Source organism: Physcomitrium patens, chromosome 1 (genome assembly GCF_059467195.1).
Source record: "Physcomitrium patens ecotype Gransden chromosome 1, ASM5946719v1, whole genome shotgun sequence".
Lineage (NCBI taxonomy): Eukaryota > Viridiplantae > Streptophyta > Bryopsida > Funariales > Funariaceae > Physcomitrium > Physcomitrium patens.
The window spans coordinates 11,303,539-11,375,627 of NC_143410.1; the positions used below are offsets into that span (position 1 = coordinate 11,303,539).

The 72,089-nt window shown below is 33.4% G+C and overlaps 4 protein-coding genes across 11 annotated transcripts in view; 3 read left to right on the forward strand and 1 right to left on the reverse strand.

The window, feature by feature from the left end:
- Positions 1–15,325: 15,325 nt before the first annotated feature.
- LOC112284269 (protein PLASTID TRANSCRIPTIONALLY ACTIVE 16, chloroplastic) lies at positions 15,326–19,169 on the forward strand. Its single transcript, XM_024523946.3, has 5 exons — positions 15,326–16,347; positions 17,050–17,508; positions 17,696–17,764; positions 17,993–18,051; positions 18,347–19,169. The coding sequence occupies exons 1-5, from the start codon at positions 15,559–15,561 to the stop codon at positions 18,891–18,893; spliced, it is 1,923 nt and encodes a 640-aa protein (XP_024379714.1). The 5' UTR covers positions 15,326–15,558; the 3' UTR covers positions 18,894–19,169.
- Positions 19,170–19,366: 197 nt separating this feature from the next.
- On the reverse strand, positions 19,367–20,817 carry LOC112284277 (uncharacterized). 2 transcript variants are annotated; one of them, XM_024523957.3, is made up of 2 exons: positions 20,094–20,817; positions 19,367–19,907 (listed from the first exon to the last, which is right to left on the reverse strand). In XM_024523957.3, exons 1-2 carry the CDS (start codon positions 20,725–20,727, stop codon positions 19,717–19,719), a joined length of 825 nt encoding a protein of 274 aa, XP_024379725.1. In that variant the 5' UTR covers positions 20,728–20,817; the 3' UTR covers positions 19,367–19,716. The 2 variants fall into 2 exon arrangements, with proteins under 2 accessions (XP_024379725.1, XP_024379734.1); XM_024523966.3 differs by having other exon boundaries at positions 20,325–20,814.
- A 38,449-nt stretch (positions 20,818–59,266) lies between these two features.
- On the forward strand, positions 59,267–65,389 carry LOC112285390 (MACPF domain-containing protein CAD1). Its single transcript, XM_024526182.3, has 9 exons — positions 59,267–60,681; positions 61,509–61,747; positions 62,045–62,243; positions 62,540–62,617; positions 62,845–63,028; positions 63,205–63,371; positions 63,686–63,988; positions 64,155–64,325; positions 64,530–65,389. The coding sequence occupies exons 1-9, from the start codon at positions 60,070–60,072 to the stop codon at positions 64,728–64,730; spliced, it is 2,154 nt and encodes a 717-aa protein (XP_024381950.1). The 5' UTR covers positions 59,267–60,069; the 3' UTR covers positions 64,731–65,389.
- A 1,366-nt stretch (positions 65,390–66,755) lies between these two features.
- Positions 66,756–72,089, forward strand: part of LOC112290926 (uncharacterized) — a 5,418-nt gene continuing 84 nt past the window's right edge. Inside the window, exons 1-6 of one of the 7 annotated variants that reach the window (XM_024537768.3) lie at positions 66,756–67,027; positions 68,537–68,702; positions 68,975–69,203; positions 69,479–70,083; positions 70,507–71,010; positions 71,246–72,089. The exon at positions 71,246–72,089 is cut by the window's right edge and continues 84 nt beyond it. In XM_024537768.3, the coding sequence (XP_024393536.1) occupies positions 66,867–67,027; positions 68,537–68,702; positions 68,975–69,203; positions 69,479–70,083; positions 70,507–71,010; positions 71,246–71,683 (2,103 nt within the window). In that variant the 5' untranslated portion in view covers positions 66,756–66,866 and the 3' untranslated portion in view covers positions 71,684–72,089. Of the gene's footprint in view, positions 67,028–67,717; positions 67,940–68,207; positions 68,314–68,536; positions 68,703–68,974; positions 69,204–69,478; positions 70,084–70,506; positions 71,011–71,245 lie in introns of those variants that run through there. The other 6 variants (XM_024537834.3, XM_024537777.3, XM_024537815.3 and 3 more) reach the window with 6 other exon arrangements.

The window sequence follows — 72,089 nt, forward strand, 5'->3', positions numbered from 1 at the left end:
CAAATATTTTTTTTTAAAACTTTTAGGTCTATTTACATAATTGACTTGTAAAGTTAAACTTCAATGTAATCAAAAACCAAAAGAAGCATTTGAAGCTTTCAAGACAATTTTTGTTTTTGAACCAATCTTATATCATGTTAACTTTTCTAAGCTATTTTTTTATGAAAATAGATGCATTTGACTTTATTTTAAGGACCATATTGTCACATATAGGAATAAATGATAAACTTCATCTAATAGCTTTTCATTCTAAAATTTTTTTAATAGCCAAGATTAATTATAAGATCTATGACAAAAAACTTCTTGTAATTATAGATTTGTTTCAAGAATGGTGCTATTATCTAAAAAGTGCCTTTAGTCTAGTCACCATATATATAGATCACAAGAACCTTTAGAATTTTATGTTAGTACGGATTTTGAATCACTACCAAGCCTACTAAAACTTGTCCTTGTTAAGATTCAAATCCAAGATCAATTATCAACTAAAAAAATAATAAGATTTTTCAAATGTATTTTTAAGACAATCTTATCTTATACTAAAGGAAAAAAATACCACTTTTGATCAAAAATAGATAATTCTATTAAAGCTAAAGCATCTTCATCTTTCAGCAATAAAATCAACAATAATTGTTGATTCAACTTTCATTAAACAAGTTTAGTCAAGTATGTCTTTTGATCCTCTTATTTGTGATAATAAAGAAAATCCTTCAAAGTCTCAAGGTACTTTCAAGTTTGAATTAAAAAAAAATCTACTATATTTCAAAAGACACATATTCTTGAAGATGAAGCACAATTAAATATTCTTCAAGCTCATCATGACTTTTTAGTAGCAATATATTTGGGATACAATAAAACTTTGGAACTAATATCTAAGGATTTTTGGTGGTTCCAAATATAGAAGACAATCAAAGATTTTGTACAATCTTATGATGTTTGTTTAAGATTAAAAACTCCTTCTCATCAATCTTATGGACTTCTTCAGTCATTATTCATTGTAGAATAATCATGGTCTTTTGTTTCTATGGATTATATCACAATGTTGAATGGCATGATTTTATATCTGAAAATATATTGGATACTTAACTATAGAAAGTTTAATTTAATTCATTGGCCAAGTTTCAATAAGTGATTTATTTTTATCATGGAAGATAAATAAATGTAATAATATAAAAATTATTCTAATAGAAAAAACCTTTTATAAGTAAGAAAATTTATATACAAGGCTTTTTAAAGCTTCTAAAAATGGTCTAACATCCTTCGTTATATCAAATCATAACTAATTATTTTCTAGTAATTTAGATTTTTTATAAGTTCAAAGAAAATCCATAATCTCCTTAAAAAAATCCATATTTATATTATAAATTTTTTATAGCTCAATATCTCTATTTTTAACATTTATATAAAATCTTAGCTCCTAAAAATCCCTTTATTTTATATAAAATACCGCAATTATGGCAAAATCCTTTCAAACCATTTTTCTCTCATAAGGATTTTTTCTTTGAACTTTAAAAAATCATATCTCTTCATTCAATCATTCAATTTTTTTTTAATTTTCTAGATGATTTAGAATTTATTCTTAAGCTTTACTATATATATATATATATATATATATACTATAAATTGCTTAGTATCTTAGAAATCCTAGCATGTATTCTATATCCTAATTTATAAGCATTCAAAAACTATTTGCTTTATATTTCAAAAATCCAAAATTCAAATATCACTAAAATTTTGTTTAAAGTTTAATAATATGATAATATATATTTAAAAAAAATTAATCCAAAATCTTGTCAAATTGCTCAAGATATAGCTCAAAATACAACTACTAATAAATTGGATTACTTACTTTCTTTAGATTGTAAATTCTAACTTCAACTTTCTATATCTCCTTCTATCTAGTATAGAATTCATCAAGCAATATATAAAAAATGTAATTAAGAAAGTTTTCTTTTTAATCCCAATTGCCAATTCTTCATTGCTTTCTATACACATATGTTATGTCCAAAAGAGTGATAGTAGGTGCAAAATCAGCACCTTAAATTTGAGCGCCTACATCTCTTCCAAGTTAATCATAATCTAAACCAAAACCGTAGCCAAAAATCTAAAATTTTTGATCTTAGCCTTTCAAGTTCAAATGGCTTCAAAAAAACAACCTTAATTCCTAATAAGGCCTTAAGAAGCTTTTTGAAGTCCATTGGGTATGACTTTTGGCTAATAAGAATGAAAATTTTTATCATCCATCTCCATTCATCCCTATAATTGGCCTAATTATTCTTTTTTATATAAAAATCCATTTCTAATTTTTTTTAATAAGTTTTATATAGTATGTGTTCTAAATATCAAATAAAAGAGACAAAACAAGATTTCAAGAATTACCAATGTCTAATAAAGATGGCTCTAAATATATAAAAACTATATCAACATAAAATCAATCTCAATAATAGCTCTTTTATATTAATTACTTCAAAGTAATAATCTAATTATATTTATTAATTAATTAAAAATTAATATTATGGCTCTCATTATATTATATAATATATTATATAATAATAATAAAAAAATATATGTATATATATATATATATATATACATTATTTTCATATGGTAGCCAAATCACATTATGAAAACAGATCTTCCAATCTTATGTTTTTATGACTCTATATTTTTGATAGTAAATTATTTTATCAACATAGTACATTTAGGTTCGTGTATAAAATCTATTATAAGTAAAGAAACAAACAAGCTTTTCTTAACAAGATCTATTGCTATCATGGATTTTCTAAAGATATTATATTAGATAAGAGAATTCAATTTGTATGAAGATTTTAGAAAATACTTTTAAAGATTCTAAAGGTAGACATAAAACTATCGTTAGCTTTCTATCTTCAAATTAATAAACAAGTACAAAGTGTAAATCAATTTTTAGAGCAATATTTGAGGTGTACCATGAACTACCAATAACATGATTGGACAAATATTTTGCCATTTGTAGAGTTTTTTTTTATAATAATACAATATATTTTTTATATAATAAATATCTTTTTTGCTAATTATGATTATTATCTATGATTTGATGATTTTGACTTTTTCAAAATTGATAATTTTATAAAAAAAATTAGTAAATCATTTATTTGAGCTATATCTAATAATAAAGGTGTGACTAAAAGAGACTCAAGAATAACAAAAGAATAATTGTTACAAATATATACCTACAATAATTATTACCTAAGTGGGGAGAATTAAGTAAAAGTAGATTAATTTCATAATACCTTATAGATAAGCTTCCAAGAAGCTTTCTAGACATTGTATTGACTTTATATATGTTTGTAGTTGATTGATAGATTAGAAATTTGTTCAAGAAGCTACCATGTGCTACATGAGTTAGTAGCTAATTATGTAGCAACTATATAGTAAACTTACCTTAGAAGTCAAGATATGTATCATGCAAAGTCAACACGTTTTTGGAGGTCCTATATAATGACATGACACAGATCTTAGATAGATAGTATATATAGAAGCAAAAATAAAGCCTTGTCTACTCTTGTCAACTCTTTTCTTGCTTCTAGTCTAGATTCAAGAGTTTCTAATTTCCTTGTATTTTGACAATAGCCATTCGAATTTCTTTTAATATACATACTTTTTTATTTCTATTTTGTTATACTTATTTATTTACTTTCATCAAGTTTTTGTTCTTGACAGATTGACAAGAGTATACTTACATTATCAAAGACTTATCTTTTTTTTTTATTAAGAGTGGATTATTCCTTTCTCTTGATAAGACATAAGCATATTAGAAGTTGTGGATTATCCTCTTTTAAACTGATATTATTCTTAGTATCTTCTTTGATTTTCAATCCTATCTTCTACAAGACTTAAGCAAAATTAGATTTTTTTTTTTTAAAGTATTATCATGGTAGAGTTTGTTGAAATGAAAAATGAAATAGCACAAATGTAAGAACAATTGAAGGAGTTAATACATGTGATGTATTAACTCAGTTTACCACCATAAGGAGTAAGAAGAATGGCAGGAAATAAAGATATAGATATGATTGAAGCTACTTTAATATTTGCATCAAATCATGTCCTTTTTTCTATGGTAGAACATCCTTTTGATATTAGAGAATCAAAAGTTGCCCTATTTGAGAAATTTTATAGTACAAGATCCAAGTTTTGAGGATTTATCAATCAAATACAACTTGTGAATGAACTTCAATTCCAAAGCTATACAATACTAAGATTATAAGTTAGATTTATTGATAAACTTCTTTTAAGTTTAGTATTATTACAATTTTTAATTTTTTTTGAACAACAAGATCCAATAGTAGATAATTTAGAGGCTTTTTTAATAGAATTTTGATTCATGTATAAAAAAACATAATACAACTTATGTTGCAACCAATAAGATCTGTATTTTATAATAAGACAATTGATTTGTAACATTATGTACTTCACAATTTTGATAACTTGCAACTAATATCAAGTGAGATGATGCTGTATTTATTAGATAATTTTTTTATAGATTACAATATGAGATAAAGAAATTGATACTCAACTTAATTGATCCTCAAACATTAAATCAAGCAATTAACTTTGCTGTGAAGTGTAACAATCAACTTTTTAAATTTTGATTTGAGAGTTGGATAAGTAACCCTCAACATTATTGTAATTCAATGGCAACATCAATGCCTCTTTAACACATACATTTGAAAGTAGAAGATATGCAAATTGATGTGGTACGTTTCAAACCTCTTATTGAGTAAAAAAAAACTTGTTGCCGTTAGGAAGGATTATGCTTATACTGTGAAAAAACTAAGTACATTGCTCAATTTTATCCAAAAAAATGATGCAATTATATAATAAAGAGTATAAATGACAAAGAAGATAATATATTAGAAAATGAGTTTATCCAACTATAATAAGAATCGTATAGTTGAAATCTTATATAATAGCTAATAAAGATCTTATTCTTTCCTCAAAATCCTCTTGTTTTATAATAAATATTATTTTAGGACCTAAATATTACAAAGTCTCTATCTTATTAGTTTTAGGAGCCTCAATGTATTTCTTAGATGAAGAATTTTCTAAAATATTTAGCATATCTTTAATAAAGAAAACTAAACCTGTTCACGTAGAAGTCATAGATAGTTGTGCATTGTCTTCTAGAGATATTACTTAAAAAATTCTTTCCATAGAAGTAATAATTAATAGTCATAATAGCTTTGAGATATTTAATATCATTACATCTCTTTCTAATTCAATCATTTCAAGCTTATCATTGTTAAAAAAATACAATCCTTGAATAAATTAGATTTCTTGTGCTCTTAACTTTTCTAAAAGTATAACTCAGAGTCTAGTTAATTAACTAAGAAATCACAAGTCTAGTACAATTAAACCTATATTTGTAGGTGCAAGAACTTTCTTGTATGCTTTAAAAGAAGGATTATCTTGTGTCATTTATGTTACATCCGTTTCTAATGGTGCAAAGACTTCAATTGGCATTTTAAGCCAATATCAACAATTTCAAGATGTATTTGAAAAAAAAATATAAATACTCTTCTAAAACATTGTTCCTATGATTACTCAATTGATCTTCAAGAAAGAATACAATCTCCTTTTAGACCAATCTACAATTTATCACAAAATGAGTTGATTGAACTTAAGGAGTATATTGAAGAAAATCTAGCCAAGAACTTCATATGTCATTCCAAATTTCTAGCACAAGTTCCAATTCTATTTGTAAAACAAAAAAAAAAACAAAAAAAAACAAACAAAAAAAATAAATAAATAAAACAAAACAAAACAAAAAAAAAGTTAGATCATTGTAAATGTGTATTTGGAGTATTGAAGACTCAAGAAGATCACTATTAAGAAAAAGTACCTACTACCTTTAATATCTGGACTTCTTAATTAGTTGAATCAAGCTAAGATCTATACAAATATAGATTTATAAGGAGCATACAATGTAATGTACATCAAAGAACAAGATGAATAGAAGACTGCATTTCAAATCAAGTATGGACATTTTGAATATAATATCATGCCTTTTGGACTTACAAATGTACTAGCAACTTTTTAACATCTTATGAATGATGTTTTTTGAGAATTTTTGGATGATTTTGTTGTTTGATATCTAAATGACAACTTGATCTATTCTAAGAACATAGAAAAATATGAACTTCATGTATGTCATGTGTTATAAAAATTAAGAGATATAAGAGTCTATGCCAAGATAGAAAAGTATATATTTCACATTAATCAAGTTGACTTCTTAGAGTACATCATTTTAAATGATGGACTTATGATGGATCTTGAGAAAGTTTAAACTATTATAGATTGAAAGATTTTAAAAATAATATGAGATGTCCAATGATTTTTGGAATTTTCCAACTACTATCGGATCTTTATTAAGGACTTCTCTCTAATTGTAGCTCCACTTACATATTTGACTTGTAAAAACAAACTTTAGTGGAATCAAGAAGTGGAAGCAACATTTGAAGCTTTGAAGATATCCTTTGTTTTTGTACCAATCTTGTATTATATTGATTTTTTTAATACATTTTTTATGGAAATAAATGTATCAAACTTTGCTTTAAGTGTTGTATTATCACAAATAGGAACAGATGATAAACTTCATCCAATAGCTTTTCATTCCAGAAAATTTTCAACAACTGAGATTAACTATGACATCTATAAAAAAGAACTTTTTACAATTGTAGATTCTTTTCAAGAATAGCGTCATTATTTAAAAGGCGCTTCCAATCCAATCACTTTGTATATAGATCACAAGAATCTCAAATATTTCATCTCACCATGTATTTAAAATTGTTGCCAAGTGCATTGGAATATGTCTTTATCAAGATTTGATTTCAAGATTATATATCAACTTGAAAAATAATAAGATTTTTTAGATGTCATTTCTATATGTTCTTATCTTGAACCAAAAGAAAAAGATGCATCTTTTAATCAATAAAAAATTATTTTCTTGATGCTCGAGAATTTTCAACTTTGAATAATGAAATCAGCATTGAATATTGATTCAACCTTTATCAAAGAAATTCAATCAAGTATGTCTTTTGATTCTCTTATTCGTGATATTAAAAAATTTTCTTTCAAATCTTATGATGCTTCCAAATTCAAATTCAAAAACAACCTACTCTATTTTGAAGGACACCTATATGTTCCAAAAGAAGAAGCATATTTACGTATTCTTAAAGTATACTATGATTTTCTTACAACTAGATATTTTGGATACAATAAGATTTTATAGCTACCATTTAAAAAAATTTAGTAGCTGCAAATATGGAAGGCGATCAAAGATTTTGTTCAATCATGTAATATTTGTTCAAAATTAAAAATTCCTCATTATCAACCTAGCATACTTCTTCAGCCATTATCTATTTTAAAACATCTATAGTCTTTTGTTTCTATGGATTTTATCATAGATCTTTTAGTTTCAAGTTTGTATGATTCTATATTTGTGATAGTAGATTATTTTATGAAGATGGCATATTTTGTACCATAAACAAAATCTATCATATGTGAAGAAATAGCCAATATTTTCTTTGACAATATCTATTGATATGATGGATTGTTCTATGATATTATATCAGATAGAGGGACTTAATTCATATCAAGATTTTGAAAAACCTTTTTTAAGATTCTAAAGGTAGACATAAAATTATCTTTGATCTTTTATCTTCAAACTAATAAGTAAACAAAGTGTGTAAACTAAGTTTTGAAGTAGTATTTAAGGTGTATAATTAATTACTAACAATGATTGGACAATTCTTTTGCCATTGGCAGAGTTTACTTATAATAATATGGTGCATTTTTCTATGCAACAAACATCTTTCTTTGCCAATTATGATTACCATCCATCACTTGATACTTGTGACTTTTCAAAAGTTGATAATCTTGTGGCAGAAGATTTTGCAAATTGTTTGTCTGAGCTACATGCAACAATAAAGGTGCAATTAAAAGAAGCTCAAGAATGACAAAAGTTCAACATAGATGCTTATCAAAAGGAACAACTATCATTCAATGTAGGTGACAAGGCATGGTTAGTTCAGTAATATTATATCATTGTAATATTTGTCCTTATGATAAGTTGGACTACCGCAAGCTTGAACTATTTTCTATTTGTGGATAAATTAATCCACTTGCTTATCGATTATATCTACTGAAGTCAATGAAGATCCATCCCATCTTCTATGTGTCTCTTCTTAAACTATAAAAGACTATAAACATAGCAAGAAAAAGACAAGCTCCACTTCTTCCTATAAAAGTGGATAATAATAAAGAATTTGAAATTAAAGAAGTTCTAAATTCAATGTTGTGCCAAAATAAATTAGAATATCTTGTTCATTAACACAGATATGATATTAATAAATGTACATGGGAGTTAACAAAGAATCTTACAAATAGAGTAAAGATGATAGAAGCTTTTCATCAACAACATCCATCAAAATTAAAATGAAGGATAGCAAAACTTTGCTATAAATGAAACAAGGTCCAAGAAAGATTGCATTCTAATTTCTATCTTTATTTGTAATTTTTACATAATTGTAGCATCAAGGTGATAGAGTACCAATAATTGATGAACTCAATTCAAAAGCTATGATTTGTTGACTTATCGGATGAGACATTGGAATTATCATAGCCTTCAAAGCAATGTAATACAGATGAAGACCTTCAAGAACAACATGTTCTTCTTCAAATAAATAACAAGTTACAATGCGTTTGATATTACAACTTGGAAAAAGACTCTCAATGTTTGGTGATTTTATTGGACATAAGCACAATTCCTTATGATATTGTAAATATTTTGTTTGAAGAAAGTTATAAAGGTTTCAACAATGATTAAATCATAGGGTGGTCTTTTCACCCTAAAATCAGATATTATCGATGGTTGAGAGGACCTGTCAACTACCTTCAAAAGCAAAAAAGATTAGAGTATGTGGCAAATATAATTTGCAGTATTTTAGACTTCTTCAATATATAATCATTGCTCCTTATAGAACTCCTTTTTAAAAAGGAATAATGTCACAAATATATACCTAAGGTAATTATTACTTAAGTAGGTAGAATTAGATAAAAATAGATTAATTTTATAATATCTTTTACATAAGCTTCCTAATATCTTTTTAGATGCTATTTTGACTTTACATATATTTATAGTTCATTGATAGATTAGAAACTTGGTCAATAAGCTATCTTTGTGCCACATATGTTGGTAGCTTGCAGAACAAGCTAATTATATAGCGACCATGTAGAAAACTTACCTTCCAAGTCAAGATATGTGTCATGTAAAATCAACACGTTTTTGAAGGTCCTATAGAATATTATGACATAGATCTTAAGTAAATAGTATATATAAAAGCAAGCATAAAGACTTCTTCACTCTTATCAACTTTTTTTTTTACTTTTAGTCTAGATTCTAGAGTCTCTAGTTTTTTTGTCTTTTGGCAATAGCAATTCTAGTTTTTTTTAATATATATTTATTTATTTTTATTTTTTTATACTTATTTATTTACTTTTATCAAATTCTTATGTCTGACAATAATTTAGATGCCTATTACAAAGAACAACTTCATTTCTATATTGGTGGTAAGGTATAGTTACTTCATTGTAATATTAAAATTATTTGTTCTTGTAACAAGATGGATTATCATAGAATTAGACCATTTTCTATTTATAAATAAGTCAATCTAGTTACTTATTAATTATAACTATTGGAGTCTATGAAAATCCATTGTATATTTCACATGTCTCTTTTGGAGCCATATAACATAGTGAATATTTCAAGAAGAAAGAAAATACCATTTCCTCCTATAGAAGTGGATAATAATCAAGAATTTGAGATAAAAAAGTCTTAGACTTAAGACAAAACTAACTTAGGTTAGAATATCTTATTCATTGGTGCAAATATGATATTAGCAAATGCAAATGAAAATCAATAAAAATATTACAAATACAATAGGAAAAGTCAAAGCTTTTTATCAACGATATCTATAAAAATCAAGATAAAGGATAGCAAATCTTGTCTATAAAAGAAACATAATTTAAAAAAGATTTCATTCTATCTTCTATCCTTATTTGTTCTTTTTATGTAATTGTAGCATTAAAAAGATCAAGAATCAATAGCCATCAGATTCAATTCAAGAGCCATTATTTGTTGACTTATTAAATAAGACATTGCAATGATTACAACCTTCAAGACAACATAATAGGAATAAAGACCTTCATGAACAATATATTTTTTTTCAAATACATGGCGAGATACAATGCATTTGGTATCATGACTTTGGAAAAGAGTTTCAATATTTGGTAATTTTATTGGAGGTAGAAATGACTCCTAATAGTATTACAAATTTTTTATTTGAAGGAAGTTATGAAGGTCTTAACAATTATCAAATAAAAAGATGGAATTTCTACCTTAAAATGGAATATTATCAATAGCTGAAAGGACCTATCAATTACTTTAAAAAAACAAAAAAAAAAAAAAAAAAAAAAAAAAATCAAATTATGTAGCAAATATAATTTGCTGCATCTTAGACTTTCTTAACATGTGATTGCCATTCCTCGTAGAACTCATTCTTACAAAAAGGGAGTAATGTCATTGACATATATTTATTGTAATTATTATCTATGTAATATAAATAAGTAAAAATAGATTTATTTCATGATATCTTCTAAGAAAGTTTTTAGAAGCTTCATAGATGCTACTTTGACTTTACATATATTTTTAATTAATTGATAGGTTATAAATTTAGTCAATAAGTTAACCACAAGTCATACATATTGATAACTTGCAAAACAAACAAACTATGTAGTGTCCATATGGAAAACTTATCTTTATAAATTAAAATATATATTGTACAAAGTTAACACATTTTGGAGGTCCTATAGAATATTTCTATGTAGATTTTACGTAGATAGTATATATATAGGCAAGAGTGAAGCTTTCTTCACTCTTATTAATTTATGTCTTGCTTCTAGTTTAGTTTTAAGAATCTCTAGTTTTCTTATCTTTTGGCATTCTAGTTTTTTTTTAATATATATACTTTTTTATTTCTATTTTTTCATAAGTCTTTGAAAAAGTCTCATTTTTTTATTTTCTTTCATCAAGTTCTTATCCTTGATAAGATTCTTCTTTGTTTATACCATTTGTAGCTTTTTAATATGATCTGATTATTATTGTGATATAATTTAGAGTTTTTAAGTCTAAGCATCTATTGATATAATAAAAAGCTATTAATGGTTATAAAAATCTATTTTAATATATTAAAAAAAGAATTAAGTATTCTATTGATACAAAAAGATTCTATTATTATCTTTAATAAGTACCAGTATTAGTCAAAGATAGCTAAGCTACATACTCATTATACATATTCTTGATGCAAAGCTCTATATAATAGCATATGCCAAACAAATAATTTTTTTTTTAATTGAAGATATTTCTTGATTGAGTAGTGTGTCTTTAGTTGTAAAAGTCACAAAGTTACATAAGTAATATATTTTATTTATCTAAGCAAAAATCCATGTTTTTTTTTTGTATATACAATTTTCTTGAAAAAATTTATCATTCTAGATCACTATAAAAATCTTCTACTTTGATTAAAAATCTTCTTTATATGGAATATATATTATAAAATGCAAGCTTTGCAAAAATTGTTGCCATTGCTTATTTGCAAAGTCTTGTTTATAATTTTTAATGATTTTCTTGTGAATATGCCAAAGACATAGAAAAATAGTAGTAGATAAATAGATGTCTTTGGTTACATTAGTTAGAGCTAATTTTCAATCTACAATAAAGATGTTTGATAAAAGTATCTTAATAAATAATTATTTGATCCATTTCATTAGAATTTAGTAAGATCTAACTTCTTTCGAAGCTATAAAGATAAGTACTATTGTAAAAGAATTGTTGAAAGTTATGTGCCTAATATGATGCAAGCACAGAATTTAATATTTATTGATCTTATATGTCGCATCAATTAACAATAATTTCTGATTCATACAAATAAGATTGATTGAAATAAGATGAACAAAGAAATGATTGGTCATTGATCCTATATTTTTTGTTTTATATGTTATCCAATAGTCTTGGCAAGTAAAGTCATTAAGTAAGGCTTCAAGTAATATATGTCTATTGAAAAATGTCTTTGTAAGCCTTTAACATATAATATAGATTTTCTTTTGTAATATATCAAATCTTCCATTATATTTGTACATTATTGTCAAGACCTCATACATGAAAATATTTATAAGTAGCAAATTGTTAGCACATGCACTCTTAATTGCTATTAGCTTCTTATATACAATATGCTTGATAGGAATAGATGATGGTTCATGGTTGTGCTTAAGATAAGTAACCTTAAAGTACTAACAATTCTTTCTATTAATTATTCAAGCAACAATCTAAAATTGATAATCATTTCTATAAATTGATTTTTTTTCATTTTGCAAAGGCTCAAAAATATTGTTTCTATAGAAATTGTTGTAGTCACAATACTATGACATGTGACAACCTTTCTTTGAGTACTTAATTACAATAGCATAGTTACAATATGCTTTGTAGATCTCAATATCTTTCAGCAATTCTTCTTATGAGTTGTATATTTTTTCTAAATCTTACAGAAGAAGACTCTCTAGTCATGTAGCATAAGATCACTTAAGATAATCATTTGAAGAAGAGATTATGTATATATACATAAGTGAGAGATAGAGAGAGAAAAAAAAAATAGATAGAGAGAATAAAAAAAGGAATTTTCTTAGTAAGAATAGAACTCACTTAGCATATGAACTAGCATAATATTTGCATTTATTATTCAAAATTTTATGTATTGAAATTTGGCTTATTTGTTTTTAAAAAATATTTGCAAAGAACATCATCCATTGTTGCACAAGTTCAATTTTCAAAGTACTTTAATAAAAAAATAAATGATATTTTTTCTTATTTAGATAGATTAAAGGTTGAATATCATCTTCTTGAAAGTGATCATGTGATAATAAAGCTTATATGTATATCCACACCAATACTAAAGTAAATCAATGATTAGATTTGCTAAAGCTGTACTAAGTGATGTACTCTTATTAATATTCATAATATTTGTTGGTCAAAAGTATAGAGCCATGTTGACATATTTCAATACCTAGAATCAAAGCCTTTAATCTATATTTGACCTCAACTCAAATATAAGCAATTGACATGAGCTCACATAAAAGTTTTGAAGTAACAATTTGATTTATATTTGCAAATTAGACAAATATGTAGGCACTAACTTATAATTACTATAAATATAATTGATTTCTTTAAATAAAGGCTCTAATAGAACCAAATCTAAATACAAAACAATCCTTTCAAAATTTGTGTCAACTTGTTCATCATCTTAGAATTTGAATTCTATTTAATAAAATCAGATATCTTAACAATTTGATGTACTTAAAAAAAAAATAAGTAATTCGACATTGAAGAATACATCATTTTTATTAGAAAATAAAGATAATGCATATACAAGAAGAAGATGCATTTAATGCTCTTAAGTATAATGCCTTAAAAGCATTGTAGAAACAAAACAAACCATTGACTTTAAACATAATACAAGTGATGATATTGTACATTGATGAACAACAATAAGCAAGATAAATTTTATTTTTTTTATTTTTTAGTTTTTATTTATTTTAAACTCTACTTCTAAATCTCATTACAATGGGCATTTTTCACTTTGATCCCACTTGTTGATTAATCATTAGGACTTTAATAAGGGGGTAATATGCTTCCCTTGACCTCTCTATAATTGTAATAGGTGTCTAGGTCTACACAACAACAATCAGCCAATCAAAGGCCTTTATTTGTTTTGGGCATGCTTATAGGAATATAGACTATGTTTATAACAACTTAGGATGTATTTGTAACCTAACCCATATATAAAAGATAGATGTTATATTTTTGTATAATATATCTATAATAAAATATTATAAAAAATATTTAATATTATTTCTAATATAATGTGTTTTCTTTTAAATTTTATGAAATGTTATGAATATATATATATATACTTATACTCATACTTATTTATTAATTTAAATATGTATATTACATCAATGTTATATCCAAATTCTTCAAACGTAGGACATTTCAACTTAATCTAAGATATTATTCTTAAATCAAGCCCTTCTAATGTATGACAACTTACTTAATTTATAACAGTAATTCCAAATTGCCCATCATGTGCAACTCTAGCATCCATAAGAATTTAAGTCTTTTTTATGTTGTTTATTGGTGTCACGTATTAGAAAAATTGTGTCCTATGTTGCCTAATATAAGATAAATAGGACAATGTCCTAAATTAAAGGAAACTAATTATATCCATATTATATTCATTATTATAATTATTAAACTTTTATTTTGATTAAATGTAAATATGTTTCAGTAATATTCTGTGATTTAGATAAATACTAAAATCATTCACAAGAAAGAATAGCCTCAGATTATCATAGAAAATTAGTACAGTAAAGTATGTAATAACAATGTGCTAGTTACTTTGGAAAAGATAAATTTTAGGTTTATTCAGAACGTATCAAAGCTTCAATTGCAATTTTAACACCAAAATGTTATCCTGGAAATTTATATTTTCATTATTCTAATTGTAATAGACTATTACATATTTAAAATTTAGACCTCCATTACCCTTGAAATAATTTGGTCCTCAAGTTATATATCTTCTCATGTGTTATTATTATTATTATATTTCTAAACAACAAGGCTTTCTCATGTTTGCACAAAAACTTTTGTGAAAAATTCCTGTAATAAATGTAATGACACTGAATCATAAATTTCATGTTGGAATTTCACAGCAACTTATGTAGAATGCACCATCTTCTCCTTTTTTATATTAAAAATATTTATTTCTAAATACATGATATGAATAATGAAAAAATATATATATATATATATATATATATATGAATCTAGAAGCAACAAGGCGTTGAAAATGATTCCAATACAGCAACGGGTTTAGGGTGTTCGCTGACCCAAAGATACCTGAATCGCATTCATAGATTTCAAGCCAAAACATCTATGTATGTCTAGATAGAAAGCGAGGTGCGCGGGAACGGAAGACAGACATGAGAGAGACGGAGATCGACGAATGAATGTAAAAAGAGAAGCGCCGGGGTCCAATCAGGAACAGGATAATTTCCTGCTCATCCGTATCATTATCGATCCTCAGGACCAACAAGCTCGCCATGGCTGGCCATGCCATGCCAGCCTTCGCAACCAAAACCCTGCTCTCTCTCCAATCTCCTCTTCGGAGATTACTCCGAGTGCACTTATCCAGTCGCAGCTGCGCTTCGATTGCCGCTGCGCTTTCTGTTTACATGTTAGTTAAGGAATTAGCTTGGAGGAGGGACTCGCTCGCTGTAGAGGAATTTGAGTGAGAGTTCGAAGGAGGTGGCGAGGTTTGTTGAATTTTGGTGGTGGAATGGTGTAGAGTTGTGTTGGAAATTGTTGTAGAACTGGGAGGTGGATTCGTCGGAGAGACCCTCGGGCGCGCAATGGCGACGACGCGGTCGCATGGAGTAGTTGCGACGGCGTCAGCGGTGTGCGTGGGAGTGGACGCTGCGGCGTCGACGAGTGGGAGACGAGTCGGGGTAAGGAGTGGTAAGAAGCAGTGTGCGCCGACGTTGGCGTCGCGGAGAAGCATTGCGCCGGGCGTTTTTAGACCCGGTGGTAGAATTGGCGGTTTCAAGGAGCAGCGGCAACCGGCCGTTGGTGTGAGGGCGGCTGAAGATAATTCAATTTTGAAGAAAGGGACGCAGTTTTTCACGCGTAGAGGGCGTAAGGACGATGCGGGAAATGATGAGGCTTCCCCATCCGGGACGCAGTTCTTTACTGGTCTTGGAGGATGGGGGAAGAAACCGAAGGCAGATGTCGACAGCGAACCTGCTCGGGGTGGAACTCAGTTCTTCAGTGGAATTGGTGGATGGGGGAAGAAACAAGCGGAGGATCAAATGGAAGAAGATGAAGAGTCAAGCGAGCAGCCTGCGTCGTTTGGCACGCAGCGGCTGAGATTCGGTACAAAACGAGGTTCTGTAGATAATGCAAATGGAGCGGGAACCATGAGAGGAGGAGCATTGGTGAAAAAGGAGAACACTGCTTTGGATGTATTGCCATTTGGAAGAGGACGCAGGTCTGACCCGAAAACTGTGTTTATTGCCGGTGCCACTGGACAGATCGGAGCCCGCATTTCTCAGCAGCTCCTTCGCGCTGGGTTCAATATCCGAGGTGGAGTTCGGGAACTTTACTTTGCGCAACAGCTTGCAGAATTCGCCACTCAATATGGGGTTAGCTCCTTGACACATCATCCTACTTTAACATAAGCTCATACATTTAATTGTAAGGAGGTTTATTTGGAAACAACCATATATTGCTATGTAATTGTTTCAACCTCGCATCTGGTACGAGACATTTTCTACAGTCAGGAATTGGATTATCGTAATTTTATTTTAGACAACCATTATCATATACAGCTGCTTTGTAAGCGTGGCTTTACTTGCAAATGCCTGTTGAAATACAATTAGGAGAATGCAATTTGCTGCGACGAAATTGTCTACTATTCATATTACGATCTTTACTCCACATCAACATCTCGTTGCAATAGAGTTTTCACGGTTGTCAGAAACTATAGCCTTTTGCGTGAAGACATATCTGTAGTTTAGGATGGTCATATCAAGTGAAGTTTGATGTTAGCAGTAACTAGTTATGTTGCCGATTGATCCTACTTCTTACATGTGGAAGTTCTTGGACTTTGCCGTGCCCTCTGTATTTGAAGTTTCGCAACGTGCCAATGTGTTAAGAAGATTGAAAATTTCACATATGATGCGGTACTGTGAGAGGTCACGTGACTTATGCTTTTTTGACATCTTTCGTCCTTTTCAAAGATAGTATTTTGTTCTCCGAGTTTTTGCTTTGATCTCTTGGATACCAATCTCTGCCTTCCTAGATATGGGTTATTCTAATCGCGAAATACTGATCGGTTGATGCAGGTTATTTCCAGGGAGGAAGCAAAGCGAATGAACGCAGTGGAGTTTGACTTCAAGGATGTGGCCTCTATACTCAAAGCCATTGGAAACGCGTCCAAGGTTGTTGTGACCGTTGGACCGGTTGAAGATGGTCCTCGAAGCGAGGTATCAGTTGATGATGCCCTTCGAGTCCTTGAAGCAGCGCAGATTGCAAATGTTAGCCATTTTGTGGCTGTATATGAGTCAGGAGCCGGAACTGCTGCTGATGGACCTTTGGCAGGTATTTCATCTTTCTTCAGCAATCTGTTCAGCGGAGGGGCAGGTGGTGCGAAGGACGACGCCCATCTTCTGGACAGTCTGGTGGAAACGGACATGAAATACACGTTTATTCGATCTCCATCGACAGAAGGTGTGGATGACTACTCTCCAAGTACCTCCAATCTTGTAATTGCTGGTGAAGGAGCTTCTGATGCAAGTGGCAAGGTGAAAAACGCGCTCTTCATAAAAATACTCATCACTGCCTAAACCTAGATTTTGAGCGGTGTACTGGTGTTCGGGTTTTTGGGTTCTCAACTGACTCGATCACAGGGATTAAATGAATGCTTCACAGTTCTGGTATCCTTAACAAAAACATGCATTGAGGTTTATCAGTCTGCCGTGGTTGTTGCAGGTCTCCAAAATTCAAGTCGCCTCTGTGGTCGCGGCTGCGTTGTCACATACAACTGTATCTGAAAACAAGGTAGTTTTTACAGAACTTTCTTTCGCAACATTGTTTAGAAGCGTCAACTCGATGACTTGTCTTTCCTTAACATTTAGAACCTAGAGGTTGCTGAAGTTTTAGAATACATAAGTACTCAAACTGGTATTAGTGTTGGATTTTTCTAATTTAATTGCTCACTGAAGTAATGCAGATTTTTCTCCAAGAAGTATGGTGTTGTCATTGATTGATAATAGTGTGGGACTACAGGTTTTAGTGGTTGCGTCAGATCCGTACGCTCCTCCAATTATACCTGAAGAAGCCTTGAGGTCAATCGGTTTCTGCCGTTTCTGTCTCTCCGGATCACACGTCTTGTATTATTTTTCTTTTCTAATTTGACATTTAATTGGATAGTTATTATCGAAGTTGATGCGTGGATTCTAAAATGTAGAATAGAACATAGCCAATTTCAGACAGTTAGCACCTCCTACCCAGCAAATGCAGTTTTGTTGCTCATTTATTTTATTTAAAAGGATGTACGTTTTGGACCTAGCTTTAATCATGGGGAAGGCTGCCTTTTTACTTGTATTTTTTTCTGAGTGCATAACACTTGGTGGTACACAGTGTCATCCCTATTGACGAAAGAAGAGCAATTTTGCAAGTGGAGCGGGCCGAGGCCGAGGAATTAGCTCGAGAGCAAGAAGCTCGCAAAGTTGCTGAAGCTGAGGCCAGGGCAGCTGCCGAAGAGGCACGTCAAGCATCCCAGCTTGCAGTTCAATTAGAAGCGGAAGCAAAAAGACTAGCAGCCGAGGAGGCCAGGGCTTCTGTCCTTGCTGCGGAGGCACAGGCAAGAGCAGAGGCTGCTGCTGCGTCAGTGGATGGCTTAACGATCAAAGTTAAGGAAGTGGGGATTGATAATTTCACCAAAGCATTATCAGGACGAGGAATGGGAATAGGATCTTTTGCTTCAAAGGTGGGCACTGTCAAGGGAGGAGAGAAATCCGATTCAAAAGTGTTGAGAAATGCCAAACTTGAAGAACAGATGATCAGTGTGAGTTCTATTGTTGAATCGCCTTCAAATGATTCTCCGCGAAAGCCTGCCTCGAAGTCGCAACGAAACATTTTCGGTAACATTTTCAAGCAGGACACATTCTTTATAGATGATGAGTAGCATAGCGTAGCAGCGATACCTTTCTTACAAGGTGCGAGTTAATTAACCCGAACAAAAGACAAGCTTATTCCATGGATGAGATTCATAAAATCTTGCATGTTATATATCGGGTAGTCGGAATTTCCCAGACCTCTGAAAGTTAAGTAGGTGAGGATAGAAATAATCATCGTGTAAATCATCCAAGAAATTTAGTGGGATGCGTAATTTTGCCACAGTTGTGCTGTTCAGGATTATGCATAGTAAAGAGAAATTATGCGACTGCGTTTGACAAAGATACTATGCTCGGGTCCAATGTTGGATGCTTTAGCAAATTTCGCTTTCGATTTTGGTTATGGAAATATCTCACGTTTTGCTGCAATTAGTTGTGAGTATGTGGGATTTTTTTATCTAATGAGTATATACTGACAAAACGTCACAGAAATGGAATGTGAAATGGGATTGTGGGAAGTAGATGGTTATTGATGCAAAGAAAGTAATTAGAGCGTCTTCATATATTTTTCATCAACTTTTTTCCAAGAGTTGTGTTAATTCTGAACAGTTGCCTGTACGTTCGTTTACAAGTGGACATTGTTTAGGATATTGTGTACTTGATATGGTGTTTAAAATTCTATCGACTGCTAGTGAATGAAAATGGCAATCTTATCGCATGTAGGGACTTGGTAAAGGAGACTCAGTTGTGGAGATAGTGGAGATCACATACTCCATAGCATTCGGCTATGAATTTAAAAAAAGATAATCTTGCTTGGTGTTCAGTTTGGCAGAGAGTCTGCGAGTCGATGTTCATCTAAATATCAATATGAAGTAGTAGTGTCTGTTACAATTATTATTTAATATCAAGCTTTCCGAAGTCGCGGACGCATGTGGCGCAGTCGCAATTATCTTCTCCAACCAATTCTGGATTTGACGCCATCTCCTCTTCGAATAGTCGAAAGATCTCGCTGATGCTCTTCTTGCCTTTAGATTGCCCTCTCACGGAACCAAGAGCATGCTGAAGTCCGTCGCGATCAACAGGAGCTGCAAATGCCAGTCCAGTATAATCAAATCACTCACATAATTTTCCAACTTACTCTTATTTGTTGCATCGTGAAGTTCCAGAAATAATGAATCACAACCCCTACACCAATGGTCAAGGACAATGTCGTTAGAATGTATGGGTTGTGGATTAGCTACATGAGCGTAGTGTTAGAAGCAACTAATTACGTGCAATAGAGGTAACTTCTGAAAAAGCATTAGTCTCCCTCCGCAGTGTCCTCTGACGTCCATTCTCGCTATGAGCGAGGTTGAGGTAATCGGCGAGAAGACCTTTGATGAGGAGATCTGCGACGGTGCGGACCACATACATGCATTGTATTGAAGTGTGGACAACATCCAGTGTCTGGTTAGTTGTCTGCTGTGTTAAGACAGAGCGATCTGCAGGAACAGGAGCTGAACCTGACACAATCCGCTTTGGAAGTTTCTCACGTAGCGACGCCGAGGGTGATCGCGAGGTGACCTGGGCAAGATCGGGACTCTTAGACTGATTTACTGTTGCAGCTAGTCGAGACTTGGACTGTTTCGCTGCATCCTTCGATGTTGCTGATATCGCTGGTTTGTCATTCGACCCGGGATTTCTGTCACCAAACCACTTACGAATTACCCTAATATCTGGTATATTTCGTGTGTCGTCGATCTTGTGTATCCGGAGCCGGTGCAGTATCCAACTCTGCTTCCCTGCATATGATCTCGCCAATCTCCCGCACGGCTCAAGCAGGCAGAGGAAGCGCTCCTTTCCGTCCACCACTCTCAGTCTGAACTCGGAGTAAATGTCAGCGTTCTGCATGTCGACGTCTTCCATGGCCAATTCCGCAGCTGTAGACACGCACTGCAAGATTCAAGCTGGTAACAACAGCAGATAAATCTGATACTTATGTCAGAGTTCGGGTCATTAATAGAGACCTGAGTCCATTGGAAAGGCCGCCAGTCGGTTTGGATCCTCTTGCAGTGGCGACGATCGGTTGCAGCGTGTCGATCTGCCATCCCGACGATCTGATTGCTCCAGGCCAGGAGGGAAGGGGTAGAGTTGTACACAAATGCTCAGTGTACCTGTCCATCGACCCCTCGTTTACGGCATAACGCGTCCGGCAGTCGAACGCGTGCGCATCTTTGAATGCAAATCCTATCGAGATCCATTCTTCGCCTGATTCATTGCCGATCGACATGTCATGTTGGAACATGTCCTGGTTCATGTTAGCTCCGTCTCCGCAGCGAGCTCGGTATCTGGCGGTCGCAAAAGTTGCCGAACTAAGAGGAAGCGATGAATAACGCAAACAAAAATGGAGGCCGGTTATCAGCGGAGCATGCACTGCACTTCCGACATGCCCAATTGTGGAGTCTGCGCACAAGGCCGTTGGAATTGGATTGTCCTCTCATGTTTCCCGGGTGCCGAAGAGTTGACATTTTGCATCGCGGGTTGACAATTTCTATCGAGGGTTGACTTTTAAATCGCGGTTTGACTTTTGGATCCGAGAGGGGATTACGAGGGAATGGGGTGGAGCTTGGCACAAACACGCAGTGGTAATGTTACCGTTGTTTACGGTAGGAATAGGTCTTTTTTTGACGAACGACATCAAATGCATATATTTCTTGATAAAATTGACAAACATAATAAAAGAAACAAAAATGGGAACTTTGATAGGTAATGTGGATTTTTCATAATAACATTGTTTCTATTATTTTGAATAAATAAATAAAGATTATTAAATGTATAATAAAAAATCCAATGTTTTCTTAAAATAATATGTTGGTTAAATATTGTATACGTGCTTTAAATAGATTATTGAGATTTAATGTCTATTATTATCAATAAAAAATATATAAGATTACATAGCTTACAATATTTGTTTGTTTTATAAATCCATGTTTTTTCAATATTTATTAAAAACAAATCAATAAAAATGATGTATTGAAATGTTTGAATCTTATATATATATATATATATATATATATTTGATTATTTATTTATTTATTTTTATTAATTTAAAATATTGATATAATATTTTAAATAATATGTATCATTGTTAAATAATCTAATACAAAGTTATTTCCAACCAATTAATTAAATGCATTAATTATGATTCAATTTATCAAAATAAACAAATAAATAATATTTAAATACTATCATAACTTAGATCAATTTAAATTTTATCTTTGTCAATATCTTAAAATAATACTACTTCACTTCACTTTTGCAACCTCATTATTCTTTTCATTATTTATAATATATTATATACCACCTAAGATAATTCAATGATTTCAATTATTAATCCTAAGGTCTTTCATGTTGTTCAAATATAAAATCAAAATTATCATATAAACATGGTTACATATAATCTTATAAATATATAAAAATAATAATTATGTGGCTTTAATTTTTTAATTTTTTTCTATTCTATTTATTTTTTACTTGTAAAAATTAATATGTATACATTAAATATTTTAATAATTATTTAAAATTTTAAAAAATAAAATTTAATACTTATAATACTCATTCTTAGAAGTATTTATAGCCACATTTGGAAAAAATAATTGAAAAAAACTAGCAAAGACCAAGCCTTTATCTTTGCATTAAGGATCATGGTCAACCACCATATATATTATTGAATTCTAAAATCTTACTTGCGATGTGAATTGGAATAAGAAAGCTTTTATCAATCAATTTTGATATGGATTGAAGGATGATATTATCATGTAGTAACATATCTATTACATGAAAGAAAAGTTATTGCATTTTATTATAGAAGAACCTAATTAAAAAAATATACATAAAAAATATATAAGTAGTAAAAACTTATAGTATTAGAACTATCTTTTATAAAAATAGATTCTACTTATTTTGTATAGCCATAAATAAAGCAAACAAAGTAGATTAGAAAAATAAAGAATATTAGCATATGTAGGAAAAAGTTAAGAATTGATTTTAGCAAAAATTATATCAAGAAAATAAGAATAGATACCTAGAAAGGAGTGGTTGCTAACTTGGATCAAAATCAAACCCCAAGGCATAAAAGTATATGCTTATGGTGACTTTGGAATTCTTTTGTAAATCAAAGAATGAGATTTAAAAGCAAACTTAAGAAAAGATTTTTAAGTATTAATTTCATGTTAATTAGATTAATATTGAAAATTTTAAATTTTTTTAAAATTAATAATATACTCTATGGATTCAAATTTTGAAAAATTAAAATAATTTTATAAATTTCAAGATTTTGTGCATTTTATAGTTTGAGTTAAAAATAAAAATTAGACAATTTATTGTTGTGCTTGTTATAAATATGTATAAAAAATATAAGATCAATTAAGTGGTTAAATTGAAACATATGAAGATTTTTGTGGATTACTATAATGGAGTATGGATAAGATAATTGTATTATTGACAAATAGAGATATATAATTGGAGCCATTTTTGGGAAGTTTTTAAAATTGAGACTAGAATGGTGGTCCATATGGGGATCCATTATGGAATATCCTAGAAGAACTAAAGGTGGTTATCAAGGTAGGATCTACCATTAAAGAAATTTCTAATAAGTTCTAAGATGATTAAACAAAGTATAAAAAGGACTAATTGAGGCCACTTGAGGTATTTGGTCAAGTATGGCTTCAATCTTTTTTTTTAGTATAGTTTGGTTTGTATTTTCTATTTTATTTTGTTCTATTTTCTTTTGCTCTATTTTGTCTTTTATATTCTATTCTATTTAATTCTGTTTTCTTTTATTCTAGTCCATTTTTTCTTACTTAGTGATGGAATTTATGTTACTATAGATTACAAGGATTTTAGGTCTTTAAGATGATTCACTCTTGTTTCATTGGTATTAGAAGAAGTGTTAGTCTATTATTTGATATTAGGTTAATAGCCACTATTTAATTAGAGGTCAGTTGTTGTAGTCACATTGGTTATTGTTTTGACGTTACCACGAGCTACTTTTAAAAAATCAATTGAAAGAATAGAAGGCATTACAATAGCAAAGTTTGGCAAGAAAATTGCAACATCAAAAATATGGCAGAGCCATCCAAGACAAAGACTTAGGTGCAACACTTTTTAGATTAGATAGCTACTCTGGAAAGACAAATGGAAGTTTCTAGAGCAAAGAAGTTGACATTTGCTAGGCTAAAATTAAGCAAGTCCAAAACATATTCTCAAATTTTAAAGTAAGATGTATGCTAGTAGCTCTTTAGTGTACGATAATACCTCCAACTATCAAAGGCAAGTACCACTCAAAGAATTATATATGCAGCTAGCTATTTGAAAAGTGTAGCAACTATTTGGAAGTAATATTAAATTCAAAACTATGGAGCTCAAGGTGGATTTTGTAACTAGAAGGAATTTGAGACCAAACCTGGGAATCAAATTTGGTCTATTAATATGGAGAAGTTAGCATGCAATCAATTTGATAACCTTATGTAATATAGGTCAATGTAAGATTACATCTCCTGATTTAAGTCCCTTTGTCTTTAAATCGGCAACATTTTAAAAGAAGAGATAATAGATTGGTTTGAATGGAAGTTGAAACTTATCATTCAGTAAGAGATGGAATTAAAAGATCCACAAATATTTAAGAAGGCAATTAGAATTGCAAAGACGGCCAATGCTATAAATTTTAAAAACTATAGAGTACAACCTATAGGACAAAATTCTATGCCACTATCTAATACTATGATACAACAACCAAGGCCAATGGAGATTGATGCCTTACAAGGATCATTGACATTACAATGACAACAAATATTGACACAAAAGAAATTATGTAATTATTTTCAAGAGTTAGACTATCAAATCAAAGATTCTTTGAAGCATCAAAATTTAGATATCAATATATTAAGGTAGATTCACAATCTCAAGGCTTATTAAAATGATAAAAAAGTAGAGTAAGGAAATACAACTCTTTAGTAAAAGCATCGAGGGCTGCTATTAGACATAGTTATTATCTCTCAATAATAAATGGCATGATCTTGGACAACTATCAGAAGGATCAACTAGTATGTCTAGCATGTCCACTAAAAAGAAAACTATGTTGAATGCTTATAGATTGTGGCTCTACAAAAAATTATAATTCAATTGAGATTTCCAATTGATTTAAAATTGAAATTAAGGTGATCAAAGGACAAAGTATATATCTATCTAATGACCAAGAGAACGTATTAAGTGAGACATGTAAAGAAGAAACCTTGAAGTTGAATGACACTTATGCCTTAAAAAGAAGTTTAAAGTAACAAAGCTCAGATATGATATCATTCTTCATATGCTATAGCTAGAAGTAAAAAATAAGCAAGTTAATTAGTTAATAAGGATGATTTCTTTCAAAGACAATGGACAAAAGGTGATTCTTTATGCCTCTACATTGGATGAGGTAACAAAATGATATGTGACTAAAAGCTTATTTATAGAAATAACTTTCATGAAGAAATACATACAACATAAGCAATCGATACATATGGTGGTTCCAAATCATGCCTTAGTAGTGAAAAAGATAATTAAAGAAGCAAAAGAAGCAAAGCAAGTCATACATAAATATTGGAATATTTTTTTAATTGACTTGTCTAGTGGCGTGCTACTTGATTAAGGTACCCCTTTTCAAATAGAATTATTGCTTAGAGCCAAACTGACAAGTTGGCCAATTTATTGCCTAACATCAAATAAACTTAAAAAGCTACAAAAGACATTGGAAGAACTCTTGAAGAAGGGCCTTATTCAAGAAAGCACATTACCATGGAAGCATCTATATTTTTAGCACCCAAAAAAGATGGACTTTGGCTTTGTATCAATTATCAAGGCTTCAATAAGCAAACTATCAAGAATATATATTTACTTCTAGACATGGATAATCTTCTTGACGAACTTCAAGATACAACCATCTTTAGTAAATTAGACCTTTGAAGTGACTATTGGCGTCTATTACAAAAGAAGATATAAAAAAGATGGAATTCCATATATATCATGGATATTTTGAATGGCTTGTTTTATTTTTTGGCCTCACTAATATTCCAAGCTCCTTCATTGATCACATAAATAGTCTATTTCGGGACCTTTTGAAAAAATATGTAGTTGTCTTCATTGATTACATCCTAGTCTATAATAAAATTCCTAATAAATATGAACAATACCTATAGAAGGTATTGCATCAACTACAACATAATCGCTTCTATTGCAAGCAAACAAAGTATGAACTTTAGAAGTCAAAGATCATATTTAAGAGCATGTAGTGTCTTCCAAGGACATGCACATGGAACAAGATAAGGTGAAAGCAATGAAAGAATGGCCAAACTCCAAGAATGCTTTTGAAGTTTGTTCATTCTTAGGCCTTACTAGATATTATTACTATTTTGTTTAGTAATTTGTATATATTATTACCTCATTAACAAGCCTATTAGAAAAGGGTGCTTCATTTGAATGGAAATTAAAGCAACAAAGTACCTTTAATAGGTTGAAAGAGGCACTCATTATAACTTCAATATTGTAATCATATAAATCTCAACTTTTCATGTACATTTGATATTGATGCTTTCAACTTTGCTATTGGAGTGGTCTTTTAACAAGACTTTGGTAAGGGCCTTCAAGCCATAGTATATAACTCATACAAGCTCAAAAGAATAGAGCACAATTATTGTACATGTGATCAAAAGTAATTAGTAATTGTATATGCTACAAAGATATGGCGACACTATCTATTCAAGAAGCTAGTGATTGTTTGGACTAACCATTGATCTTGACTATATAATTTTCATTTGAAAAATATGAAATCACAACATCATTAAAAAGAAAAATTATAACATTTTGACATTTAGCTTAAGTACAAGCAATGGCAATAGCATATTGTTTTGTATAGCTTGTTGCAAAGATTGTACTTGAAGGCCAAATTGAAGGATAAGGTAAAAGATGTTATAGTTAATAATCTCATTTCAAACATCAAAGAAGAAAAATAGAAGAAAGGTATACATTAAGATGCTATCATGGATATATAGTTATATGACTAGGTAGGAATAGATAAAAGTAGATAAAAAAAGGTTAACTTCATAAGCTCTTTTAAAAAAAATTCCTAGAAGCTTCATAGATGCTCCTTGAATTTATGTCAAGAACATGAACTAGAAGATGATGAATGAACCAATGAAATCTGTATCAAAGAAAAAATGACAAAATAAAAATAAAGAAGTATATATATTAAAAAGAGATTAGAGTAGCTTATTATCAAAAGCCAAGAAAACTTAAGACTCTTGAATCTAGATCAGAAGCAAGAAATGAATTGAGAAGAGTAAATAAGGCTTCTCTCTTATTTCTATATATACTATCTAATTAGGCACTACTTTGTCAGGGTAGAGAGAGTTTGCCTCAAGAAAGCACTAAGCTCTTGATTGCCACTAATTGCTGAATCAAGTCTTGAGATAAAAAAGATAAAGTTTATATATATATATAATACTTTTAGGAGCAACTATACCAAATATATAAGTCTTAAGTTCCCAAAACATCCATAATATGATAAAAAAAATCTCTAAATCCTTGTATTTCCTTATGGGATATTATTCCTAAACTTTAAAACCTCATATCTTCCAATCAGACTATTTAAACATACTCAAATTTTACATGAACTATTGATGTACTTCTAAAAACTATCAAAACAAATTTCAATTGCAAACTCATCGCAGATCTTAAGATATCACCAAAATCCTAACAATAGCTTTAAATCCCAATTTTTTTATACTTGTGTGCAATTTTCTTCATATCTTATAAAATAAGCACTCAAATGTCACAAAATTTATATGTGTAGCTTCTTAACACAATAATCTACTTTCTCCAAAAAATTTGAGTAAGAAATTCGTCTAAAAACTCAAGATATGGCTCCAACCATTACTAAGAATAAAATCACTTCCTTACCGCCTTTGATTTGGATGCATTGATTTCAGCCTTCTATAACTTCTTCATTCAAACTTCAAATTCATCAAATAGTATATGAATAGTATAGTTAAAAAAGTGCTCTCTCCAACCTCAATTTTCAGTCCTTCATTGCTCTCCGTAAACATATGTTATGCTCTAAAGAGTAGGCATGAAATTGATATATTAACTTTGAGCGCCAATAATTCTTTCATAAAAACTCCAAATGACACACAATTTATATCCAATCCATATCCAAAAGCTTAAACTTGATGATCCCAACCTCGAAAGCTCGAATGACTTTGAAAAAAAAACCCTAATTCCTAATAAGGCCTCAGGCAGCCTTCTTGAAGCCAAATGGGCATGGCCTTCGATCAATAGGAATGAAGATCTCCATTCCTTGCCTTCATCTAACCATGCCTTGCTTTCATTCCTCCCAATAAGCCTCCTATTAGTTAAGATTTTCTTCTTTAGGCTCTAATCTCTTCTCAAGGCTTCATACTAAATATTTAGATTCTACAATTTTTTAAAATGCTATAATAAAAAAAGATAAAATTCAAAATAAAGTTTCTTAAATCTACTTTCTTTAAATTAATCTATTAACCATTTTAATACACACCAAGTCTTATGAACATATTATATATTCTAACTAATTTTTATATACTATAAATATTTATAATACAATAACGTGGCGATATTCTATAGGACCTACAATATGTGTTGACTTTGTAGGACACCTGCCTTGACTTACAAGGCAAGTATTTTTACATGTAGGCCACATATTTAGTTTGGTCTTGAAGTTAATAATATGGATGAAACATGGCCAACTTTTTGACCACTTTTCAAATCCAAAAAGTCAATTATAAACACTTATAAAATCAAAGCAACATCTATGAAGCTTCCAGAAAGCTTCTATAGAAAATATTACAGAATTAACTTACTTTTACTTACTTTTACTTACTTCTACTTATTTATACAAGTAATTATTAGCTTACATATGTATGTCCATGACATTACCCTTGCTTTTAGAAACGAATTCCACTAGGAGTGGTCATCATATATTGAGATCTATGATGCGACAAATTGTATTTTTTACATACTCAGATCTTTATTCTCCTCAAAGATGGTTAATAGGGCCTCTCAACTATCGATAGTATCCCATACCAAGGCAAGAAGACCACCTTATTATTTAATCGTTATTGAAGCCTTCATAACTTCCTTCAAATAAAATATTTGAAACACTGTCAGGAGTTATTCTTACTTCTAATAAAATTACCAAATAACGAGAGTCTCTTCTAAGGTTGTGATACCAAATACGTTGTCTCTTGCCATCTATTTGAGAAAAAATATGTCACTTATGAGGATCTTCATCTTAATTGCGTCGTCTTAAAAGTTGTGACAATCACAATATCACATCCGATAGGTCAGCAAACAAAAGCTCTTCAGTCTCATCCATTGGTTGTTGGTTCTCCATCTCTTTAGCGTTGTCATATTATAAAAGTTTACAGCATGTAAAAAATAATTAAAATATATTATATGTTAATAAATCAAGATGTATATTAGAATGGTTAATATATTAATTTAAAGGGAGTAGATACAAAAAACTATATTTTTAATTTTATCTATTTAGATTATAACATTTAAAAAAATTATACTATCTAAATATTTAGTATGAAGTCTTGAGAGGAGATTAGAGCCTAAAGAAGAAAATCTTAACTAGTAGGAGGCTTATTGGAAGGGATGAAAGCAAGGTATGGTTGGATGAAAGTAAGGAATAGGGATCTTTATTTCCATTGGTCAAAGGCCACACCTAATGGATTTCAAGGCAGCTACTCAAGGCCTTATTAGGGATTAGGATTTTTTTTTTCTAATGCATTTGAGCTTTGGAGGCTAGGATCAATAAGTTCAAGGTTTTAGATATAATTTAGATTAAGAGTTTAGATGATTTCAAGTTCTTGTGAAGGAGATATAGATATTCAAAGTGAAGGTGTCAAATTTATACCTACTGCAAGTCTTTGAAGTATAACATATGCGTATAGAGAGCAATGAAAAATAAACGATTAGAGTTGGAGAGCACACTTTTTTGGCTATATTTTACATATATTGTTTGATGAATTCCAAGTCTCAATAAAGAAGTTATAGGACATTGAAGATAGCACATGTAATTCAAAGGTAATGAGTGAGTCATTTAATTGATAGAAATGGTTGGAGCCATATCTTGAGTTTTGGACGATTTTTTAGCTCAAAATTCCTAAAACTGTGGATTATCAAGTTAAAAAGCTACAAATCAAAATTTCATCGTATTTCAATACTTATTTTGCCAGATATGAAGAAAATAGCATGCAAATATATGTAAGCTAGTGTTTAAAGCTATTGTTAGGATTTTGGTGATATCTCAAGATCCATAACGAATTTGTAGTTGAATTTTTTTTGAGATAGTTTTTGAAAGTATATCAGTACTTTATGTAAAATTTATAGTTGTCTAGATAGTCCAATCGTGAGATATAAGCAGTTGAAGTATGGAAAATATATCTCATAATGATATATAAGATTTCAACATATCTTATCACACATTTAAGTATTCTCTTGATACTTAGACTTATATATTCATATAATTACCCTAAAAGAGAATATATTATATATATATATATATATATATATATATATATATATATATATATATATAAATTAGGTACTGTAATATCTTAGATAAGATTCAATATTTAGTGGCAGCTAGAAGCTTAGTACATTCTTGAGGCAAACTCATTCTACCCCAACATCGTCACACTGACAAAGAAGCTACAAAAATTGATTAAAAATAGAGTGTTATCTTACCACAAATTTGCTTCTTTTGAAAGAGAGAGATTTTTGTCTTTATTTTCATCGATATCGTGGACAAAAAGCATACACTGCATTTGTTGCATTTGTAAGATTTTTCACTAACTCCCATATGTAATTTCTAATATCATATCCATGCCAATAGATAAGATATTCTAATTTATTTTAATGCCGCCTTGAATCTAAGACTTCTTCTAATTCGAACTCTTCATTATTGTCCACTTCTATAAGACGAGGTGGAGCTTGTCTTCTTCTTGGTATGTCCACTATCTTATATGGTTCAAGAAGAGATACGTGGAATACTAGATGGATTTTCATTGACTCCAATAGGTGTAAATGATATGCAACTGGATTAATTTGTGTAGAAATAGGAAATAGTCGAAACCTACAATAGTCCAACTTGTCACAAGGATAAGTGGTCTTGATATTGTAATAAAGTAAGTATACCTTGTCACCTATGTGGAACGATGGTTGTTCCTTTTGATAGACATCCACATTCATCTTTTGTTATTCTTGAGCTTCTTTTAACTACGCCTTCATTGTTGCATGTAGCTCTAACAAATAATTTGCTAAATCTTCTATCGTATGTTTAACTTTTAAAAAGTCAAAATTATCAAGTCATGGATGATAACCATAATTGACAAAGAAAGGTATTTATTTTGTAGAAGAATGTACCTTGTTATTATAAGCAAACTCTGCCAATGGCAAAAGAATTGTCCAATCATCTTATTGGTAGTTGATGGTAAATCTTAAATATTGTTCCAAAACTTGATTAACATGCTCCATTTGTCCATCAATTTAAAGATGGAATGTTGAAGATAGTTTTATATCTACTTTTAGAATCTTAAAAAAAATCTATAAAAATCTTAATATAAATTAAGTTCTCTTATTGGATATAATATCCTTGAGTAATCCATAATAGCGATAGATGTTATTAAGAAAGAATTTAGCTGTTACTTTACATGTGATAGATTTTGTACATAATATAAAATGTGCCATCTTGGTAAAATGATCTACTATCATGAATATAGAATCATAGGAATCTGAGATTAAAAGATCCATGATAAAATCCATAGAGACAAAAGACCATGGTTTTTCTGGAATAGGTAATGGTTGAAAAAGTCTATAAGCTTGATAATGGGGAGTTTTTGATCTTGAAAAAATAACATATGATTGAACAAAGTCTTTCATACCCTTTCACATTTGTGGCTACCAAAAATCTTTAGATATAAGCTCCAAAGTCTTATTGTATCTAAAATGTCATGCTGTTGGAAAGTCGTGATGTGCTTGAAGAACATGTAATCGTGCTTCTCTTTTTAGAACATATAATCCACCTTCAAAATAGAGTGGGTTATTTTTGAACTCAAAATTAGAAGTATCTTAGGACTTAGAAGAAGGATTCTTGATATTATGAACAAGAGGATCAGAAGACATACTTGATTGGATTTGTTTCACAAGGGTTGAATCAATAGTCAATTTTGATTTCATTACTCGAAGATGAAAATGCTTTGGCTTCAAGAAAATTATTCTTTATTGATCAAAAGATACATCTTTTTTTTTTTGTGCAAGATAAGAATGTCTAAAAATGGCATTTGATAAACCTTATTATTTTTCAGATTGATATGTGATCTTGAAATTAAATCTTGATAAAGACATGCTCCAACAAGCTTAGTAACAATTTAAAATCCGTGCTTATATAAAATACTCAAGATTCTTGTGATTTGTATATATGGTGATTGGATTAGAAGCGCCTTCTAGATGATGATGCCACTCTTGAAGTGAATCCATGATCATAAGAAGTTCTTTGTTGTAGATTTCATAGTTAATCTCAAATGTTGAAATTTTTTTGGAATAAAAGCTATTAAGTGAAGTTTATTATCAATTTCTATTTCTGATAATATGGCACCCAAAGCAAAATTTGATTCATCTATTTTCATAAAAAATACCTTAAAAAAGTTGATGCAATATAAGATTGGTGTAGAAATAAAGATTGACTTCAAAGTTTCAAAAGATGCTTCAGCTTCTTTGCTCCACTCAAGTTTGTCTTTACAAGTCAAATATGTAAGTCGAGCTATAATTAAAGAAAAGTTTTTGATGAAAATTTGATAATAGTTAGCAAAGCCCAAAAATCATTAGACATCTCTTACCATTTTTGGAACCTTTTAATCTATAATTATTTGAACTTTCTTAGGATCTATCATAAGTCCATCATTTGAAATGATGTATTCTAAGAAGTCGACTTGAGTAGTATGGAATATACACTTTTTTATCTTGGTATAGAGTCCCGCATTTCTTAATTTTTGTAACACACAATGAACATGAAGTTCATATTCATCTATTTTCTTAGAATAGATTAAGATGTTGTTTAGATAATAGATAACAAAATTGTCTAAAAAATCTCAAAAAATATCATTCATTAGATGTTGAAAAGCTGTCGATGCATTTGTAAATCCAAAAGGCATGAAATTATATTCAAAATGCCCATACCTAATTTGAAACGCAGTCTTCTATTTGTCTTTTTCTTTAATATGTATTAGATTGTATACTCCATATAGATCTATTTTTATATAGATCTTAGCTTGATTCAATTGATCGAGAAGTTTGGATATCAAAGGTAGAGGGTACCTATTCCTGATGGTAATCTTGTTGAGTCCTCGATAATCAACACACATCCGCAATGATTCATCTTTCTTCTTTACAAATTAGATTGGAGCTCTTGTTGGTGATTTGGAATGGCATATGAAATTCTTGGCCAAATTTTCTTCAATATATTCTTTGAATTCAACCAATTCATTTTATAATAAACTATAGATTGGTCTAAATAGCGGTTGTGCTCGTTCTTGAAGTTTAATTGAGTAATCATAGGGATGATGTTTTGGAAGAATATCCGCATTCTTCTTGTCAAATACACCTTGAAATTCTTGATATTGGCTGGGAATGCCACTTGAAGTCTTTGCATCATTAGAAATAGGTGTGGCATAAATGACACAAGGTGATCCTTCTTTTGCAGCATGCAAGAAAGCTCTTGCACCTACAAACATAGGTTAAATTGTACTAAACTTATGACTTTCTAATAGATTAATTTTACTCTTAATTATGCTTTTAGAAAAGTCATGGGTATGAGAAATCTAATCTATGCAAGGATTATATTTTTTTAGCCATGATAAACCTAAAATGATTGGATCAAAAGAAGATTTAATTATATTATAGATTATGCAACTACTATCACTATTTATTGCTACATCTATAGGAAATATTTCATGAATAACATCTCCAGAAGACAACGGACAACCATCTATGACTTCTCTATGAACATGTTTGGTTTTTTGTACTAACAGTATTTTATGACTTTTAATAAATTCTATATCTAAAAAATAAGCTGAGGCTCCTGAATCTATCAAGGTAGAGGCTTTATAAGTATTAGGTCCCAAACACACATCTATTATAAAACAAAGAGAGGGTTTTGAAGAGAAGATAGGACCTTCATTAAAAATTGTACAAGATTCCAACTGCACGATCTCTATTATAGCTAGACAAATTCATTTTTTGACTTATTATCTTCTTTGACAGATGTGCTCATCATTTTGTGATTTTGTTGCTTCTTTGGACAATGTTGAATAATGTGTTTAAGTTCTCTACAATATAAGCACAATCCTTCTTGACAACGATAAGTCTTTTTTTGCTCGGTAAGAAGTTTAAAATGTATTGCATCAATTTACATATCTTTTACTTTTGAATATATGTATTGAAGAGATGTTGGTGTTGCCATCAAATTATAGTAACATTGAGGCCCACTTATGCAACTCTAAGATTAAAATTCAAAAAGTCAATTATTACATTTCATAGCAAAGTCAATTGCTTGACTCAATGTTTGGGGATCAAGTAAGTTGAGCATCAATTTCTTTACTTCATATTATAATTCATAGAAAAATTGGCTAATAAATAAAGCATCATTTCACTTGATATGAGTTGCAAGTTGTTGAAACTATGAAGCATAAAATATTATAGACTGATTGTCTTGTTGCAAAATATAGATCTTGTTGGTTGCAACATGCGTTGCATTATGTTCTCCATATATGGACCAAAATTCCACCAAAAATGCCTCTAGATTATCTAATATTGGATCTCGTCGTTTAAAAAAAGATAAAAACCACAATAGTGTTGATCTTGAAAGAAGTATATCAATGAATCTAACTTGTGATCATGGAGTTGGATAGCTTTCAAGTTGAAGTTCAATCATAAGTTATACTTGATTAATAAATCCTCAAAATTTGGATCTTGTATCATCAAACTTCTCAAGCAGGGCAATTCTTGGTTCTTTAATATTTGAAAGATGTTCCATTATAGGTAGAGGAACATGATTTGGTACAGATGTTGAAGCAATTCTAATCATCTCTATATCTTCACTTCCTGCCATTATTGTTAATTCTTGTAGTGGTAAGCTAAATTAATGCATTGTAAGCATTAACTCCCTCAATTACTCTTGCATTTGTACCATTGCAATCTTCATTTCCAAAAGCACTACCAAAATAACACTCAAAAAAAAAATTCTAATACCACTCAAGATAAGTAGAAGAAAAAACTTGAGGACAAAAAATAAACTAAGAAAAATACCAGTTTAGAAGAGGATAATCCTCAACTTCTAATGTGCTTATGTTTTATCATGACAAAGGAGTAATCTACTCTTAATCAAGATAAGAAAAAGCTTTGATATTGTAAGTGTACTCTTATCAATCTGTCAAGGACATGAACTAAAAGATGATGCATAAACCAATGAAATCTGTATCAAAGAAAAAATGACAAAATAAAAATAAGAAAGTATATATATTAAAAAGAGACTAGATTAGCTTATTGTCAAAAGATAAAAAAAACTTGAGACTCTTGAATCTAAACTAGAGGTAAAAATAGAATTGACAAGAATAAAGAGGCATTTACTCTTGTCTCTATATATATTATTTAATTAAAGGCTACATGGCAATGTTCTATAAGAACTCCAATATGTATTGACTTTGTAGGACACATGCCTTGACTTACAAGGCAAGATTTTCTATGTGTAGGCCACATAGTTAGCTTGGTCTTCAAACTAATAATATGTGTGGGACATGGCCAACTTGTTGCCTACTTTTCTAATCCAAAAAATCAATTCTAGACACCTATAAAGTCAAAGCAGCATCTATAAAGCTTCTGAAAAGCTTCTATAGAAGATATTATAGAATTAACTTACTTTTATCTACTTCTACTTACTTCTACTTATTTATACAAATAATTACAAACTTATATGTATATGTCCATGACACTTTATATGTATTGGTAGTTGATTGGTAGGTTAGAAACTTAGTCAACAAATTAACTATGTATGGATAGTTTTTGGAACTAGTTAAGTATGTTGCACATACATATATAACTTGCCTTGCAATTTAAGACATATGGCTAGCAAAGTCAACACATGTTGGAGGTCTTATAGAATATCGCCACGTAGCTCTTAATTAAAGAATATATATAGAGGTAAGAGTGAAGCCTTTTTCATTCCTATTAACGCCTTTCTAGTCTTGAGTCTTATTGAAAGACTTTTTAATCTTCTTATTTTTGACAAAAGCCATTCTAGTTCAATATTTTATCATCTTTGAGTAACTTTTGGTTCTTTTCAGTGATACATGAGTATATTAAGGATTTTCTTTTTTCAAGATTCATGTCTTTGATAATTTGACAAAAGTGATAATATACTATTTTTATCTAATTTTCAAAATAAGTAGATTATCTTACTTCTATTTTATATTTTGAAGGTTGTAAACTATCCACCTTTAAACAAAAATCTTATTTCTAATAGTGATATTTTATTTAAAGAGAGTGGATTACCCTTCTTTTTGGAAATTCTTATTAGAGGTTGTGGATTACCTTCTTCTAATTTAACCTTTTAGATTTTTTTGAGTTTTCTATAAAAAAAATAGATTATGGATGCTACTCCTAGTAGAAGTATGAATAGATTTATAACTATTGCAAATCTTCATGAACTTGTCAATACTCTAAGAGTGAAAATCTCACGTATTTTCAATGTGAATCAAAGAGGTACTATGCCTATTCATATGGAAGACATTCAAAGTCTACAAGAAGAAGTTGTGTTGTTGAATGAAGTAAATAGATCGACCGCATAACCAAATCCGGGGAGTTTTGCTTCTACAAGTATGATGGAGACAAGGATTAGTATGCCTAAGAAGTTTGATGGAATAAGATCAAAATTTCAATGATTTTTATAATAAGTCAAGATCTATCTAAGGTTACACCCTTTCTATTACCTTGATGGATTTACTCAAGTCGGATTTATAGGAGCACTTCTATCAAGAAGTGCTCTCTCTTGGTTTGCATCTTTAATAAAAAAAGATTTGCAACTTTTTTATGATTTGAATTCATTCCAAGAAGTATTTATGGCCATAATTGAAAAAAATGATCTGAAAAGAGTAGCAAAGACCAAGTTCTTATGTTTATGGCAAAGATCACGGTTAGCCACCATATATATTGTTAAATTTCAAAACCTTGCTTGCAACATGGACTGGAATGACAAAGTCTTTATTAATGACTTTTGATATAGGTTGAAGGATAATATCAAAGACTTCTTATTAACTATGCCAAAGATAGAAGCTTCAGAATAATTTATTGTTCAAGCCATTACATGTGACAATTAATTATTTGAAAGACATCAAGAACAAAGATATGGCTAAAGAGGAATAAATCAAATAATGACAGTAGCTCCTAAGCTTTTAGAAACTTATTTATCAAAGCCAATACCAATGTAAAATGATACGCTACAATTTAAATTCTTCACAGAATAGGAAAAGAAGTGACAAGGTTAAGAAGAATTATGCTTATATTGTAGAGAAGATAAATATACTACTCAATATTGTCCAAAGAAACAATGCAATTATAAAATAAAAATCATAATTTCCAAAGAAGATAATATATTAAAAAATGAGCTGTTCTAGCTATAATAGGGATCGTGCGACTAGAATCATGTGTAGCATCTAGCAAAGGTCCTACTCTCTCTTCTGATTCCTTACCTTGTTTTATAATAGAAGTCTATTTAGGACCAAAAAAATCACAAAGTCTTAGCCTTGTTGGATTTAAGAGCCTCAACTTGTTTTATAGATGAAGACTTTGTCAAAAAATAAGATATATCTTTAATTAAGAAAATCAAACTTGTACATTTAGAAATAATAGATGGACATTCATTATCTTCTGGGGATGTTACACATAAAACTATTCTTATAGAAGTAACAACTAATAGTTATAATAGTTTAGTAATCTTTAATGTAATTAAGTTTCTTTTTAATTTAATCATTGTAGGATTGTTGTGATTAGAAAGATATAATCCATAGATAGATTGGATTTTTTGTAATTTCAATTATTTTTTAAGTTTAATTTAAGATCTTTCTAGGGAAGTAGAAATCGATAAGTTAAATATCTCCAAATCTTCAGTCGATTGTATAGAATCTTTCATATGTGTTTCAAATAAAAGATATTCTTTTACCAAATATGCCATATTTATTGGTCTTTATGGAACAAAAGATATCAAGTGGTATTTTTATCTAGTATTAAGATTTTCAAGATATTTTTTATTAAAAAATATAAATATTCTTGTGAAGCATAATAAATATTCCGTTAATCTTCAAAAAAGAATTAAACCACCATTTGGACCAATCTATAGCCTATCACTTAATGAGTTGGTTGTATTCAAAGAGTACTTTGATGAGAATTAGGCTAAAAAATTTATATACCATTTTAAATTTCCAATTAGGACTCTCATCTTATTTTTGAAGAAAAAAGAGGGATCTTTGCGGATATGTATAGATTATCAAGGACTTAAAAAGATCAAAATCAAGAATAGGTAATCTCTAATTTTGTTTTTTAGGACTTCTTCATTTATTAAATCAAGTAAAGATCTATACAAAAATAGATTTATGATGAGCATATAATTTAGTCTGTATCAAAGATGGTGATAAATAAGATACTCCTTTTTGAACCGGGTATGGACATTTTAAATATAATGGCATGCCTTTTGGATTCACAAATGCACCAACTGCTTTCCAAAATCTAATGAATGATATCTTTTATGATTTTCTTGATGATTTTATCATTTGTGTGAAGGATATGAACTAGAAGATGATGCATAAACTAATGAAATTCATATCAAAGAAAAAATGAAAAAATACAAATAAAAAAGTACGTCTATTAAAAAGAAATTGGAATGGCTTATTGCCTAAAGACAAAAGAACTTGAAACTGTTGAAACTAGACTTGAAGCAAGAAAGGAGTTGAGAAGAGTAAAGAAGGCTTTATTTTAGTCTCTATGTATACAATCTAACTGGAGGCAACATGGCAATGTTCTATAGGACCTCCAATATGTTTTGACTTTATAAGATACATGCCTTGATTTATAAGGTAAGTTTTTTTTATATATTTGCCACATAGTTAAGTTGTTCTTCAAGCTATCAACTTATGTGCCACATGGTTAACTTGTTGACCAAGTTTCTAACCTAAAAGTCTATTTTAGATACTTGTAAAGTCAAAGCAACATCTTTGAAGCTTCTAGGAAGTTTTTATATAAGATATTATAGGAATAACTTACTTTTATCTACTTCTATCTACTTCTATTTATTTATATAGGTAATTATTGGCTTATATATTAAGAAAATAAGTACTTAGAAGATACAACACTTAGCATCAGTAAGGTTGCACACAAAGAGAGTATGGAGAAAGATATCTCTCACTTCCAACACCCATTACTTATAGGTGGTAGTTGTTGCCCTAAAAGACAACGTCCACTCTTTGACTTTTACACACATGGTTTTAAGATCCTTTTGGCATCTCACGAGTCTCAAGAATATTCTATGTCCAATACTAATTACTTTTACGTCTTATATACATGTTCTTAAGATCCTTTGGCATCTCACAAACTATGACGGTATCTTATGGCACAGACTAATGACTCATATCTAAACTTTGGATATTTCTTTATTAATACTTTATCCTTTTGACTTTGATTTTTGGTCCATGACTTCGTCCTATATCTATTGGATGTCCTTACCATGTACCAAGAGTCAAACTTTTGACTACTAGCAACTTTTCTAAAGTAATATCTGTCACGGCCATAATCATGTAAGCTAATAATTATATATAGAAATAGGTAAAAGTAAGTAAAAGTAGATAAAAGTAAGTTAATTATATAATATTTAATATAGAAGCTTCCTAAAAACTTCCTAGACGCTGCTTTGACTTCATAGGTGTCTTTAATTGACTTTTTGGATTAGAAACGTGGTCAACAAGTTGGCCATGTGCCACACATGTTGTTAGCTTGAAGATCAAGCTAACTATGTGGCCCACACATAGAAAAACTTGCCTTGTAAGTCAAGGCATGTGTCCTACAAAGTCAACACATATTGGAGGTCCTATAGAACGTCGCCACGTAGCCCCTAGTTAGATAGTATATATAGAGACAAGAGTGAAGGCTTCTTCACTCTTGTCAACTCCTTTCTTGCTTCTAGTCCAGGTTCAAGAGTCTTTAGTTTCTTGTCTTGTGGCAATAGCCATTCCAGTTTCCTTTTAATATACCTACTTGTTTATATTTTGACTTATTATATCGAGATAGCCTTTTGGTGTATATTTTTCCTCATCGAGTCTTTGTCCTTGACAGATTGACAAGAGTGCACTTACAATATCAGAGCTTTGTTTTTTCTTGAGTAAGAGTGGATTACCCCTTTCTCTTGACAAGACATAAGCGTATTAGAAGTTTGCGGATTACCCACTTCTAAACTGATATTGTTCTTAGTATCTTCTTTGTTATCAAGTCTTTCTTTTCTTTTGTCTTGAGCAATATCAAACAAATTTTTCTTCTTAGTGTCATTATGGCAGAGCTTGTTGAAATGAGGAGTGCAATGGCACAAATGCAAGAGCAAATGAAGGAGTTAATGCTTGCGATGCATCAACTCAATTCACCAACACAGGAAAGAACAAGAATAGCAGAAAGTGGAGATATAGAGATGATCGGAGCTGCTTCAACATCTACAACAAATCACGTTCCTTCTCCAATTGTACAACACCCTATAAGCACTAGAGAACCAAGAATTGCCTTACCTGAGAAATTTGATGGTACGAGATCAAAGTTTCGAGGGTTCATCAATCAAGTACAATTGGCAATTGAACTTCAACCGCAAAGCTATCCAACTCCAGGATCACAAGTCAGGTTTATTGGCACTCTACTTTCTGGTTCTGCATTATCGTGGTTTTCGTCTTTTCTTGAACAACGAAATCCAATATTGGACAATTTGGAAGCTTTTTTGGCGGAGTTTCGATCTATGTATGGTGAACACGATGCAACTCGTGTTGCAACAAATAAGATCCGAATTCTGCGACAAGGAAATCGCTCAGTAACAGTATATGCTTCATAATTTCGACAACTTGCAATTGACATCAAGTGGGATGATGCTGCACTCATCAGTCAATTTCTTTATGGATTGCAATACGAAGTAAAGAAATTGATGCTCAACTTACCTGATCCTCAAACTTTGAGTCAAGCAATCGATTTTGCGGTAAAATGTGATAATCGACTTTTTGAATTTCGATCTGAGAATCATTCACGGGAACCTCAACGTTATTACTCAATGGCAACATCAACATCTTTGCCAAACGTACATTCGGAAGTAGAAGACATGCAAATTGACGCGGTACGTTTTAAACCTCTAACTGAGCAAGAAAAGATTCGTCGTCGTCAAGAAGGATTATGTTTATATTGCGGAGAACCTAAGCACACTGCTCAACATTGTCCAAAGAAACGACGCAACTATAAAATGAGGGGTACGACGGTCAAAGAAGACAACATGTCGGAAAACGGATTCGTCCAGCTACAATAGGGACCGTGCAGCTGGAACCTTGTACAATTCCTAATGAAGGTCCTATCCTCTCCTCAGAACCCTCTCCTTGTTTTATAATAGACTTATATTTAGGACCTAAGAATTACAAAGCCTCTGCTTTATTAGATTCGGGAGCCTCAGCATGTTTTTTAGATGAACAATTTGTTAAAAGTCGTAAAATATCCTATGTACAAAAACCTAAACCAGTACATGTAGAAGTCATAGATGGTCGTCCCTTGTCTTCTGGAGATGTCACTCATGAAACTCATCCTATAAAAGTAACAATAGACGGTCATGATAGCTACATAGCTTTTAACATAATTAAATCCCAGTCCAATCCAGTTATTTTAGGTTTATCCTGGCTAAAAAAATATAACCCTCGAATAGATTGGAATTCGCGTAAACTTGACTTTTCCAAAAGCGTTATTAATAGTTCTACGAACCAAGTAAAAAATTATAAGTCTAGTACAGTAAAACCCATACTGATAGGTGCAAAAGCATTTATACACGCAACAAAAGAAGGATCAACTTTTGCTATTTATGCTGCACCTATTTCTGAAAACGTAAAGACTTCAATTGGCATTCCAAGTCAATATCAGGAGTATCAAGACGTTTTTGAGAAAAAGAATGCAGATATTCTTCCTGAGCATCGTCCATATGATTGTTCAATCGACCTCAAGGAAGGAACTCAGCCACGATTTGGACCAATTTACAGTTTATCGCAAGATGAGATGGCTGAACTCAAGACATATATTGACGAGAATTTAGCGAAGAATTTCATACGCCATTCAAAATCTCCAACAGGAGCTCCAATTCTATTCGTAAAGAAAAAAGATGGATCTTTACGAATGTGTGTTGATTATCGAGGACTCAACAAGATCACAATCAAGAACAGGTATCCATTACCTTTGATATCAAGACTCCTTGACCAGTTGAATCAAGCTAAGATCTATACAAAAATAGATCTAAGAGGAGCATATAATCTAGTACGGATCAAAGAAGGAGATGAATGGAAGACTGCGTTTCGCACCAGGTATGGACATTTCGAATATAATGTCATGCCCTTTGGACTCACGAATGCACCAGCTGCTTTTCAACATCTCATGAATGATGTATTTCATGAATTCTTAGACAATTTTGTCGTCTGCTATCTAGACGATATCCTGATCTATTCCAAGAACGTCGAAGAACATGAAATACATGTTCGTCAAGTATTACAAAAACTTAAAGATGCAGGATTGTACGCCAAGATGGAAAAGTGTGTATTTCACACTACTCAAGTTGACTTTTTAGGATACATCATTTCAAATGATGGTCTCATGATGGATTCTAAGAAAGTCCAAACAATCGTGGATTGGAAGATTCCAAGGACAGTAAGAGATGTTCAATGTTTCTTGGGATTTGCCAATTACTATCGGATCTTCATCAAAGATTTCTCACGAGTTGCAGCTCCACTTACACGTTTGACTAGTAAAGATAAATTTCAATGGAATCAAGAAGCGGAAGCAGCATTTGAAGCCTTGAAGACATCGTTTGTCTCTGCACCAGTCTTATATCGTGTTGACTTTTCCAAGGCATTTTTTATGGAAACAGATGCATCAGATTTTGCCTTGGGTGCAGTTTTATCACAAATGGGAACAGATGACAAACTCCATCCGATAGCTTTTCATTCAAGAAAATTCTCAGTAGCCGAGATCAATTATGAGATCCACGATAAAGAACTTCTTGCGATCGTGGATTCCTTTCAAGAATGGCGTCATTATCTAGAAGGCGCTTCTAGTGCAGTCACTGTGTATACAGATCACAAGAACCTCAAGTATTTCATGTCAGCACGCGTGTTGAATCGTCGTCAAGCTCGTTGGAGTATGTCTTTGTCAAGATTCGAGTTCATTATCACTTATCGGCCAGGAAAACAACAAGGTTTATCCGATGCCCTATCTAGACGTTCTTATTTTGCACCAAAAGAAGGAGATGCAGCTTTTGAGCAACAAAGAATGGTCCTCTTGAAACCGGAGCAATTTCATCTCCGAGCAATGAAATCAACATTGACTGTTGATTCAACTTTTCTCAAGCAAATCCAGTCCAGTATGTCCTCAGACCCTCTTGTTTATGATATCGAGAATAATTCTTCCAAGTCTCATGATCCTTCTAAGTTTGAGTTCAAGAATAATCTATTATATTTTGAAGGACGCCTATATGTTCCAGAAGGAGAAGCACGTTTACGTGTTCTTCAAGCACATCATGACTTTCCAGCAGCAGGGCACTTTGGATATAATAAGACTTTGGAACTCATATCAAGAGATTTTTGGTGGCCACAAATGTGGAAGTCAGTCAAAGACTTTGTACAATCATGTGATATTTGTTCAAGATCAAAAATTCCTCGTCATCGACCTTACGGACTTCTTCAGCCATTACCTATACCAGAACAACCATAGTCTTCTGTTTCTATGGATTTCATCACAGATCTTCCAAGCTCAAGATCTTATGATTCTATATTTGTGATAGTAGATCGTTTCACCAAGATGGCACATTTTGTGCCATGTACAAAATCTATCACAGGTGAAGAAACAGCTAAGCTTTTCATTGATAATATCTATCGCTATCATGGATTACCTAAAGATATCATATCGGATAGGGGAACTCAATTTGTGTCAAGATTTTGGAGGACCCTTTTCAAGATTTTAAAAGTGGACATAAAGCTATCTTCGGCTTTCCATCCTCAAACTGATGGACAAACAGAGCGCGTAAACCAAGTCTTGGAGCAATATTTAGGGTGTACTATCAACTACCAACAAGATGATTGGACAACCCTTCTGCCATTGGCAGAGTTTGCTTATAATAATACGGTACATTCTTCCACGCAACAAACACCTTTCTTTGCCAATTATGGCTATCATCCACGACTTGATACTTTTGATTTTTCAAAAGTTGATAATCCTGCAGCAGAAGATATGGCAAATCGGTTGTCAGAGTTACATGCAATAATGAAGACACAATTGAAGGAAGCTCAAGAACGACAAAAAATAAACGCAGATCTATATCGTAAGGAGCAACCACAAATCAACGTGGGTGATAAGGTATGGCTACTTCGTCGCAATATCAAGACTACTCGACCTTGTGACAAGTTGGACTATCGTAGGCTTGGCCCCTTTTCTGTTTCTGAACAGATCAACCCAGTTGCATATCGGTTACATCTACCGGAGTCAATGAAGATCCATCCTGTATTCCACGTATCTCTTCTTGAACCATATAAGATAGTGGATATACAAGGAAGAAGACAAATGCCATCGCCTCCTATAGAAGTAGATAATAATGAAGAATTTGAGGTGGAAGAGATATTAGACTCAAGGCGGCGCCGAAATAAGCTGGAATATCTTGTTCATTGGCGCGGATATGATATTAGTGAACGCACATGGGAGCCATCCAGGAATCTAGCAAATGCATCAGCTAAAGTCAAAGTTTTTCATCAACGACATCCATCAAAACCAAGATGAAAATCTCTCTTATAAAAGAGACAAGATTGAGGCAAGATAACATTCAATTTCCTATCCTTGTTTGTAACTTCTTTACATTTGTGATGCTAATTAGATGGAGAGCCAACAACCAGCGGATTCAACTCAAGAACCTTCGTTTGCTGACCTGCCGGACGAGACATTACGATTGTCACAACCTTCAAGACGACGCAATCGAGATGAAGATCTTCAAGAACGACATGTTCTTCCTCGAACAGATGGTGAGATAAAACGCGTTTGGTATCATGATTTGGGAAGGGACTCTCGATGTTTGGTGATTTTGCTAGAGGTAGGAACAACTCCTGATGGTGTTCCGAATATTCTATTCGAAGGAAGTTATGAAGGCCTCAATAATGATCAAATAACTGGGTGGTCTTCCCGCCCTGGTATGGGACACTACCGATGGTTGAGAGGCCCTATCAATCATCTTCGAAGAGAACAGAGATCAGAGTATGTGGCGAATACAATTCGTCGCATCATAGATTTCCTCAACATATGATGACCGCTCCTCGTGGAACTCGTCTCTAGAAGGGGGGGTAATGTCACGGCCATAATCATGTAAGCTAATAATTACATATAGAAATAGGTAGAAGTAAGTAAAAGTAGATAAAAGTAAGTTAATTATATAATATTTAATATAGAAGCTTCCTAAAAACTTCCTAGACGCTGCTTTGACTTCATAGGTGTCTTTAATTGACTTTTTGGATTAGAAACGTGGTCAACAAGTTGGCCATGTGCCACACATGTTGTTAGCTTGAAGATCAAGCTAACTATGTGGCCCACACGTAGAAAAACTTGCCTTGTAAGTCAAGGCATGTGTCCTACAAAGTCAACACATATTGGAGGTCCTATAGAACGTCGCCACGTAGCCCCTAGTTAGATAGTATATATAGAGACAAGAGTGAAGGCTTCTTCACTCTTGTCAACTCCTTTCTTGCTTCTAGTCCAGGTTCAAGAGTCTTTAGTTTCTTGTCTTGTGGCAATAGCCATTCCAGTTTCCTTTTAATATACCTACTTGTTTATATTTTGACTTATTATATCGAGATAGCCTTTTGGTGTATATTTTTCCTCATCGAGTCTTTGTCCTTGACAATATCCTACACAAGGTAATATTTTTTACTTTTACTTTAATATTATATGTGTATGTCAATGATATTTTTTCTCTTTTTAGGCATGAGTTCCACAAGAAGTGGTAATCATATGTTGGAAAATTCTATGATGTGATGAATTATATTTGCCACATACTCAGATCTTTGTTCTCTTTGAAGTTGGTTGATAGGGTCTCTCAACCATCCATTGTGTCCCATATTAGGACGAGAAGACCACCTTGTTATTTGGTCATTGTTGAGGCCTTCATAACTTCCTTAAAATAAAATATTTAAAACACCATCAGGAGATGTTTCTTTATTTAATAAAATTATCAAATATAGGAAGTCTCTTCTAAGGTCATGATACCAAATGCGTTGTATCTTGCCATCTATTCGAAAAAAAATATGTCATTCTCAAGAATCTTCATCTCGATTGCATTATCTTGAAGCTTGTGATAATTAAAATATCTCATACAACATATCAATAAATGAAGGTTCTTTAGTCAAATCTGTTGATTATTGGTTCTCTAACTCCTCAGCATTACAAATACAAAGAAGCCACAAATAAGGATTGAAAGTAGAATGTTATCTAGTCTAAATCTTATTTTTTTTATAGCGAAGGACTTCATCTTGATTTTGATGGATGTCGTCAATGAAAAGCCACCACCTTCTTTCCTATATTTGTAAGATTCTTTCTTGGCTTTTAAGTGTGTTTACTAAAACTATACCCAAGCCAATGAACAAGATACTCCAACTTATTTTGGCGCTGCCTTAAGTCTTAGACTTCTTCTACTTTAAATTCTTTATTATTGTCCACTTCTATAGAAGAAAGCGGCATTTCACTTCTTCCAAGTATGTCCACTATCTTTTATATTTCATTTGCAACACGTATAAAATATTTTATACAATTGAATGAAGATTTAAAGATACTCAATTTATCGATTTCTACTTCCCTAGAAAGATCTTAAATTAAACTTAAAAAATAATTGAAATTACAAAAAATCCAATCTATCTATGGATTATATCTTTCTAATCACAACAATCCTACAATGATTAAATTAAAAAGAAACTTAATTACATTAAAGATTACTAAACTATTATAACTATTAGTTGTTACTTCTATAAGAATAGTTTTATGTGTAACATCCCCAGAAGATAATGAATGTCCATCTATTATTTCTAAATGTACAAGTTTGATTTTCTTAATTAAAGATATATCTTATTTTTTGACAAAGTCTTCATCTATAAAACAAGTTGAGGCTCTTAAATCCAACAAGGCTAAGACTTTGTGATTTTTTTGGTCCTAAATAGACTTCTATTATAAAACAAGGTAAGGAATCAGAAGAGAGAGTAGGACCTTTGCTAGATGCTATACATGATTCTAGTCGCACGATCTCTATTATAGTTAGAACAACTCATTTTTTAATATATTATCTTCTTTGGAAATTATGATTTTTATTTTGTAATTGCATTGTTTCTTTGGATAATATTGAGTAGTATATTTATCTTCTCTACAATATAAGCATAATTCTTCTTAACCTTGTCACTTCTTTTCCTATTCTGTGAAGAATTTAAATTGTAGCGTATCATTTTACATTGGTATTGGCTTTGATAAATAAGTTTCTAAAAGCTTAGGAGCTACTGTCATTATTTGATTTATTCCTCTTTAGCCATATCTTTGTTCTTGATGTCTTTCAAATAATTAATTGTCACATGTAATGGCTTGAACAATAAATTATTCTGAAGCTTCTATCTTTGGCATAGTTAATAAGAAGTCTTTGATATTATCCTTCAACCTATATCAAAAGTCATTAATAAAGACTTTGTCATTCCAGTCCATGTTGCAAGCAAGGTTTTGGAATTTAACAATATATATGGTGGCTAACCGTGATCTTTGCCATAAACATAAGAACTTGGTCTTTGCTACTCTTTTCAGATCATTTTTTTCAATTATGGCCATAAATACTTCTTGGAATGAATTCAAATCATAAAAAAGTTGCAAATCTTTTTTTATTAAAGATGCAAACCAAGAGGGAGCACTTCTTGATAGAAGTGCTCCTATAAATCCGACTTGAGTAAATCCATCAAGGTAATAGAAAGGGTGTAACCTTAGATAGATCTTGACTTATTATAAAAATCATTGAAATTTTGATCTTATTCCATCAAACTTCTTAGGCATACTAATCCTTGTCTCCATCATACTTGTAGAAGCAAAACTCCCCGGATTTGGTTATGCGGTCGATCTATTTACTTCATTCAACAACACAACTTCTTCTTGTAGACTTTGAATGTCTTCCATATGAATAGGCATAGTACCTCTTTGATTCACATTGAAAATACGTGAGATTTTCACTCTTAGAGTATTGACAAGTTCATGAAGATTTGCAATAGTTATAAATCTATTCATACTTCTACTAGGAGTAGCATCCATAATCTATTTTTTTTATAGAAAACTCAAAAAAATCTAAAAGGTTAAATTAGAAGAAGGTAATCCACAACCTCTAATAAGAATTTCCAAAAAGAAGGGTAATCCACTCTCTTTAAATAAAATATCACTATTAGAAATAAGATTTTTGTTTAAAGGTGGATAGTTTACAACCTTCAAAATATAAAATAGAAGTAAGATAATCTACTTATTTTGAAAATTAGATAAAAATAGTATATTATCACTTTTGTCAAATTATCAAAGACATGAATCTTGAAAAAAGAAAATCCTTAATATACTCATGTATCACTGAAAAGAACCAAAAGTTACTCAAAGATGATAAAATATTGAACTAGAATGGCTTTTGTCAAAAATAAGAAGATTAAAAAGTCTTTCAATAAGACTCAAGACTAGAAAGGCGTTAATAGGAATGAAAAAGGCTTCACTCTTACCTCTATATATATTCTTTAATTAAGAGCTACGTGGCGATATTCTATAAGACCTCCAACATGTGTTGACTTTGCTAGCCATATGTCTTAAATTGCAAGGCAAGTTATATATGTATGTGCAACATACTTAACTAGTTCCAAAAACTATCCATACATAGTTAATTTGTTGACTAAGTTTCTAACCTACCAATCAACTACCAATACATATAAAGTGTCATGGACATATACATATAAGTTTGTAATTATTTGTATAAATAAGTAGAAGTAAGTAGAAGTAGATAAAAGTAAGTTAATTCTATAATATCTTCTATAGAAGCTTTTCAGAAGCTTTATAGATGCTGCTTTGACTTTATAGGTGTCTAGAATTGATTTTTTGGATTAGAAAAGTAGGCAACAAGTTGGCCATGTCCCACACATATTATTAGTTTGAAGACCAAGCTAACTATGTGGCCTACACATAGAAAATCTTGCCTTGTAAGTCAAGGCATGTGTCCTACAAAGTCAATACATATTGGAGTTCTTATAGAACATTGCCATGTAGCCTTTAATTAAATAATATATATAGAGACAAGAGTAAATGCCTCTTTATTCTTGTCAATTCTATTTTTACCTCTAGTTTAGATTCAAGAGTCTCAAGTTTTTTTTATCTTTTGACAATAAGCTAATCTAGTCTCTTTTTAATATATATACTTTCTTATTTTTATTTTGTCATTTTTTCTTTGATACAGATTTCATTGGTTTATGCATCATCTTTTAGTTCATGTCCTTGACAGATTGATAAGAGTACACTTACAATATCAAAGCTTTTTCTTATCTTGATTAAGAGTAGATTACTCCTTTGTCATGATAAAACATAAGCACATTAGAAGTTGAGGATTATCCTCTTCTAAACTGGTATTTTTCTTAGTTTATTTTTTGTCCTCAAGTTTTTTCTTCTACTTATCTTGAGTGGTATTAGAATTTTTTTTTTGAGTGTTATTTTGGTAGTGCTTTTGGAAATGAAGATTGCAATGGTACAAATGCAAGAGTAATTGAGGGAGTTAATGCTTACAATGCATTAATTTAGCTTACCACTACAAGAATTAACAATAATGGCAGGAAGTGAAGATATAGAGATGATTAGAATTGCTTCAACATCTGTACCAAATCATGTTCCTCTACCTATAATGGAACATCTTTCAAATATTAAAGAACCAAGAATTGCCCTGCTTGAGAAGTTTGATGATACAAGATCCAAATTTTGAGGATTTATTAATCAAGTATAACTTATGATTGAACTTCAACTTGAAAGCTATCCAACTCCATGATCACAAGTTAGATTCATTGATATACTTCTTTCAAGATCAACACTATTGTGGTTTTTATCTTTTTTTAAACGACGAGATCCAATATTAGATAATCTAGAGGCATTTTTGGTGGAATTTTGGTCCATATATGGAGAACATAATGCAACGCATGTTGCAACCAACAAGATCTATATTTTGCAACAAGACAATCAGTCTATAATATTTTATGCTTCATAGTTTCAACAACTTGCAACTCATATCAAGTGAAATGATGCTTTATTTATTAGCCAATTTTTCTATGAATTATAATATGAAGTAAAGAAATTGATGCTCAACTTACTTGATCCCCAAACATTGAGTCAAGCAATTGACTTTGCTATGAAATGTAATAATTGACTTTTTGAATTTTAATCTTAGAGTTGCATAAGTGGGCCTCAATGTTACTATAATTTGATGGCAACACCAACATCTCTTCAATACATATATTCAAAAGTAAAAGATATGTAAATTGATGCAATACATTTTAAACTTCTTACCGAGCAAAAAAAGACTTATCGTTGTCAAGAAGGATTGTGCTTATATTGTAGAGAACTTAAACACATTATTCAACATTGTCCAAAGAAGCAACAAAATCACAAAATGATGAGCACATCTGTCAAAGAAGATAATAAGTCAAAAAATGAATTTGTCTAGCTATAATAGAGATCGTGCAGTTGGAATCTTGTACAATTTTTAATGAAGGTCCTATCTTCTCTTCAAAACCCTCTCTTTGTTTTATAATAGATGTGTGTTTGGGACCTAATACTTATAAAGCCTCTACCTTGATAGATTCAGGAGCCTCAGCTTATTTTTTAGATATAGAATTTATTAAAAGTCATAAAATACTGTTAGTACAAAAAACCAAACATGTTCATAGAGAAGTCATAGATGGTTGTCCGTTGTCTTCTGGAGATGTTATTCATGAAATATTTCCTATAGATGTAGCAATAAATAGTGATAGTAGTTGCATAATCTATAATATAATTAAATCTTCTTTTGATCCAATCATTTTAGGTTTATCATGGCTAAAAAAATATAATCCTTGCATAGATTAGATTTCTCATACCCATGACTTTTCTAAAAGCATAATTAAGAGTAAAATTAATCTATTAGAAAGTCATAAGTTTAGTACAATTTAACCTATGTTTGTAGGTGCAAGAGCTTTCTTGCATGCTGCAAAAGAAGGATCACCTTGTGTCATTTATGCCACACCTATTTCTAATGATGCAAAGACTTCAAGTGGCATTCCCAGCCAATATCAAGAATTTCAAGGTGTATTTGACAAGAAGAATGCGGATATTCTTCCAAAACATCATCCCTATGATTACTCAATTAAACTTCAAGAACGAGCACAACCGCTATTTAGACCAATCTATAGTTTATTATAAAATGAATTGGTTGAATTCAAAGAATATATTGAAGAAAATTTGGCCAAGAATTTCATATGCCATTCCAAATCACCAACAAGAGCTCCAATCTAATTTGTAAAGAAGAAAGATGAATCATTGCGGATGTGTGTTGATTATCGAGGACTCAACAAGATTACCATCAGGAATAGGTACCCTCTACCTTTGATATCCAAACTTCTCGATCAATTGAATCAAGCTAAGATCTATATAAAAATAGATCTATATGGAGTATACAATCTAATACATATTAAAGAAAAAGACAAATAGAAGACTGCGTTTCAAATTAGGTATGGGCATTTTGAATATAATTTCATGCCTTTTGGATTTACAAATGCATCGACAGCTTTTCAACATCTAATGAATGATATTTTTTGAGATTTTTTAGACAATTTTGTTATCTATTATCTAAACAACATCTTAATCTATTCTAAGAAAATAGATGAATATGAACTTCATGTTCATTGTGTGTTACAAAAATTAAGAAATGCGGGACTCTATACCAAGATAAAAAAGTGTGTATTCCATACTACTCAAGTCGACTTCTTAGAATACATCATTTCAAATGATGGACTTATGATAGATCCTAAGAAAGTTCAAATAATTATAGATTAAAAGGTTCCAAAAATGGTAAGAGATGTCTAATGATTTTTGGGCTTTGCTAACTATTATCAAATTTTCATCAAAAACTTTTCTTTAATTATAGCTCGACTTACATATTTGACTTGTAAAGACAAACTTGAGTGGAGCAAAGAAGCTGAAGCATCTTTTGAAACTTTGAAGTCAATCTTTATTTCTACACCAATCTTATATTGCATCAACTTTTTTAAGGTATTTTTTATGAAAATAGATGAATCAAATTTTGCTTTGGGTGCCATATTATCAGAAATAGAAATTGATAATAAACTTCACTTAATAGCTTTTATTCCAAAAAAATTTCAACATTTGAGATTAACTATGAAATCTACAACAAAGAACTTCTTATGATCATGGATTCACTTCAAGAGTGGCATCATCATCTAGAAGGCGCTTCTAATCCAATCACCATATATACAAATCACAAGAATCTTGAGTATTTTATATAAGCACGGATTTTAAATTGTTACTAAGCTTGTTGGAGCATGTCTTTATCAAGATTTAATTTCAAGATCACATATCAATCTGAAAAATAATAAGGTTTATCAAATGCCATTTTTAGACATTCTTATCTTGCACAAAAAAAAAAAGATGCATCTTTTGATCAATAAAGAATAATTTTCTTGAAGCCAAAGCATTTTCATCTTCGAGTAATGAAATCAAAATTGACTATTAATTCAACCCTTGTGAAACAAATCCAATCAAGTATGTCTTCTGATCCTCTTGTTCATAATATCAAGAATCCTTCTTCTAAGTCCTAAGATACTTCTAATTTTGAGTTCAAAAATAACCCACTCTATTTTGAAGGTGGATTATATGTTCTAAAAAGAGAAGCACGATTACATGTTCTTCAAGCACATCACGACTTTCCAACAGCATGACATTTTAGATACAATAAGACTTTGGAGCTTATATCTAAAGATTTTTGGTAGCCACAAATGTGAAAGGGTATGAAAGACTTTGTTCAATCATATGTTATTTTTTCAAGATCAAAAACTCCCCATTATCAAGCTTATAGACTTTTTCAACCATTACCTATTCCAGAAAAACCATGGTCTTTTGTCTCTATGGATTTTATCATGGATCTTTTAATCTCAGATTCCTATGATTCTATATTCATGATAGTAGATCATTTTACCAAGATGGCACATTTTATATTATGTACAAAATCTATCACATGTAAAATAACAGCTAAATTCTTTCTTAACAACATCTATCGCTATTATGGATTACTCAAGGATATTATATCCAATAAGAGAACTTAATTTGTATTAAGATTTTTATAGATTTTTTTTAAGATTCTAAAAGTAGATATAAAACTATCTTCAACATTCCATCTTTAAATTGATGGACAAATGGAGCATGTTAATCAAGTTTTGGAAAAATATTTAAGATTTACCATCAACTACCAATAAGATGATTGGACAATTCTTTTGCCATTGGCAGAGTTTGCTTATAATAACAAGGTACATTCTTCTACAAAATAAATACCTTTCTTTGTCAATTATGGTTATCATCCATGACTTGATACTTTTGACTTTTTAAAAGTTAAACATACGGTAGAAGATTTGGCAAATTATTTGTTAGAGCTACATGCAACAATGAAGGCGTAGTTAAAAGAAGCTCAAGAATAACAAAAGATGAATGTGGATGTCTATCAAAAGGAACAACCGTCGTTCCACATAGGTGACAAGGTATACTTACTTTATTACAATATCAAGACCACTTATCCTTGTGACAAGTTGGAATATTGTAGGTTTCGACTATTTCCTATTTCTACACAAATCAATCCAGTTGCATATCATTTACACCTATTGGAGTCAATGAAAATCCATCTAGTATTCCACGTATCTCTTCTTGAACCATATAAGATAGTGGACATACCAAGAAGAAGACAAGCTCCACCTCGTCCTATAGAAGTGGACAATAATGAAGAGTTCGAATTAGAAGAAGTCTTAGATTCAAGGCGGTATTAAAATAAATTAGAATATCTTATCTATTGGCACGGATATGATATTTGTGATTGCATATGGGAGCTAGTAAAAAATCTTACAAATGCAGCAAAGGCGGTGTATGCTTTTTGTCCACAATATCGATCAAAATAAAGACAAAAATCTCTCTTTCAAAAGAAGAAAATTTGTGGTAAGATAACACTTTACTTATAATCATTTTTTGTAGCTTCTTTGTAGTTGTAATGCTAAAGAGATAGGGAACCAAAAACTAGCTGATTTGACTGAAGAGCCTTCGTTTGCTGACCTATCGGAGAAGACATTGTGATTGTCATAATCTTTAAGACGATACAATCGAGATAAAGATCTTCAAGAACGACATGTTTTTCCTCAAATTAATGATGAGAGACAATGTGTTTGGTATCACAACCTTGGAAGAGACTTCCAATGTTTGGTACTTTTATTAGATGTAGGAACAACTCCTCATAGTGTTCCAAATATTTTATTTTAAGGAAGTTTTGAAGGCCTCAACAATGATCAAATAACAAGGTGGTTCTTCCACCTTATTATGGAAAACTATCGATGGTTGAGAGGCCCCATCAATCATCTTTAAAGAGAATAAAGATCTAATTATGTAACAAATATAATTTGTTGAATTATAGATTTTTTCAACATATGATGACTACTCCTCATGGAACTTGTCTCTAGAAAGAGAAGTAATTTCATGGACATACACATGTAAGCTAATAATTATTTGTATAAATAAGTAGAAGTAAGTAGAAGTAGATAAATATAAGTTAATTTTATAGTATCTTCTGTAAAAGCTTCTTAGAAGCTTTATAGACCTTGCTTTGATTTTATAGGTATCTATAATTGACTTTTTTTATTAAAAAAGTGGTCAACAAGTGGATCATGTGCTACACATGTTGTTAACTGAAGATTAAGCTAACTATGTGGCCTACACATAGAAAAACTTGTCTTTTAAGTCAAAGCATTTATCCTATAAAGTCAATACATATTAGAAGTCCTATAGAACATCGTTGTTGGGGTAGAGAGAGTTTGATTCCCTGGTCTATGCTCAATCCACTCCAAAAAACTCACCTTGATTATTTTTTCTGAATCTTTTTCAAAAAATTCGTCTTTCAAGAGTTCTTTAAATTTCTTCTATGACATAGCCTTTGCATGCAACTCTTGCACCCTTTCTCTAATTTTTGGTATCACTACCAAATCAAAGGTAGTGATCATCTTTATTTCTAAAACTTGATGTACTTCCATTTCACATGTGTAAATCCTTAAAAAATTGGTGATATTCTTCCCATCAAACCTCCCAATTTTATCCACCACTACTTGTAAAGCTTTGGTGGTATTCCTATCCTCTCCATATACCTATTGCCTTTCTTCCATGAATTGAGCAAATGTCCTAAATAAATCATGGGCATCCATTCCTCTTGATAATTCAAACCCTAGATTTTGATCTTCCATCTTAACTTGTTGAGATAATTAGTGCCTTAAGGCTCTCTCAGTGGAAGCACCAATATGTCGAGGTAGAGAGAATTTGCCTCAAGAAAGTGCTCGGCTTCTGGCTCCTACTAAATACTCAATCAAGTCTAAGATATAAAAAAACCAACTTTATACATATAATATTTTTTCTTTTAGGGCAATTTCATCAAAACACAAGCCTAAGTACCAAGAAAACATCCAAATATATGATAAAGATCTTAAAATCTTATATATCCTTATGAGAGATGTTTCTTAAACTTTAACAACTCATATCTCGCGATCGGAATGTTCAAACAATCTTAAATTTTACATCAAGTACTGATATACTTTTAAAAACTTTCTCCAAAAAATTCAATTGTAAATTCATTATGGATCTTGAGATATCACCAAAATCCTAATAATAGCTTTAAACCCTAGCTTACATATACCCATGTGCTAATTTCTTCATATCTCACAAAATAAGTACTCAAATACCATGAAACTTTGATCTATAGCTTTTTAACTTAATAATACATACTTTTACAAATTTTGAGCCAAAAATTCGCCCAAAAACTCAAGATATGGCTCCAACCATTACTATCAACAAAATGACTCACTTACTGCCTTTGAATTACATGTGCTGTCTTCAATGCCCTATAACTCCTTCATCCAGACTTGGAATTCATCAATCAATATATGTAAAGTATAGCAAAGAAAGTGTCCTCTTCAACTCCAATCACCGATCTTTCATTGCTCTCCGTGCGCATATGTTATGCTTCAAAGAGTGACAGTAGGTACAAATTTGATATCTTAATTTTGAACACCTATATCTCCTTCATAAAAACTCAAAATCACACAAACTCTTGACCCAAATTATACCCAAAACCCTGAACTTGCTGACCCTAGCCTCCAAAGCTCGAATGCATTCGATAGAGAAATCCTAATCCCTAATAAGGCCTCAGGCAGCCTCCTTGAAGCCCATTGGGCATGGCCTTCGACCAATAGGGATGAAGTTTTTCATTCTTTGCATTCATCCAACCATGCCTTACTTTCATCCCTTCCAATAAGCTTCCTATTAGTTAAGATTTTTCTTCTTTAGGCTTTAATCTCTTCTCAAGGCTTTATACTAAACATTTAGGTCTTACAATTGTTTTAAATGCTATAATCAAAAAAGATAAAACTCAAAATAAAGTTTCTTAAATCCACTCTCTTTAAACTAATCTACTAACCATTCTAACATACATCTAGATTTATTAAAATATAATATATTTTAACTAATTTTTACATATTATAAGCTTTTATAGTAGGACATTGCTATGTAGCCTCTAGTTACGTAATATATATAGAGACAAGAGTGAAGCCTTCTTCTCTCTTGTCAAGTCTTTTCTTGCTTCTAGTCTACTTTCAAGAATCTCAAGTTTCCTTGTTTTTTTAGTAATAAGCCATTCTAGTTTCTTTTTAATATACATACTTCCTTATTTCTATTTTGTTACTCTTTCTTTGAGACGGATTTCATTGGTTTATGCATCATCTTTTAGTTCATGTCCTTGACGTACAATGGAAATCATCTTGTTGCATTATTATCTTAATTATATAATACCTATTTTATCTTTTTTATTTGAATTTTATAACTTTTTATTAGAATCTTAAATTTATAATTATATTTTTTAAAGTATATTTAATTTTAAAAATATTCAAGAAAATTAAAAAATAAATATTATATTTTACAGGATATATATTACATCAAGTAACCATCAACTTTTTTGTGACTCATTTTTACAAACATTGTCTATTTTAAAATAACTATTAAATTTAAGTCTCAGCCTCTATTATTTGGAACTTATAATAAATTACATGTTTATTCTTTCTTTTCTATGGACATAAATCAAATGAAAAATTATAACATATTTCATTCTTCTCACCTTTTTTGCTCACAAGAATCAAAATTTTGAGATATTTATTGATAGTGTCATGAATGTTATCAATATTTCTTCATGAATCTATTGTTATCTATACTGACAATCGTTTGATTGCCAAAAAGGATGGTTTTACTAAAATTAAACTTTATTGATTATATATATATATATATATATATATGTTTATTTATTTATTTATTGTGAAAAATCTTTGTGGATTTACACACACAAAGTAGCTAAAATGATTATTTACAACTAATATTATCCTAATTTTACTACCATGTGGACTTATTTTATTTTTAAATAAATATAAATTTATTTACTTGGATAAATATTTATATTTGGTATCTATCTACATTGTGTTCATTAATGTTTTATCTCCAGATGAACAATCAAGAACATATTTGAATGTTGCAATGCAAGTCATTGTTCATTAACTAGTATTAACTTCCACAGCATCACTTTGATAAAGTTGCATTTAGATGATCAAGTATCATATATTAGCCACTAGCATAGTCCAATGCCAATTTCAAAAATACTGCTAACTAAACCAAATTCAAAAAAAAAAATCATATAATTTTTAAAAATTATTTTCCTACATTTTGCATGTACAAAAAAAAGCCTAAAAGAAGTAAAAGAAAGAAGAAAACTCAAACAAAATCTTAAGTTCTACAAATATTTTCACATTCTTGTGATAATTTCCAAACTTAAATAGAATACCATAATGTGTTCCAAAAAGAAGCACACGATTATTAAAAATTGTAGAATAAAATAAGTCAAGGAATGCATCAAATATAATAATATTTGTAATATTTTTATTGTCCAAAATGTCAATGCTGACGAAGCCTAAGACCCGCAGCTTTCCAGGGGGTATGGACCCAAAGGCCAGCTGACGTCACTGCCACGGTGGAGGGGGTCATGACATGGGAGTCAAGTCAATGGACCCCCGTGGCTCAAGTCAACACTTAGTTCCCCACTTTGGCGCACTTTCGCGGAATCTTCCCCTTCCTCCTTTTTCTACTCTTTTTTATCATGGACTTTATAACCACCCACCCCACGTCCTTTGGTATTGTGTTCGGCTCGGTACCAGGGCTCGTCGTTAGCCTCGGACACTTCGCTTCTGAATATCTTCTTCCCCCCCCCCCCCCAGGAACACAACCTAAACTTTTCTTAAAGAATAATGCACTTTATAATCACTACTGACTTTGATTTCTCGTCACAATTCGATCGTTTCCAACTCCCCCTTCAATCACTACTCCTTACACTTTATCAAGAATATCGCACACAAGTTCCACTTGAAAACGCAACGGTACCATACAGTTTCTTAACTATAAAAGTTATATTTATTATTATATGGAGTAAGTTTTTTTTCACACATGTAGGGAATGGTAGAGTAGGGGATTGGTTTTCGTAGGAGGGGGTGGATTACCGCGTTCCAATGGGATGGTTTCGTGGAACTGGGGGAGGCAGAGTGGGAACGGGCCGGGTTGTGGGAGTTCACCACGTTGTCACCCTCCCCGTCCCCTTCCCCTTCACCGGACCCCCTCTCTCTTTGCTTCATTCGACTCCCTGTTGCTGTTGCTGCTCTTGTTGCTTCTCTGTCTGTGTTCTTCGGCGCTGTGTCTGCGTCGCAATTAACTTCTTCACGTCCATCTTCTCTCCCGCTCTTGGTTTTCTACTACCCCTTTCCCTCCCCTGCTCTCTTTTCCTTTCTCTCTCTCGCCCTTGGTCTGTACCGGCGCCGCCGAGCTTCTCCAACTCCACTCGTTTTTGTCGGTACCGTGACCATCGTTTTTTCCTTAGCGACCATGGATGCACCGCCGCCTCCGCCTCCTTTACCCCCTCCACTCCTTGTTCTTCCGTCTTCTCATCCCTGCTAGTCGACTGCTGGGGGGTCTTAAACTCGTTTTTTCCATCGCTCGTGCGCTCCGCTTTTGATGCCCGCTAACCGGGCTGAATGTTTTTTTTGAACACTGCGTCGGTGTGAACTCTCCACCTTGTGACACGACCGTAGTGTTATTCTCCTCTCCCTCCTCCCCTTGCCTCCTCGCCGATCCAATTCGCATTCTCGCGCCCCCTCTGATTGCCACCCGGATTTGTCGCTTCTTGTCTGTGTCCGTATTGGTCTTGTTTTCGCATTCCCCGGCTTGGTTGTGTGCGGGTGATGGTGATGTGCCAGGACTTTTTCTTGGTCGTGGATTAGCGATCAGCTGTTTCTGGTTTTGTATGGGAAGCATTGGTGCATAGGCAACTTGATGTCCTTCAGCGCACTTCGAGACTGGCACCGCCTTGAACACTTGAGGGAACGGCGCAGATTGGATTGTAAATAGTGGATGATTGTCGCCTGAAAAATTATGGAAACTCGAGGGTTTGAGTTTGACACTCATTCCATGGCCGCAGGGCACTACTCTGTGCACAATTTAGGTCGAGAATCGTCACGTGGATCGGCTAGAATTGAGGAGCACACGAATTACGAATCACCGTCTCATCCTGCGCGCATAGCTAGGGCAACGCGTGCAGCGCGTGTAGGGTTCAGAAGCCCTGCCAAACGCCCATACACGCCCGCTCAACAAGCACGACAAGCAGAGAGTCTGAAAGCCATTCTCCCAGAATTGGATACTGCATTAGCCGTTCATAATAGAAGTGAGAGGACCTCACAAAGAACTCCAGAGTTTGACCGCACTCGAGGCGCGGTTCACACCAAGCCTTCCAAGGGGCCACAGTACGCATTGAAGGTTGCTTTGGATGCTGCTAATGCACTAGGGAAAGGTTTCGACGTTACCTCGGATTTTCGTCTTGCGTTTGCCAAGGGCTCTTCTGGATCCCGTTTAGTTGAAATTGATGAAGAGAATACACAAGACATCTACGCGCCTGGGAATGTTGTGATTCCCAATGTGTCCATTGACATAAGGTGTGACAAAGGGGAAAAAACGCACTATGCCTCGGAAGTTTTGACATATGCCCAGGTATTTTCTCTTTGGCTCTTCTTACAGGCTGCCAAATTATATTTATTACAGCAAACATCTGCTCGGGGTTTGAGTCTGGTGTGGGGTTGAGAGTTGAGGTTGTTACCGTAGTAAGTCCATATCACCGAGCTACAGGTTGAAGAGTAGTAATCACTAGGTGAATCTTGTCCCGAATTATTGGGCTAGTCTATCTTCTCCCGCAGCTTGGAGCAGAAGAAAAACAGTATTTTCTTTACTTTTTGATGGGGCATCCTTCGCAAATGTGAACTTAGCCCTTGTCATCCGTTTCAACACTATAGATATGTCCTTCTCTGAATACAATTGAGAGAGTATGTTTGAGGATCATTATCTACAGCAGATATTCAGCAGCTCAATTGCAGATGATTAGTGGATTTTTCAGTCTATTACGAAATGTTTAGGTACATCTTTTGCCCGGTGGGGGATGTCTTGTGTATTTTAGATATACTCCGAGGAATTCAAACGTTTTAGAGCTTTCCCGGCGGGATGGGTATTCAAGCATTTTTGAACCTGTATTGAATTGATTCATCTTGATGTTGGAGTACATATGATACCTCTCCAGAAACTGTGGTTGTCCAATGTTTGGTTTAAGTAGAATTGTTGATTTTGCAATGCGAATACACATACGCTCAAAGACCTGGGTTTGTGCTTTTAACTGACGAAACTAATTTTAGGTGATGGTAATTCTGGTTTGGTTTTTAGAAACGGGCGACTTTCGAAAGGCAGTCTTTGACAGGACTGTTGTCTTGACGCCATACTGTTCCTACCACATATTGTGTCGTAATGGTGATCGCTATTTTTATGTGCAGATGTGTGGTCGTTTTAACCAAGCTGCCGCTATTGATGGGAAGATGCCGTTGGGTCTCTTCAATAATATGTTCAGCTTCCATGGTCCTTGGCAAACAGATCAGAATGCTACGAAAGCCCTAGCGTTGGATGGTTGGTTTGTTAAACTCTATAATTTGCAGCTGACAAGGACCCCTCTGAATTTACGAGATGAAATTAGAAAAGCAATTCCAGCTTCATGGGAGCCGAAAGCATTAGCCAGGTTGAAAATGCTATCCCTTCCGTAAAATAGATGACATCATGACTGTTTCCTTAATGAGCTTTTCTTTGTCTCTGGCTAAGCATTTTTCGTTGATGAAATTATATTTTTTGTAATTCTTTCAAAAAAAAGAGTTACTTCTTTTCAACGCCTTCTGAGTGAAGAGTTAACTCTCTCGATAGTGTTGAGTCTTTAGAATAAATGGAATTGGGTTGTATTCGCTCTCTCACTGGTTTTGATGCTTATTGCTTGGGGAAAAATGCAAAGACTAAAAGCTTCTTTTTTCACACTGTTCCTCAGCTTTATAGAAAAATATGGGACTCACATAATTACAAGTCTCCAAGTTGGAGGAAAGGATGTAATCTATGTCAAACAGCTTCAAAATTCACCCTGCTCTAATGTTGAGGTCCTGAAACGTATGGAGACTATGGCTGAAAGGAGATTTACAGGTCAATCAGGTGGTTACAGCACTCCTAGAGAGCGACCTGGGAAAGATAAGGTATGGGCTGGCCTTCCGCAAATGAAGGATATCATCTTGAGCATATTTTGGTGTCATAATACGCTCCCCACAATTTATTCTCTGAATCGCGGTCTATTAATCTGCGAGTTCAGGTAATAGGTTAGGCACCATGAAGCTGTAGATAGTTTATAAGATATTAAGCTATGTTACATGTAAATAGTTACCAAAGCTTAGTTGGTCCAACGATTAATCAAAACATTCACTTCAGTCTTATTCGAACTGGTGAAGAGCGACATCTGGTAGAATGACATGTCATGTGCTTTCATTGGGTACAGATTATGGATGCATTTTCTCCAACTAGTACGGCAGCTCGATTGAAGCTACCGACATCTTCCACATCATACTCTAAAGAAGTAAGTGTTTTTCCCGTATCTTTTATGATTAGTGACGTGTACCAGGAACAGCTATTGCAAAGGTAAGGGGAATTAGTCTTCAAATTTTGCACAGCTTGTTTTCTCCTCTTAGAAAGAAGTGTCTGGTTTTGATTAGCATACTGCAGACCTAGCCTGTAGTAAGTTCGTGTAGGGAAGTTGTAATATTGGATACATATAGCTTATGAGATTGCTCAATTTTCTTCCAGGGTATAGAGATTTACCAGTGGCGTAGAGGAGGTAATGACATGATGGATTCGCATCATAGATGGCTCGCAACAGTTCCAGAAACTCCTGATGTCATTGCTATGACGTTTGTGCCGATTTCTTCATTGATAAGCGGCATACCTGGCAATGGATATTTAAGTCACGCTGTCAACTTATATATGAGATGTACGTTCATTCTCATGTACTTTTTCACTTGCTGATGAAAACGTGCTTTGTAGGTACAGCTTCGAAAGAGTGAAATTTGTTTCACACTCTGCAGTGTAGAGCCATGGTTATTGCTGAATACAGGATTCATATGCCCATCTTTCTTGATTTAATTGCTTACCTGCATGTTCATGCAGATAAGCCTCCCATTGAAGAGTTACAAAACTTTCTGGAGTTTCAGCTACCGACTCAATGGTCACCTTCATTAGCTGAGCTGGCGCTTGGACCTAGGAGAAAAGAGCCCGTCTGTCCAGTGATGCAGTTCAGTTTGATGGGACCCAAGTTGTATGTAAGCACGAATCAGGTTAGTGATGGCCAGAATACTACTTTTTAACGCTTATGGGATGGAAGTCGTCCATGATCCGTGTCATTGCTTCCTGTTGTATAATGCTGGATTTCAGGTCTTGTGGTCTCAGCACCTCTTGCGACTCGATGTTCTTTCTTTATCTCTTTCTTATTTTACCATTTCACAACTGCACAAGTTGGTACCGCAGTTTCAGGATGGACAACGTCATTAAGATCACTATATCAATCATTTACGTCATTTTGTACTGATTTGTGGGGCTTTGTTCTTTTTCTGATATGGATCTTTCTACATTCGTATTTGACTTGGAGCAGGTCTTAGTGGGCAGGAGACCAGTAACGGGCCTTCGTCTCTACTTGGAAGGAGTGAAGTGTAACAGACTTGCAATTCATCTGCAGCATTTAACAACGCTTCCTCGGATATTGCAACCCCATTGGGATACCCATGTTTCTATAGGAAAACCCGTTTGGAAAGCACCCGAAGAGCATGATGCGCGATGGCTCGAGCCGGTGCAGTGGAAAGGCTTCAGCCACCTTAACACGGCTGCCATTGAATTTAATGAAACATGGTTTGGAGAGCAGAACGATGCTCACATCGTTACTGGAGCGCAACTGCAGGTACACTTAACCACTTCTGTGTTTTGGGTTGTAGTATTAAGAAGAAGTAGGCGTCCCGGTGTAGGTATTTGACTTGCGACTGTCTATCTACCAGTAAATTCATCCGCTACATCATATTTACTGGTTTTCTCTGATATTTTGATTATGTTGTCACTTTGCCAAAAAGCTTTCGGACGGTGGAATGAAGAACGTTCTTTGCTTGAAGCTTCAATTTTCACGAGTTCCAAAATGTTCTATTCGACGCTCTGTGTGGGACAATACTCCTGCTATTTCCCAGAAATCAGGCTTATTTTCACAATTGGGTTTTTCTGGGAAACAACAGCAACAGAAAGCTCCAGTAAGACTCGTTGTTTCTCAAGCCCCATCATTCTTACTTTCTGCCATAATTGTTGCCACAGGTGTTTGACTTCAACGCTTTAGCATGCATATTTTAATGGTTCATATTGTTTTAAGCATGCTTGCGATGGGTGAATTAACAAGAAGGGTTCCTGGAACTAGTTTGTACTGAAGGATCTCCGACATTCGTTCCTTTCTTTTGCAGCCCCCATTCAACCCCAACTCAGCTGTTTGCAACAAAGGGCCTAAGGCACAACCGTTGAAGCTGCTGAAGTTTGTGGATATCACAGAGATGAAGAAAGGACCACAGGACATGCCTGGGCACTGGCTTGTGACTGGAGCGAAGTTGGATGTGGATGGTGGCAAAATATCATTGCGAGTCAAGTACTCGCTTTTACACTATTAAGGGGTTAGATTTGGATGTGGATTTATGCCATGTTGTAGAAGTGAGAGGTATGTCAAAGTTTATGTCAACTTGATTCTCAGGGTATGGCATTATGCTATTGCCTCAGCAGTGCCTGGGATGAGCATCTTTTTGTCTGATCTAGGGCGGCAGCATCTATCTTGCGTGGGAGCGTTCTGGGGCAGAGTATGAGCAAGGCACCTGTGATAACAGTTACCACCCGGGGAAGGAAGAAACCTTCTTTCTCTTCTTTCTTAATATTGTCTCTGTGCAATCTCACATTCCTAGAAGGGGAGGTTATAGTGAATCAAGGTACGACGGCATTTGTAAAGATTTATCATTCATCATAGGCTTGAAAACAGTTCGTTCCATGCTTACCTGCTCCTTCGCTGCAGTTGGCTGCATAACCTCTCCCTCATTTAAAGGCAGCGAGTGTCTCTGTTGAAGCTTTGTTTCCTGCGTTAGCATGCAATGTGAAATTGGACTAGATTCCATGTGGAGTTTATTTTCGTGTGGAGATATTTGACTAAGATATGCTCCACTATGGAAACTCAAAGTAGAGATTGATAGTCTTCTTAAAGACGAGGCTGTTTATCGAGTACCATAATTGTACGATTATAAGCAACCACATCAGTATTCTTACAGTGTTACTGAGCACACTATGCCAAGAGTTGATGCATGTCGGGCTTTTGTGGAGGGTGGTATTTTTTCAATCACTATGCACCAGGAGGAAAACTAGTTCTTTTATGCAATATAATTGGTGCCGACGATTGAGCCACTGTACTTTTGTTTGAGATACAGTTTGAATAGGTCGTTTGAAGAAGGACAGTTAGGAAAGACGAGAAGAAGTCTGAAAATGCTTATATTTCTTTCTGAATCCCAACCGTGCCCACCGTGTGAGCTACTTATGGTTGGGAAGTGATGAGTAAAGGAGACTTGTATGTCAAATCCTGCAGGTTGTTCGAATACCAAGTGACAGGGTGTAATGAAGGCTGCTACAAGTCTTCTCTATTTAGGATTGCTTATTATGAATTGACAGAGTGTGGGGTGATTGTGGTTTTAATGTCTCCTTACTCAGCTTCAGACTAAAATCTAGGATCCAACCTCATCATTAAATTTACGCACAGAAAAATCGGTCTCATTGCATAATTGCAGAAGTCTGACCAGGCATTGACCGGGTCCAGCACACCGCTAATCTTACCATCAGGCATTATTCAGCAATCGAAAGCCTTGGTTCAAATTACAGCAATCCTTGAACAACGTGTTAAATATTTTGTTTGTGTAGATATCCGCATCGTCGTGATCTCACGAGGCAATATGAAACTCTTAGCACCATAAAATATAAGTTATTCATGGCACCTCAGGGTCGGTTCTGGCAGCTTATGCTGATCCCACAGCCTGCGGCGAATGATTTTCTATTATCAATCACTTAAAATCTGGGTGCTACGTGCATGATGGATTTGCTAATAAACTTAAACGCACCGTTTATTGTGCCATGAGTATTGCTTGAAAATGTAGAGTATCTCCTACCTGTACATATTTTTTGGAAAGATGACTGTTTTCTGCAGTGATTCTGGGTTTCTATGTAAAGAACCTTGTATGTTAAATTGATGAAAGTCAGACTTTGTGAATGGTTAATGTGTGTTTATCCTTTAATGGACAATGACTGAAAACTGTCATGTTTTGAGTGTGAATGTGCACTCACTTTCAAAGGCCACTTGTTATCTTAAATATTCTCATAAATATTCCCCGAGTTGAATGTAAATGTGAGCAAAGACAACAAACTCAGATTTATGATTTATTAAATAATTATTTTAAAGGAGTAAAAGTAGCTGCTATTTTTAACACTTCAGTCTTCATTGGTTGAAAATCTTGCTGTCTCAGCACAAAAAGTGTAAATCTGAGAGCACATCTACAGAATTGGCAGGAAGGCTTGGGACCGTGTCGGATCCTCTAATTGCTGAGATCAGCAAAAGGTGTAGAAATCAATACTGTATGGGATGTAAGGAGCAGCGCATGACGAAAACAATTTCTACACCCGTCTTCACCGACCTAACATGAACGATTCATGTGTGAGGCAGTTTGGGCCAACAACAAACGCGACCAGACTTCCGAAGAAGCGAAGGTCATCGACGAGGAATGGAGTCCAAGAGAAAGCCAATGCAGCGAGAATTTTGGCTTGAATTCATCACAAGATTATTGAGAGAGAATAAGAGAAGAGGGCGTTTGTCGAGTTTTCCTCCACGCACTGCAGAAATTCCATGCGGCATATCTGTGCGACCCTCGAGCTCCCACACCAGGTGACCCACATTGTCAACAACGTTGTCCTCCATTGGCATCAACGCAGGAAATGCATTCATACTCTCCTAATAATTGTACCACTAGTTGATGTTGCACATTGCGGCCGGGCTGCCTGGCACGTCCAGTCCTCCGCCGTTGTGTATTTACATTAATTTCGATTCTTCTAGAGTTGGGTATTTCCATAGTCAACCACGGATTGTGCAGGTCACAGCTCTTATGAGAACTACTGGAATTGTGGGTCACATGCTTCGGGGGATAACTCCGAGGTTTGTGTCCTGGTCTGCTGCCGAGATTTCATATTCCGGTGTCATATTTCATTCCAGGTCTCCGCCACTTAGCTTAGGGTTCCAGGCTCTTTATTACCCCCTGCCATTATTCTCCTTCTCCAGCTCATTCTTCTGTCGTCGCTGCTTGTTCCCCAACTTTATTCATCGATGCTGCGGCCCCGGGCTTGAGACAAAGCACGTGCCAGGTTTAGTAGTTTCGTGCCATTGCTACGCTACCGACTCTTTCTCCTCCTCCTCCTCAACCTCCGCCTTCTGAACCTGTGACTTGTCTCTCGCAACCATTTAATAACTCCCAACTCAATACAATTTTCTTCTCATTACTCATCGTTGTTCATTATATGGCCTCAGTATCAAACCTCTGCGTATTTGTTGCAATTTAACTCACCGTCAATGAGATTGTTCATATGCGAAAGCGGTCGCCCCCGGAGGGCTTTCGTACTTCCCCTGTGATCGCCTAAGTGGCGTCGTAAACACGTGTTGGAGTGATGTGATAGTGTGGATGCGGCGTGGGTTTAGTGTGTTGCGATTATGTGACTAGGTGGGGGAGAAGGAGGTTTTGATCAGGGGGCTGGCGGAGAAGTTCACTTCTGACTGGGCCGATTTGCCGTGATGCAGCGGATCCAGGTAGTCCCTCATGTCACTACACAGCTAGCTTAGTCCAGATTTGTGAAGCGAACTCCATTTGGATTTTTGTTTGGAATTCTGCTCGTGCCCATCTGCATATTAGAAAGCAGAGCCTGGTCAATCGATAACATATTTTCTAGAGGTTATCCTGTCGAAGATATTTCAAGAGTGCCACAAGCAAGGATGGGTCTGGCTTGACAGAAGTTTGGTGACCTTAACAATTGTTGGATGTTGAAACTCTCTCCTGCTGCAAAGAATGTTTCTTTTCATTTTGTAGCTATCGTACCGTGGCGACTATATTGATATGTTTTCGACCTGAAGTTGAAATTAAGGTCGACTAGAACAAGATCTTCGCTTACTTGAGAGTTTTTCAGGTGTGCATGAACAGTACACAGTCAATAGTGGATGTGCTTGTGCTAGCGAGACACAATTGTGGTCTAATTTTCTGAAAGTTACATTCTGTATCCTTCTCCCTCTTTGTAATCAGTAGTTATGAACTGTTCGACCCCATCTCTTGCACCGCTGTTGGAGCGTTTCTATGCATATCACGTGTAGACTATGTATATGATTTGTGCTTAAGTTAGTTTGCTTATATAGGCACGGAGCAGTTACTGAAGAAATAGCCAAGATGGAAAGGCATACTCCTGATTGCCCTTACCTGGGCTGTCTTTTTTGCGTGATGAAAGAGACCAATCAATCCAAGTGGCGAGCAAATGTTGCTAATTTTTTCAAGGAGTTCTCTACGCGGAACGAAGATTGTCAGGTGCGTTTAGCTCGTCCTATCTAGTCAATGAATCTTTTGATTTAATCTAATTCAATTTAATTTCGTTTTTTTGCACTGTTTGCGATGTGTTCTTGCACCTGATTGAAAGTCTTAAGTTCATTTGGTGAAGAAAGGCATTCTTGGAATGAGTGTTTGAAAACCTGCGCGGAGTAAACTGCTTCAAAATTAATTGTATAATCAATGCTTTGGATTGTCGAGCCTGGAGTTACGAGGATTACTGAAGTAATTGCATTTGTATCGCCACCTTGCAGGTTCTCGCTGTCAGTAGCCTTTGGAATACTGCTAAGGCGCATCCGAATGATCCAGAGTTCATCGAACTTGGAATTTTTGAGTGTATGGCCCAGCTCATCTGGAAGGGAATCAAAAACCGAAATTGGTTAGCACAGGACCATAATATTTTCATTCCTTACTATGCTGCGCACATTATTGGTTCTTACAGCATGAACACGGAAGAATTTGCACTGCGAGCTGTCCGGGCAGGTATACTGTCAGTGTCGGGTTTCTCAAGTATCCCTTGTGCGGATGGTCTTCATAATTTCGGGTTTGATTGCTAGGGGTTGTGATTCTTCAGTCGATATAGATGTTGACTAGAGTGCGGTTAACAGAAGAGAGTTTGGGATATTGAGACCTAGATCTGTAACCTTAATCGGGTTTATTTTTTGTAAAGATTACTGTGTTCCAACAGTTTGCGACCCCATGGCTTACACATTCAAGTCTTGGGTACACCAGTTGAATGAGGTGCTTGATGCTGCTAGGTGTGATCCCTGCTCTGGTGGAGCTTTTAAGGTGCCGACTGACTTGGGTTGAGCTGCGAGTAGCAGTCCGGGCGCTTCACCACTTAGCTACCTACGAGAGCACTTTTCCAGCTGTCGCTGCGCATAGAGACGTCTTGGAGCTTTCTATTCAGCTGGCACTTAATGCTCTTGAGATTGTCTACACGCACTTTTTGCAGTTTGTTGACAAGCGCATGAGCTACCATTGTGACCTTCTTACACGAGGAATGGATGGACTGGAAATGGAATCTCGGAAGGCAGAGGAATGGGCTAGTCAGTTACAATGTTGGTCACTACAACTCATCACCTGTTTTGCCTTGAGGGAAGAGTTTCTTCCAACGATTTGCCAGGTGAATTTTTTGGGCCAGCTCCCACATATGTGGGGAGGACTCGTAAATGAGAATTCGGCTGCAGGTGTTGGGGTTTTGCACACAATCTGTTATCACAAATTGGGGAGACTTCGCGTAGCCGAATGCCCTGGCATAATTGAGGCCCTTTGTAACATTGCAAGGTCGTCGGACGACTGGCAATACATGGCAGTAGATTGTTTGGTGTGCTTGGTCCAGGATCCGAATACCCGGCTTCAGGTGAGTATCTCATCATCCCTAGCCATGCCGTACTCCTTCAGCCAATATCTCCAGGAGTTGATACATCAACGACTCTAGTTTCGTGTTCATCAGAGGATCTTGTATTGTATTGGAAGATTGTGGGACTGAAGTACGAATGTTCTTGTACTCTCATGCGGTTGCGGACGAGTCTCTGTATTGCCTGTGTCACCAATTTTCAGTTCAGGAACTAGATACCTTGATGCCACATTTATGATCAGCTGGTTCATTTGGCAATTTTCATGTTCAGTGTTCTACTGGGTTTGTTTGGTAGAGTTCTTCCTCTCTGGCACCTAGCATGATACCAATGGCTGTCAGCTGATCTTGTCAAAATGTTATATATTTCTATTCAACTTATTCAAGGTAGTCTGATGTAGATTTTCTTTTTCGTACCTGTGTCTGTAGGTGTTAGACAAGGCCGCAGTTGCTCTAGTAGACCTAGCTGAGTCACCTAACCTTGGAGAGCACAAAAGTTTGGGGGAGGTCTTAACCAACGTATTGCTGGAAGACTACGTTCCTTATCCTTCACCGGCGGTAATACCGCATATTTCTACCAGGACAAGGCATTTGCTGGATGACTTTGCAGCCCAACGGGAGAAGATCAAGTGGGAAAAAACCGCCCCTAAGGAGGATTTGCATTTGAAACAAGCTGCAGCGCTTGTTGTAAAGTTAGAAGGCTTTTCAAAATTTTCAGCTGGAGACATTAGTGGTGCTGCTGCCAAGTACAGCGAGGCGCTGTCACTGTGTCCCGTGAGAGCCAAGAAGGAGAGGGTTGTGCTGCATAGTAAGCGGGCTCAATGTCACTTGCTGCTTCACGATGCCGAAGGAGCTATTAGTGATACTACTCGAGCTTTATCCATTCATAATCCAGCGAACCGCCACAGAAAAAGTTTGTGGAGAAGAGCCCAGGTAAGTCATCACTTTCTACCATGGTTCTTGTGGTGACAACGGGTCCTTATTACCGTAAAGAAGGTCACGCTCTAACTAATAACGCCATGTACATATCAATTTTCTCTTCTGTTTTTTATTCTGTAAGTCATGTGCAAGTCTTCAGATCATTTCAAAATAAAATATCATCTGGTCTATATCCAGTGGGTAGTTTCAGTTATACTGTTTTGCGACACTGATACCCTCCTTCATGCAGGCTTACGAACTCCTCTCTCTTCACAAGGAAAGCCTGCTAGATGCGATCATGTTCGTCAATGAATGCTCGCAACAATCTGCGAGTGAGTCGGATTCGAAGTCGGGTAGTAAAATTCCCGATTATGTGGAGCGTCTTGTGAAGAAGCAAATGCAAGCATCCTGGCTGTTCAAAGACGCTGCTGTCAAGCATGGGAACATTCAATTTGACGTGAATGACAGTGTCGATTCTGAGGAGTTCGAGGCTGAAGAGGCAGATGATGATGATGATGTTGATGATGGGGAATCTGAGTGGGAGACTGCAAGCGAGAGTGAAGAAGCTGCAGTTGATGGGAAAGACAATCCTAGCAAGCAGGAGACAAATCGGGATTTGAAGCGGCCTATTGCACGGAATCGTCCTGTGTTCAAGGGAATCACGTTACAAGATCTCCTTGGTCAGTGAAATGAAAAACGCATTCCACTAATGCAACCTTACTTTTTTATTTTTTTTATGCATTCTCCTCGGCAAGACGGTACATATAGGTATGTATAATTAGCATGGTTTGGGGCTCCCTTGTACCATTTAGAGAAGGTGGTACACAATAACGGAAACAGTCAACATGTGAGCCCCTGACACTGCTCTACGCATGCATCCTCGAGTGCCAGTTTTTGCTCATTTATCACCACCGAGTGTGAACCTGGACTAGCAAAAGAGCAGTGCATTCGGAGGGCTTATCATGTTTTGCCCACTTATCCTATCACACCGTCCCTTCTTAGATACAAGTCTCGTAAGAAGATTGTAAGTGTTTGTAAGATCTCAGGTGGCTGCGGTCATGGTTTTGTCTAAAGAGGAAGCACAGAATGTATCA

Excerpts from the sequence above, each read along its gene's own strand:
- LOC112285390 (XM_024526182.3), top strand. The coding sequence starts at position 60,070 with ATGGAAACTCGAGGGTTTGAGTTTGACACTCATTCCATGGCCGCAGGG. Across the intron at positions 63,029-63,204 it reads TGTCAACTTATATATGAGAT|ATAAGCCTCCCATTGAAGAG; the intron begins GTACGTTCATTC and ends ATGTTCATGCAG. Across the intron at positions 63,372-63,685 it reads TGTATGTAAGCACGAATCAG|GTCTTAGTGGGCAGGAGACC; the intron begins GTTAGTGATGGC and ends GACTTGGAGCAG.
- LOC112284277 (XM_024523957.3), bottom strand. The coding sequence starts at position 20,727 with ATGGAAGACGTCGACATGCAGAACGCTGACATTTACTCCGAGTTCAGA. Across the intron at positions 19,908-20,093 it reads AGAAGTTACCTCTATTGCAC|CTCCTGTTGATCGCGACGGA; the intron begins GTAATTAGTTGC and ends TGGCATTTGCAG.
- LOC112284269 (XM_024523946.3), top strand. The coding sequence starts at position 15,559 with ATGGCGACGACGCGGTCGCATGGAGTAGTTGCGACGGCGTCAGCGGTG. Across the intron at positions 17,765-17,992 it reads CAACTGTATCTGAAAACAAG|GTTTTAGTGGTTGCGTCAGA; the intron begins GTAGTTTTTACA and ends GTGGGACTACAG. Across the intron at positions 18,052-18,346 it reads ATACCTGAAGAAGCCTTGAG|TGTCATCCCTATTGACGAAA; the intron begins GTCAATCGGTTT and ends GGTGGTACACAG.